The sequence below is a fragment of the Hippichthys cyanospilos genome, chromosome 1 (assembly GCF_059441005.1).
Source record: "Hippichthys cyanospilos isolate Australia breed blue-spotted pipefish chromosome 1, RoL_Hcya_1.0, whole genome shotgun sequence".
Classification (NCBI taxonomy): Eukaryota; Metazoa; Chordata; class Actinopteri; order Syngnathiformes; family Syngnathidae; genus Hippichthys; species Hippichthys cyanospilos.
In genome coordinates this window covers 34,010,488-34,082,008 of record NC_142369.1, presented here as the reverse complement: position 1 = coordinate 34,082,008, position 71,521 = coordinate 34,010,488, and the positions used below count along the sequence as shown (strand labels likewise).

General features: G+C 39.1%; 5 protein-coding genes across 6 annotated transcripts in view; 1 reads left to right on the top strand and 4 right to left on the bottom strand.

The window, feature by feature from the left end:
- Positions 1–18,598: 18,598 nt before the first annotated feature.
- Positions 18,599–22,367, bottom strand: lmo4lb (LIM domain only 4-like b). The gene is made up of 5 exons (XM_088431985.1): positions 21,991–22,367; positions 21,194–21,432; positions 21,002–21,098; positions 20,311–20,469; positions 18,599–19,451 (listed from the first exon to the last, which is right to left on the bottom strand). The coding sequence occupies exons 2-5, from the start codon at positions 21,406–21,408 to the stop codon at positions 19,443–19,445; spliced, it is 480 nt and encodes a 159-aa protein (XP_088288111.1). The 5' UTR covers positions 21,409–21,432; positions 21,991–22,367; the 3' UTR covers positions 18,599–19,442.
- A 5,631-nt stretch (positions 22,368–27,998) lies between these two features.
- Positions 27,999–35,244, bottom strand: ccn1l2 (cellular communication network factor 1, like 2). 2 transcript variants are annotated; one of them, XR_015867766.1, is made up of 6 exons: positions 34,704–35,244; positions 34,390–34,603; positions 32,961–33,326; positions 31,749–31,945; positions 30,063–30,495; positions 27,999–28,411 (listed from the first exon to the last, which is right to left on the bottom strand). XR_015867766.1 is itself a non-coding variant. In XM_088433010.1 (5 exons), the coding sequence occupies exons 1-5, from the start codon at positions 34,773–34,775 to the stop codon at positions 30,196–30,198; spliced, it is 1,149 nt and encodes a 382-aa protein (XP_088289136.1). In that variant the 5' UTR covers positions 34,776–35,244; the 3' UTR covers positions 28,562–30,195. The 2 variants fall into 2 exon arrangements, 1 of the variants encoding a protein (XP_088289136.1); XM_088433010.1 differs by lacking the exon at positions 27,999–28,411 and having other exon boundaries at positions 28,562–30,495.
- A 7,268-nt stretch (positions 35,245–42,512) lies between these two features.
- Positions 42,513–49,328, top strand: LOC148430188 (leukocyte surface antigen CD53-like). The gene is made up of 8 exons (XM_088419276.1): positions 42,513–42,621; positions 43,306–43,380; positions 45,068–45,256; positions 45,684–45,758; positions 45,844–45,945; positions 47,360–47,467; positions 47,563–47,646; positions 48,738–49,328. The coding sequence occupies exons 2-8, from the start codon at positions 43,318–43,320 to the stop codon at positions 48,807–48,809; spliced, it is 693 nt and encodes a 230-aa protein (XP_088275402.1). The 5' UTR covers positions 42,513–42,621; positions 43,306–43,317; the 3' UTR covers positions 48,810–49,328.
- Positions 49,329–51,010: 1,682 nt separating this feature from the next.
- Positions 51,011–65,093, bottom strand: araf (A-Raf proto-oncogene, serine/threonine kinase). The gene is made up of 16 exons (XM_088418330.1): positions 65,056–65,093; positions 63,821–64,027; positions 61,979–62,082; positions 61,058–61,160; positions 60,797–60,954; positions 59,161–59,247; positions 58,923–59,071; positions 57,356–57,379; positions 57,127–57,254; positions 56,851–57,053; positions 56,522–56,698; positions 55,564–55,610; positions 55,219–55,337; positions 55,001–55,132; positions 54,730–54,864; positions 51,011–54,274 (listed from the first exon to the last, which is right to left on the bottom strand). The coding sequence occupies exons 2-16, from the start codon at positions 63,926–63,928 to the stop codon at positions 54,134–54,136; spliced, it is 1,815 nt and encodes a 604-aa protein (XP_088274456.1). The 5' UTR covers positions 63,929–64,027; positions 65,056–65,093; the 3' UTR covers positions 51,011–54,133.
- Positions 65,094–66,905: 1,812 nt separating this feature from the next.
- imp4 (IMP U3 small nucleolar ribonucleoprotein 4) overlaps positions 66,906–71,521 on the bottom strand; it is an 8,107-nt gene continuing 3,491 nt past the window's right edge. Inside the window, exons 6-9 of the mRNA XM_088419233.1 lie at positions 70,286–70,440; positions 70,100–70,194; positions 69,909–69,982; positions 66,906–67,213 (exon numbers count right to left, since the gene is read on the bottom strand). Coding sequence (XP_088275359.1) covers positions 67,101–67,213; positions 69,909–69,982; positions 70,100–70,194; positions 70,286–70,440 — 437 coding nt within the window. The 3' untranslated portion in view covers positions 66,906–67,100. The remainder of the gene's footprint in view (positions 67,214–69,908; positions 69,983–70,099; positions 70,195–70,285; positions 70,441–71,521) is intronic.

Here is a 71,521-nt window from a genome sequence, read left to right as displayed (position 1 = left end):
TTCATTTCAACAAGATGTTAATACTGACCCCTTGGAAAAGCCCCCTTCAAAACGGTGTGTCCCAGCCTTTGATCCACTTCAAACTAGAGTGACACTCTGCAGACATTCACTTTCAAATTTCCCGTCTCTGTATGGAAATTTACATTAAGCTTAATGAAGAGCTGAGGGACACATGACTTGGTCTAGATAAAATCATGCAAATTAGAACACTACAAGTTTTACTGGAATCGCTGCATTGACAAGATCATTTTGCCTCTTTTGACGTTGTTTTTTTCAAGACTCATACAGCTCCCAAGATGCTCAAGCACAGGACAAAAAAAAGCCTACCTTGAGCAATTCACTGTATGTGAAGGAGATTTGTCATACAAAACTCTCCCTTTACTATCAATGCAGACATCTTTTAAGTGTCTGCAGTCTGGCTCCACTCGGCTTATCGGTCCTCTTAGGTTTACACGATTACAGCAAACACACATGCTTAAATATATGCTCTTGCGCACACTAACACACACAAACACACATGCAACGAAGCATTTAGCAGCCCACATCCTGGAAATCTTAGATCAACATCAGAAAGGTAGGAAGTTGATCATCTTCAGTGTTATTCTAAATCAGTGGTTCTCAAAGTGGGGTCCGCGGACCCCCAGGGGTCCGTGGCCTGACTGCAAGGGGTGTGTATTGTGTGATTTCAAAGGAAAAGCATGCAAACGCTAGGAGACTAAAATTTTGCATAGATTCTCAAAACATGTTGACTTGCAATATGCCGTTCTGCCGTCCTTTCTAAATGCTTGCAAACGAGAAGTTGAAAGGTACACTCTGCTGATGTCAAATTTTGCCCATGTCTGGCTCATTTACAGCCATTAAAAATTGGAAATACATTGGACCCCTGTGTTACAATGTCCCTGATTGACGTCGTTTTCATGTTGCAACGTGGAATACTGAGTTTTTTCATCCCCTCTTTATGACATTTTCCCAGTTATGCGACGAAAATAACTGTCATGACCCTAGAGGGTTGGCTGTAGTTGTGTTATTTTGCCTCCATCTGCTGGCGTTTTTAGGCAATTGCACATATTTACTATTCCCGTCTAACTGCTTCCATGCAACGCGTGATGACAATGCTGATCTGCTATCGGTGTCTCCTCACGGATATGGTGGTCTGCTATTGGCCGGCCTCACTTGTTTAAAATGGCGGAACGGTAAAGCTTTGTTTGATTGTAAGTGGTTACAAAACCGTATTTATAGTGCATTTTACTGCTTAATTCAAAGTTGACCATGGGTCCCAAGATTGCTAATGATGTTAAAGAGAGAAGTAAGAAGATGATTTATATGGAAACGATGCTGGAGATAACCCTTTTTAGGGAATATGGGCATAACAAGCGGCACTGAAAGGTAAATAAATCATTTCTATAGTTTTTTATTTATGATGTTGTATACAAGTATATTATATATACGTAGCACTTAGTATACTATTTTGGTACCAATTTTAAATATGTATGAACAAGTTTGATGTTTTTACCTGGGGTTCTAAACACATTAGCTATTAACATGGGTTTGGATTGCCCGTCATACGATGAATTCGCCTTACGACCCCAACCACGAAACAGATTAATGTCGTAACATGGAAGCCCACTGTACTGTCAATTATTACCGTCAATCATGCAAAGTTCTTGCTATGCATTGTGGGACTTGTATGGACAAAAAGCTTTGATTCAATAGCTAAACGTTGCAGTATTGAATAGCTGTTAACATTTTTTTTTTATGAGCCTTGGTATATATATATATATATATATATATATATATATATATATATATATATATATATATATATATGTGTGTGTGTGTGTGTGTGTGGGGGGGGGGGGGGGGTTTGAGCGGTTCAAAGTAAAAATATATTTCTAGTTAGTTTATAGTTAGGCCAGGTTTAGTGAAAGCTCCCTGGACACCCAGGGATAAAATTGTGAATGTATTCATGACTTCAGTAGTCACTTAAACCAGGTTAATATATTTTTAAAAACGTTCCAATTTTGAAAACCGTCAAATAGACCTACATAATCCACCTCATCATCGAAGAGCTTGTTTATTTAGTCAGAAAATATTTGGCAGCAATCTGTTTGACACAAATTATGATCACCCAAACCGACCCAACTTATGATGAGGAAGCGTGCAATTTGCAATTTTTTTTTTAAACCTGTGTATGGCTAAAAAGTAACATATTTATTTGTCGTCAAATTGAATCTGTTGGAGAATAAAAAGGCCACTTATGTTCGTATTAAATGATCTTTTTTTAGTTTTGTTTCTGGAAACAATTGCAACGGGGGTCCTTGGAAAATTTGCTTTCCTAAAAAGGGTCCCAGATTCCAAAAGTTTTAAGAACCCCTCTTCTAAACAAAATAACATACAATAACAACAACTATACTTTTTACAACAAAAATCAATTGTGACATTCACTTCTCAACATGTCCTCTGTGCTTTTTCAGTGCAAAAGATGAGGCCATAGATTAATGATGGTAGTTGGCCATGCTAGCTCTTATTAGCATTACTTTTGGTAAGGTTCACTCGAAATGTCAAAATAAATAAACTCGTTACAAATGCAGGTATAGTCAAAGTAAGACCAACTCTAAAGGTTTTTAAGTCGGATAAACTGTCGTCTTCCGCATGCAAGCGCAATCAACTTTGAGACCCGGGTAAGCGGGCACCAGTTCCTGCCTGTCTGTCATTGCGTTTGTCTTCCACCAGCTCAACTACAACCTCAGAAACACATCAGCGGTCTCCTATTGTGTTGACCGTGCAGGTGCATGGGTGCTGATAAGAAGCATGTGTTCCCCCATGGTTCATGGGGGTGAGGCCGCATTGGGCGCCATCTGCCCTCAGCCCAGCGCTGGCATTTCCAAAAGGCCTAAGTTTTACTAAGGGCAGAAGCAGCCATGCTTATCAAGCCAGGAAACCAGGACCAGACACCTGGCGGAGCCACAGGGGCCCCCAACCCCCCTATCATCTCGGCTAATATTGTCTCATGGCGGGGTGCAGGTTGAGTCAGGAAAACCACAAGCCGTCACTGTTTGAGAGAGGCTGGATGGCCCCCGCACTCTGTGAACGTGCACTATGCATCTCTCACCCTCTGCACTGATATCTCTGTCTCAAATGCCAAACCGCGCTCTCTCTTTCTCTCGAAGTCATACACACACACGCACGCAATACTGTACACACACACAAACCATCTGGCATTTCAGCTTGAAGTCTACCAATGAGCACATTCCTGCTTGTGTGCACTTGACTATTGCAAATAGGGGATGTTCAAGTTGTTTTGGGCTGCAATAACAAAATAAAAATCAAATAAGGTCGCACAGTGCTTGCATAATGTCATTTGGTTTTGATGTGTATTTTTCATGCAATTTTTTGATAGATTCGTTTGTGCATTCTATTTACACATTTACAATTGTGATACTTATGTTGCATTGTATGTATTACATTTTATAGTTTTTAGTTTTGGCTTTTAGTTTTTATGGTTAGATTTAGATCTGCCTTGCTCTGAATGTGCTGCTTCTTTTTATTTACTACGGTGCAAGCAAATTGTGTAAATACTAGAAAATATCTCTTCAAGAAAGCTGCACTGATCAATGGTCTACATTATTTTGTACACATTTTCTCATAGAATGACAGCAATGAATGAGTTATATTTAACATCTACTGTATTTAATATCTTATTAAAGATCTTAAACTGGGGTAATAGTAAAAATTTCTTGAAATACAAATAGGCAACCTTTTTACAGCACATACCTACATTTAAAAGCATATAAAAAAGAATCAAAGACATTCAAAAAGAGATCACACATAAAACAGCAATTAAATACTGACAGTTGCAAAAGAAAAACAGATTTCAAAAAATTGCTTTGATTTTTTTTTTTACAAGAGCCCAGTCATAAGGGAATGTCCTCCACTTTGTCAGCATTCTTACTGTATTTCTCTGAGTACAAGTCAACCTTGCTTATAAGTCTCCCCCATTTTGTTTACTTCAATTTGGGTGAATTTTACAAGAATGCAATTACAAGTCTATCATTGAATTGAAAGTGGTTACATAGATCATGGCTGTCCAATTATAACACATGGTGCGTATTATTATATCGAATAACATGCAGTAATTGGAAGAGTGGGTGGGGGGGAAATGAGACAAGTGCGAGGCAATGTGCGTGCACACACAGACACAAATGCTGAAACTAATGTCGCAACAATAAAATGATTTGAAGTTTCAATGGTTTATTGTTTTACACAGCTGAATATTCATTTGTCAAAAAGCCCTAAAAGTCATCATCAATACACACTAAATAGCTCCTCCCATTTAAGGCCTGAATGTCCTCTCCTATCTCCTTGTCAATTGTTCAAACATCCTCCTTACTCTTCCACAGGTAGTCATTTTCGCACGCGTCCAATTTGTTTGAAACGAAAGTCTTTGGAGATGATTTGCTGATCATCTTACTTGGGATATTGTCCCAAGCTTTATTTACCCAAGTGACGATTGTTATGAGATGATTATGTGGAAGGTTGCCCTTTGCTGCCCCCCCCCGACTTCCCGACATCCATGCGTCAGCTTGTTCAAGTACATGTTTAAGGGCTGAAGAAGACAGCCCTTAAACATAATACATCAAAGTCCGCGGAAAAATTAACAATTATTAGCAATAAAGAGGCAATCAGGTGACGTTTGACGAAAGTGCATGTTTGTGATGTCCTGTGCAACTATTCAAAATATTATATCGAATTAGAGGTATGTATCATTTTAAGCATTGTAAATAACAAGATATTATTTATTTTACATTCGAATTCATGTTATTCAAACACAGAAATGTGGAAAAAAATTGGTCTGTTTTGAGTAATGCAGTTATAAGTTGACAGCCCCCTCCCCAATGAGAGGGTTGAAAATGAGGACAAAAAACTTGACTTCGGATGGACGAATACGGTATTTGTAAACAAAAATGCAACAATGTAATTAAAACGAAAAGACAGAAAAAAGCAGAAGAGAATATTGGAAAAGGAAAAGAAAAACCAACATAAAGTCTTTATACTTCTGGGCATTTTAATTTTTTTATCTTTTGTTTTGCTGGTCCGAGGAACGAGCTGAATAGGTGGTGGAAGTGGTGCAAGAGGAGCAGCCGCCATGCTAAGCTAAAACCCGTGCTAGCTGACAACCGATTCGGATAGGGCGGTCTCTGGAAAACAAGGCGGACGAACTGAGAGGAAAATAAGAGAATGTTGTGTGCTCTAATTTTCACTGAAACCTGGCTATCAGAGAATGTCTCAGAGTCTGCTGTGAACTACACACACACTCCATTTATTGCAGGTATAGAACAGCAGCTGCCTGTAAGTGTAATGTTTTTCAACAACTCGTGATGTGTCGACATACGAACGGTCCACTAGTATCGTTCGCCTGACTTGGAGGCCTTAATCCTTAAATGCTGTCCCTACTACTTACCAAGGCAGTTTACACCAGTATTTTGGGCGATTGCTGCCACAATAGGCACAGACAATCTTACAGCAAGAAATCCGGTCAGCCGCCTCAACAAGGGAGGCACGGCACAATCTGGTACAATCTGACTCAATGTTCTCCACCTTTGCGGGAACAGGTGCTTCCCAACGAGCCCCACTCCCAGGTCTAGCTCCAGACGGGTCTCGGTGACATGCGCCCAGGCAATGGAAACAACTGCTAATTTTGTCACTCGTCACAGAGGTCTCGGGAGCTGTTCCCTCACCTAAGACCTGTTTGTCATGGGTGTCTCTGCAAGGGGTATATTGCCCCAGGCAATTTAGCATCATCTTAGCATCTAGAATCATTGAGACACGCATGGAGGGGGCATTACACAACTTGTGATATTTACTTTGCTTGACAAAAACAAAACAAGATAAGAATAATTATAATAATAACAATAATAATAATAATAATGACATCATCATTATTATATTATTATTGTTATTGTTACATAATGACAGCTGCTCTGTGCGCAGTGTTTTTGTTAGAAACGCAAACCCATGTTCAAGTGCAAATATTGTAGCAATAATATCGTCTACCAGAAAACGCAGAACTATGTTTAGTGCAGGTATAACAACAGCCTCCTCCTGTTTGCTCATTTTAGTGGCTTCAGTTAGAAACAAGGCTGAGATGTTGTGCGTTAACTTTAATGGCCAATAAGGGGATAGTAACTTTAAAGCTCAGCCTTCTGGTAGAAAGCAGTTGGAAAACTCACATGGTGCACAAGTGTAGACCAATCATGCCTCCGGTTTAGGAAACAGATGTGCTGTGGGAGGTTTTGTCTGCAAACACAAAAAGAAGCATACCAGTGTCCCTGTTTCAAAAGCTTATCTGTAAAAGATAAACTTGATGTCAGTCTCAAAAGATTATTTGTAAAAGATAAATTTGAGATTGCCTTTTCACTACTAAAATCTATTTTACTATACGACAAAGGAGAAGTGGGCTCACGCAGAAAAGAAAGCTACTTTGCTTGAGTTTGAAAAAAAAAAAAAGGTTATAATTTGTCAAGTTTGACAAAAGAAAGGTCATAATTTCTCATATGTCTCAAGAGGAACATTGTGTCCCAGGACAACTGGGGGTTCGGTGTCTCGCAGAAAGATACTTCGACATGGTCACAATCAGTGTTGGGCAAATTCCTTCAAGACTGTAATGCTGTATTCTGGTAATCAAATAAACCAGTGCTTGTCAAATAGTGGAGGGGAGTGATGGGACGACCCCTGGGAAAAGGCTTTGTATTTGCCATGTGAAGTGTAATTTCAAGAAAATAGGAATTTTCATCTTTTTTTTTTTTAATCTCAGGCACTTTGCTTTTGATGCACTTGGCATTTTCTTTTCTTTCTGTTTTAGAATAAGCTGTGACCCATATAAACACTGTCAAAAATAAATAACAGTCGTTGACAGTTGGTTTATATTCCTTTTTTTACTTGTTTAACGTTAAAAATGATACAGGTTTTGGTATACTTATCCAATTTTTGTAGATAATCGTATTTATGGTCAGTGCGTCAAGAGGGGGAGCGTGATTTTATTTATTTTTTATTCCTAGGAGTTGCTTGGCAAAATATAATTGCGAAGCTAACGATATAGGCCATGTGCAGTACTTCTTCCACAGGCAAAAAAAAAACTTTGCAATAAACTGCTCATATTCGTTATCACATTAACATGAAGCTGCACTGTTATAGTAAGACAACATTCAGAACTAATGCCCTGTAGATATCACATCAGGTGAGATAAGAGTTACACAAATGGAAATGAATATGCATATTGAGTGTGATCATAAAATTGTGTTCACTATTAAATGTATTGAAATCCTCAGAAAGACCTGGCCTTCATTGCTTAAGATGCTGCCCCATGCTGTCCTGGATAAGTGTGAGAAGATGGGTGGATAACTACTGAATGAAAAGAAAATATTTAAAAGTCTATTAAAGTGTCAGCCCTACCATTAAAATATCACGAGACAAGTAAATTTGCCGCAGCGGTTTGCGCGTTTCCTCCAAAAGCACAGTGATTGTGTTTTTTGTTTGTTTTCTATCATCAGACAAACCTCCAAACTGGCTTCAAAAGTGAACATTTGTCTGATGCCTGCAGCTTGCCTGTGTCCACTTCCTGCCAGACAAAAATAGTCTAACATAAGGAGAATGATATATGATCCTCGTCATTCATCTAAATTGGACAAATGAGGCCCACACATCTGAGCTGTGAAACACTCTTTTTGATAGCTTTGAATGAATGAGCTAAAATGAAAATTTGCGTGTGAGTGTGTGCGTGTGTATGTACGTGGCAGTTCCACATTCTCTACAAATGCTTCAGTGTGTTCCGAGAGAGAAGGGGGTGGGGGTAGCATGAGAGGTGGCATTGTTGCATCTGCTCCTCATTAAAGGGCGCTAATGAACGCACGTGTGTTCCACCTGGTTGGATGGCGTGGGGGGTTGAAGAGGACCTGGCCTGCCCCGGCTTTCACAAAAAACTGTCCCAAGACAAACAGGGCCGCTCCATTCCCAGACGGGGTCATCTGACAACAGTTTGTCAGTTGCTCCTCTAATGATGAAGGTGATGCCTGCCAACAGCCTTAGCAAGACTCAAACTCTCTTGGAAACTAGAGGACAAACAACAAAACCTTAGTGTTAACAGATAAATGTGTGATGGAAATAGAAGTTGTACATTTATTCTATACATAGTGCTTAGATTTCTACAAATTAAGCACAATGCTAAATGGACTCTCACTTATATACTGTACTGAAATATAGCATTTTTTTTTATCTTTAGTGTTCAAAGCGCTACATACCAACTTGTCATTTACCAACTGATGACGCAACATCGGGAGCAACTGGAGGTTCGGTGTTTTGCAGAAAGACACTTTGACATGGTCACAATGATTGTTGGGAAAGTTCCTTCAAAACCGTAATGCATAACAGTGATCCGTCGTTTTTCACGGTTAATGGGGACCACAACCCCCCCTCGCAATAAGTGAAAAACCGCTTTGGCTGAGTTTTTTGTTTTCCAATGTCATGTGGGTGACCAACAATAGCGAGGTGGTGGACCGCAGACGGTCCATTGAGCACCCCTGGCAATAAGAAGATTGCCAACACACTGAAACTTAGCTGCAGCAAAGTGGACAAGAGCTTCCAGCTGTTTATCAGGACGAGTTCCATTTAGAACAGGCCTCGCCACGGGAGAAGCTGAGTGCACATTCTCAGTACCACATCCAGAGTTTGGAATACAGACATAGGAGTGCTTCCAGCATTGCTGACCAGGTTGTCATTGCTCAGGCCATATGGTTGCTCCGGATGGTGTCAAGTGTGCGTGGTGAAATCCAGGTGAAGCGTCTAGAGACAAGTGAGTGTTCCCTACAGTGGTGGGAGTTTCATGGTTTGGGGCTGCCTGAATGCTGCAGATATTCAGGAGCTGAAGTTCACTGAGGGAAATATGGATGCCCACATGTACTGTGACATTCTGAAACTGAGCATGATCCTCTCCCTCTGAAAATTAGGCCACAGATCAGTATTCTAACATGATCATGATCACAAACACACCTTTGACTACTGCCTTGCTAAAGGGGCTGAGGGTAAAAGTGATGGACTGGCCAAGCGTGTTCCCTTAACACTATTGAAGATTTCTGGGGTAATCTCAAACAACGTAGAGGAGCAAAAGGTCTTAAATATCCTCTATCTCCGTGACGTCATGATGAGGGATGTTTCCAAGAGGATTCCATTGGCAACCTGTGAAGCCCTGGTGAACTCCATGGACAGGAGAAAAGATGCAAACGCACTCATTTTCCCATGTCACAAAAATGCATCATGTTCTTTCTACCAGTATGTTATCATCAGTGTTGGGCAAGTTGCTTCAAAACTGCAATGCATTATTTATTACTTACTACTGTCATTTTAAAGTAATGTTACAATACTACTGTATTTGAAATGTTATGCATTACAGTACTATTGCCTTACTTTTATATTACTCTCACTAACATAACTGGAAATATGGATTTTCCATTATAAATGTTCTGTAGCTCATTACTTTCATTACACATCCAGTGAAAGGTTGGCTTAAGTCTGAATACAGAACAAATCATTTAATCAGTATTGATTTGTAAACTTTTGAAGACATGATGATACAGAATCTTTTTTACGTATTTTAATCCAATTATTAATTAGGTTCATAGCATGGCATGCATTGTTAAAGCTTTAGAAAAGAATCGTTAGTGCATTCCACAATTTCAATGTTAATATTCAAATTCAAGTTCAGCTGACTAGGTTAGGGACAGATGTTTGAAAAATAGATGGTTTCGGTGGGGCTAACATTAGCAGCTAGCCTACATCATTGTTATGATATTTAACGTACTGTTTAACATTAGTTTTTTTTATGCGTCATCTTGATACATATTGATCAGAACTATTTCTAAGCGATTATTAAGAGCAATTGTACAGTAACAATTTACATTACCTTACCTTGTCATTATTGCTAGTTGCAAAAGTTTCCAAATGCTGGTGAATCCAATGTGGGAAGCGGCAGCATAACTTCTACGTACGACATACTCGGCCGCAAATCTCCTGACCTCTTCAGGTGAAGTGACATTGCTGAGTGAGAGAACTTTATTTTATCCCTACTCTCAATCCTCTGCAAGTTTTCTTTTGGCTATATTCACGTTACTATGGCACAGCTCTAAATGGTTTGTCAAATTACTAGTGGTATTTCACGAAGTGGGCAGGTCTTTAGGCGTAATGCACAAAGTTCACCAATCTAATATATTCTTCTTGTCTTTATCTCTGATGAACTGTGATTCAACATATTCAAGCTGTCGTCTTCTCCCGCCGCATTCATCTCTGCTGTAGTCGATACTAACAGCAGCAAGTAAAAATTTTGATCCGGACTTCTCTCCTCGATCTCGCATTGTGTTTGGTGAATTTGGAGAAAAAAACCAAAAACAACTCCACTTTCATGCAAAAAATGCATTTTAATGCATTGTGTGACTCTCATTTGTAACAAGTAACAAGTTACGGCAAAAAGAAATGCATTACAGTAATTATATTACTTTTGTAATGCATTATGCCCAACACTGGTTATCATCATCTCATTTTTCAATGTTTCCATCACTGCTTATCTTCACACAAAACACAACGAAACCATTGAACATTGAACACACGTTTGCAAAATTTACCCAGATGTTAAGCTTTCCTCAGAACATTTTGGTTGAAATAATAGTAACCATTTGCGGGTGGTTTGAACTGAAAAGTTCTTGTGACCAAAATAACTTGCTTGAATTAATTTGTAGCTACCAAAAGGGCATACATGTATAAGTTGAGGCTCATAATAAATCTTAATTATTCATTTTATATATATATATATATATATATATATATATATATATATATATATATATATATATATATATATATATATATAGCTTGGTTGTTGAGCATTTCACCGCCCCCTTGCAGTGAGCATCCACACGTCACGTTCAACGTGAGGCCTCCAAATGGCGATCTTATGACTCGATTGGCCCGTTCACATATCCATTTGCCCATGAGAGGAAGCCCGCAACTGTTGAAGCGAATGCCCTAGCGCCTCCGGGAGAAGGCAGATTACATACAGCCTGGTGACACAAGTTAGCTGAATTCCAATTTGGCATGGGACAAGATACAAATTCCACGAGACGAGATATTTCCTGAGATTGCGTGTGCAAGAACAGGATATGACGAGATTTTTGCAAAATCAAAAACAAGATATCCGTGGTACAGCAAAACTAATCTTTAAATGTCATGTTCTAGAAATATAAGCATGAATGTCAACTATGCTCTTTGGGCAGTAACTATACCAACCTGTTGCGTAAAATTCGTGAACTGGCAACTGATGTTGCATAAAACACTCAGTGAAAGTAGCATAAACCTGTTAGCCATATGTTTAGTTAGTTCACTGCATTTACTACAACTGTACCAAGTCATTCGCTGCGGCGATCAAAGAGTATGAGTCACATGCAGAGGAGGCTCCCGCTGGAGCCCACTGTGCAACAAAGTGATGTCGGTATCTCATACCACGGCTCAAGGGGTTGAATTAGCCGCCAAAATAAAACTGCCTTCCACCAAAACATTTGATTGTGTATAGGAGGCAAAGGACATAGGTGATTCCTTCAGGTAGGTTATATGGACATTGTTTGAGTAGCCCTGTGAAAAATTTACCCCTTAAAGTTAAAGTCTGATTCCCCCTAGATATGAATAAATTACAACCAATTTATGGTTAGTTTCACTGGAATATAAGTCGTCTTTCATTTTTTAAAATGAATATATGAATATTCAATCATTTCGGCATTCGGCTTCAAGCTAATTATTTTGATCATACATTCTTCCATTGTTAAATCAGGCACCTGATCTCAAGACAATACAGCATGGAGCCATAAGACCATGAGACAAAACTGTTATAGTACTGTATTAAAACAAAATCAACACTTTGTCATTGTCCAAACACTTCTCGACCAGATGAACGATAAAGCACTAAACCATTGTCAAGTTATGGCATATTCTCATTCGAATTGTCTTCCCAGGCGTCAAATGACTTAAAACGCTGTAAAGGCAAACAATAAGCCAAAATGAAAAAAAAAAAAAAGATATAAACACAATGATAAAAGTAACAGAATATAAATCATAATCCAATAAAATAAAGGGCAAATAATGTGACAATCAGAAAAGATGATAGCAATCAATCAAGCACATATTTCTGGGGGATTCACAGGAGCTGGCAGCAGCTCATACTGATCTTAGGACTCCATTTGTTGACAAATGAAGAAACACTTATTATCACTGTGGACCACATCATTTTGAAGCCATGAACGTTGATATTGTGTGTTTTTTTCCCTTCACTTTTGCACTTTTATGAAAATTCTTGAGAAAGTTATTCAGGCTGTCTGGTGAGAAGGTTGCCCTCAGGCTTCTTGCAGACACTGCCAGATTTGACATTCATACAATACCCAAGTGCACACATAATGTGTGCATGCAACCTTTTAAATGTTCCTATGTCGCCTCACCTCCTAACACTATATAAAATGTTACTGCATGAACGAACAGCTTCAAAATCATTTGGAAGTTTATAATAAGCTCATAATGACTACTTGATTTAATGCTGGCCCAATTAATATAATTCTCTTAAATCTTACATTGCTAAATGTTAAAGTGTATGGTTTTAGAGTCCGCAAAGGCAGCTGAACGTTAACTTCGACAGAGGTGGGCTGTCCATCGGTCAGTCTTCCATTTTGCGGGACCACGAAATTAGCAAAACATTTGAAAAAGGACTAAATAAGGCCAACAGAACAGTAGATTTTGTGTGGCATTGTAATCGCCGCTACCCAGGACTGTTGGTAATAGTTTAACACTCAAATTTTCAACATTTCTGGGAATTATATAAACTGCGAGGATCTGTGGAACACTTGTTCATTAACAGCCGCCCTACTGTGTGGATTTCACATGTTCTCGTGTGGGTCTTCCCCGGGCAGTCCTTCCACATTCCAAAAAATGCACGTTACTTGTATTGGACTCTTCAAATTGTCCTTAGGTATGATTGTTAGCGTGAAAGTTATTTGTCTCTGTGTGCCCTTTGATTTGCTAGCAACTGGTCCAGGGTCACCCCCGCCTACTCCTTGAATATGGCTGGTCTAGGCATCAGCAAGCGAGTGACCCTTGTGAGGATAAGCAGCTATGGAAAATGGGTGGATGGATGTATAAACTGCCATATACTCGTAAGCATGGAAGTACAAAATCAGTCACAGCAAGTATACATACATACTTAGTAGGAACAACTATTTGAGTGCTATATTAGTATGCAGTAGCTAGTATTAAGAGAGACAGCATCTTTAAGATATCTCCCCAAATGTAAGATGCACTTTTCTCATAATGAAGGCCAAAAGTAAAAAATTGATGCATCATATAAACCAGGGGTTCTCAAACTGTTTAGAATCACGGACCCCTTTAAGTAAATTTGCTAAGTAAATTTTCAGAGGACCTCCATTGCAAATGATTGCCAATATATATATATATATATATATATATATATATATATATATATATATATATATATATATATATATATATATATATATATATATATATATATATTTGTTACTTTTCAGCAATACTGAAGTTTAGGAAAAAAATTGCAAATTGTATGCCTCCTAATAACAAACTGGCTCAATTTCCCCCAAAAAGGTTGATGCGAAATATTTACTCAATTGTAGCTTCATTGCCTCGTTACCAAGCAGTTGTAAGACAAATGTAATGACAAATTTAAAAAAATAATTAATTTTTTAAAAAAATATTAAAGTGATTGAATTGATTGCTTTATTAAAGAGTCACGAATACTTTCACAATTTAATTTAAATAAAATAAAATGAACACAAATATATATATTTTTTATTTATAACCCAGTGTTCTGTTTTTCGTAGATGTTGCAATAGCTTCTATCTAGGTAGACACAAATTGACCAGCAAATGAGATCCTACTAATTTAATTTAAATCCATATTGGTAGTGCTTAGCGCCAAAAAAGAGATTTGTGTCAATGTCCCAACACTGTAATTATTGACTTGACTTTATGTGCAATTGGTTTATTTTAACCAACTTTCCACAAGATCGTAGAAGCTAGAAATATTTGAACTTGTAGTTTAGTAAGTTTGTTAGTTAGTTACTTAGTTAGTTCATTTTCCGGCAGTGTTATAAGCTGGACCACTGTAGCACAAATTCTCCTTGGTGATTTAAGAATACAATCAATATTAAGATGTTAATCTGTGCAGCAAAATACGGTATATGTGGCTGATAGATCAACCTTCCTCGAATGGTGTTGGGGGGGGGAAATAATCATTTTTAAGTTACTATTTATAGGACACACCAATACTTTTGGTCATCATTTTTGAAAAAAAAAAAAAAGAAGGGGAATTAATGGGGAATTATGCATTTATATTACTCAGCAAGATGATACTTATCCTAAAAGTTGTTCCAAAAGAGGGGGAGGATTTGTTGTCTCTCCCAATTCTGTGCATCTCATTCGCATTGTGCAGTGATTGCCCCTTGGTAATGAATTGAGTTGAATAATTTCTCGTTCCTTGTTTACTTTGAACTGAAATGACAAAGTAAAAGTTCACTTGGAACATATAAATACTTGTTATTTTAATATGCAAATAGCTCACCTGTCACTGAGAGTCTTAATTAAAGATAGCAGGTTTCAGCAGAGGCTTTCAAAGGACTATGGCGAATATTCAGCAGGTTGGTTTGGCATGGGGGTAGAGGAATTTAAGACACAGACGACTAGAGGGAGTTGTAACTGTTGCTGTTGCTGTATGTATAGCACACCCCCCGACCAAATGTCAATGCAATTAATGATGATTTTCTTTTCCTTTTTTGTATGAACAACTTTGTCCATAATCCACCATTACCATAATCAATTCAACCGTCACTTTGATCACCGTAAGAACTGAAATATAATGTTCGAGTATGAATATGAACAAAGCATCATTCCGTTTATAAACAAAACATATATGAAATGCCTATTCGGGGGGACATGCTTGTACCCATGTGAAACTCAACGTTTTGTGGCAAAACCTTAATTAAGCTACATTATATGCACCTCACAACAACGGTAGTGTAGAGTCAATTGTAAAATTGTTTAACTCAAAACTTGATGTTACAATATAGGCATTAAATATCCAAATAAAATATGGTCGTGACTTGTACCCAACTGATAAGTCACTAATATTATTGAATTACAAATGTTGTTCATTTCAATAAAAAACTCTTAATTAGATACAAATGAGTTCTTATCGATGTAAAGCTTTTTGTATTTGCTAACATATACCAAAGGGAAATGCCTGGCACAAACGAAAATGCTAATGAGCTAAACGCACACAAGGCAGCACACAATTACATGCTGAAGATAAGAACTAACATTAGCTAGCATGTTATCCAAAGTCACAAGTTGTTGACTCAAAAAGCAAACTAATTTGGGGCATTTTGTCATAAATGACAACATTCTTACAAATAATGTACAACTTACAAACAGTGGTGGGCCAGATTTTACAGAAAGATAAAACAAAATGAGCGTCACCGACTTACTGCTCTTAATTAAAGCCACGCCATCCTTCGCTCGACAAAATGTAATATCAACAGCGGCCAGTGGCGGTGCCAAAAAACGATCCAGCCAAAGAATGCGCAAATGAACGAACTGTTAAACTAAACCAGTTCCAAAACATCAGTATTTCGGGTGCAGTCCATGTGGCCCAGTACCAATAGATCCATGGACCGGTTTTAGGGGACCACTGTACTAGAGAATGAACTCCCCACCTCCCCAAAAGTGTGAATGATTGACCCAAGCTCAACCTTTGCCTGTACGACTAGCATAGTCTGTTTCGAGTAAGGTGAGCATGTTCTTGTAAAGGCGGGGGAGTATTCTAGGCAGAGTTAAGTCAAGCAGGAACCCTCAATGTTGCTAATTTATTTACAGATTTAATTAGATGGATAGAGCCCTCACAGATATAAGAAAGAGAGGAGATGTTGCCAGCGTTACAGCACTTTAATTATGGTAGCAGGCTCCTGATCCCTGCGCTGCGCTGTCTAGGGAGCCAGTTAATTAAAATCCTCATTATTTTACTTTTAATTAGTTCCCCCCTCTTTTGTTTCCTTTCACCATATGGCCGTGTTCCGTGGTCAAATTAACGTAATTGAGCTAATTAAGCCGATCACTTTAATTATTCAAAGTGTTCCGATTGGCCAGGAGAACTTCTCTCGCTCTCCCATTACTGACATTCCAGCAAGACGCTGGGAGTTGTGCACTCTTCTGTCATTATGCTCCTTGACTCCCAAGCGGAAGGCAGTGACTTATGGCTCCAGTATGCATCGCTTCCTATATGTTCCAGCAATGTCTCACGTTTCACCAACGTTCGAAGCAGCGCAAGATTCAGTTAGCTCCCAAAATGTCTGCTCATTCAACACGCTCAGCTTATGATTCATGAAGACTTATTGATTATCGTGGTATGATGACATCTGAGGTGTGGAAGACGTTTGCTTCTGCATACCAAGACAAGGACACTGACGCAGGAGACTACCATTGCATTTCATGCTTTAGAAAAAAAGAAAACAAACTCATGCGAACCAGATGGCAGTTTCACAAAAACGCACGCTGTTGTTCAGCCTCTTGTCCATTGTGGACAACACTTGTCTTTCGGGGGTATTCACCGCTGAGTACACATAAATGTTGAAGCGGTAGGAACCTTATTTCCTTGTTCCTCCTTCCTTATTTTTTTAGTTGTATATGGATGATTGAAATACGTAAAGCAGGCTAAACTAACACAAAATAACACATACATTAAAGTACACACTTTTAAACAAGATCTCAAACCTGTATTCACAAAACTGCCTATACTGTGTATGTGAGATAGATAGATAGATAGATAGATAGATAGATAGATAGATAGATAGATAGATAGATAGATAGATAGATAGATAGATAGATAGATAGATAGATAGATAGATAGATAGATAGATAGATAGATAGATAGATAGATAGATAATTGTTTGAATAATTATATATGACTCCATTTCAGACCTCCAGGTCACTTTTGCAGGCTTTCTAGTTTCTAACATACATACATATACATACATATATATATATATATATATATATATATATATATATATATATATATATATATATATATATATATATATATATATATATATATATATATATATATATATGTGTGTGTGTGTGTGTGTGTGTGCGTGCGCATGTGTGTGTGTGGTATACAGACCCTATAGAACAAGACCCTTGGGGGAAGTTTGCTTCCTTTACACGCGGAGCAGAGGAGTGTCGGTACCAATCAATGAGCAACATCTGGAAGGTCAAACCAAAACCAGCACAACTGATTCTTAACTCATTTACCCACCGAGAGGCCTCATCATTAAGACGAAGACGTCGAAATAGTATCTTGGCTTTTTGTCACAAGAGTATCTGGGTAAGAAGACTTGAAATCATGAGGATGTAAAAATATCCTGGCATCTTGCGCCTTCACACAGTGTGCGGTGGTAGAGCTCAGGCAATTACTCTAATCTCCATGTGTTAATATGATTAATTAGCAGAAATAAACACTTTCCTATGACACAGGCTACATGGTGAGTCACACACCTGCAGAAGCTCTGATAAAAGACAACGCCTCATGGCATAGAGCCTTTTCTTGAGACCTGCTAATTGGCATCTGAAAATGTTCTGGCTAATTAGGAAGAGGCAGATGAGGCTTGATTAGTTGGAATGCAAAGTGTAACTTGCGGTGCGGTGGGAGTGGAGAATGTGCCGAGGTTTTACTTCTTCGCCATCTCGACACAAAGATAATTGTAATTGTGATCATTTGCATACGTTAATGAATTTGTGGACGCCCCTTGATCAGACGTGGAATAAATAATTGATGCGCTATCAGCACCTACCATGACAAGTGGGACAGTTTAGAAGAGCTAAGCGCATTAAGGTGCAAGTTTGATGGCTGCCGTGCTCCCAGGCAAGGTGCAAAAGTAGAGCAGATGCTATCTTGTGCTAGCTGCACACTGCATACTATCACGCTGAGATTATCCTCCTCCCTCTGATGGGATACCACTTAAAAGTTGTTACCTTACATTCAAAAGGTTTCTAGACTTAAAGCTAATCAGATGCACCTCAGACGAATTATTCTACGCAACAGGCATGCAGTACAGCGCAGTGCAAAGTGAGCATGATAAACAATAAATATGTGCAATTTGTTGACATTCCCTCATTCCGAAGGCAAGCACCTCTCTTTAATTGGAGTGCTTTCAGATTAGGCCTTATTTGAGGCAGGCAGTCAGCCACGGGATATGCCCCAAGTTCAGACTCCCAGGAGCTCCAGCGGCACAGATACAGGGCTCATGTTTAATTGCTTCTGTAAATGGTCAGAGCTCAAGCCCCCTAATTCCATTCCCTGGGGTAATCAGCCATGTTTTAACCATACAGGGCTAACAAGAGTGAGAGAGATCGAGACCCACCGCTACAGTCACCGTGTTAGCTACCAGGAAGTACAAGGACAACTCCTGTGCTGCTAAGGGGCCTCGTGTTGACGCCAGCTCATGCTGGAAAATCTTTTTAATTGGATTTTTCTCAATAAAACCAGCATTTGTTTCCACACATTGACCAGGAAAATGACTGAGTACAATTCGATTCATTATGGAAAGTACAGGCTTCAACAATGAAGGGTTCCTCTTTTTCCCCAATGGTGCTTGAAAATTTTTTGTCACATTATTTTGAAAAAGTACTTTTTTTTTTTTTTTAATGAATGGATATCTTACGATCGAGATATACACATTGCGCCAGACATCCAATTTTAGAACTGAACATCCAGAGCTCATGTTTTCAAATAGACGTATAAAAGAGAAGGATCAGAGTTCATTCAAAACACAGACACTTTGGGAAAATAATGGCTCTTGGCACAGGACGTTGACAGTCATATTACAGCAGTCTATCAAAGTCTCGAGCGTGTTTCGCTGTATCCTCTGATTGATAATGCTTGTTGTCTTCTGCCTTTCTCAGAGTCCAGAAGAGTGTCCGCTTGTGCCGTCCGCACAAAACGAAAGCAACGGCCATTTTTGTACTGGACACCAGGGGCAGAAAACTGATGACAAATCCAAGGGCCCATCACTGCCTAATCCATTAGAAAGCAGTACAGTATAGTTGCAGGATTTTTTTTCCTCCTCGGGCCCTAAATACCTGGCAGCGCCACCACGCAACATTACACAAACGTGACTGTGGATGTGGGGTCAAGGATTATGTGATATGACGATGGGACGGGTTTTCATTGCGACAGACTTTCCCCTTCAGAGGAGGGAGGTGTGGTGGTGAACACAACAATGGCAACAGTAGCAAGAGAGAGGACTTAAGCGTCAGCTTACACTCCACTCAGCACACCTGTAAAAAAGAAAGGAGAAGAGCAGGGACATGTTATATTATCATATTTTGTTCATTGTTGTAGAAATGAGAAAAGGTGTGATCACATGGCACACAAAATGTCTCAACTATCACTTCATGAGGACGACATGGACTGGATTACACTTTCATTAAATTATATTTTCCAAATCAGCAAGGACGGAAGAGCAAATGTAAAAGGTACATTTAAGAAAAACATTCATGAAGACACCTGATGAATGTGGAGTTTATTTACAGCAATATATCAAAAGCCCATATTCTGTTCACAACGCTATTGTAAATCTAAAGTGAAATTGACTTGCGTGGAAACTTGTGCTGCCACATTCCCAAGGTTTACCGGTACATCGGGTGTAGATATAGTGCCTTAAGATAGGTCATATGCACACACAGTTCATTTAATAATAACATACTTTTTCCAGTTTTTAGTCATTTGAAAAGATAAATAGGATTTCTGTATTGCGTTTATGATAGACTCTTCATACTTATTAGTGTAGTTTCGTTGTTGAATATGACACAGTAGCTTGGCAATAAAACATCATATCTTGATATTCTTTATTGCAAATACCGAGCAAAAATGAAGTACAAAAATTTTACTTCAAGGATAACCTGAAATTCTTTCTCTTGTGTCATTGTTGCTATTATTTGTGCATCAGTGTAATGTTTTTTTGTGCTCATGTTGGACAGTGACATCCAGGTTCTCTTCGAATTTCAAAACATTTCATTTACCTTAATTTTTTAAATTGTTTTTAGTTTATCTGACTGATCCTATATCCAGGAACGGCAAATAAGATTGTTGTATCCATATTTTAAAACATGCTAGACACGGAAAGAATGTCCTTACCTTCTGGTCCGTCATCACAGAATTGCTCTGCAGTTGTGGCAGGTGGCTGCTGAGCAAAGCGGCAACGGGTCTGTCGTGCTCGCAGAAGATTGTCCCATTGATGTAGTGGAAGCGATCTCCAGGCATCAGTCTGTTCCGGCACGTGGCGCAGCTGAAACACTGCCGGAAAAAGAAATACGCACGAAAATAAATAAAACAAAATATCCTGCCCGTAGACAGAACAAATCAACGCACGAACATCACATCGGCTTAGATGATATCCAATGGACAACAATATTAAACTGTATTATGTGATTTATGGGTGCAAAGAGGAAAACGACACAAGAAACTCTCATCTTCATTTCAAAAGTGAATTTCGAAATGCCTAAATACTCAGTTTGCATATGTTGTTTTTAATGTTACGATGTTAGATCACTGTAATTAAAAAACACACACACACACACAATTGAGTGTGAATTGCATTACTGCAACATGTAGGTAAGATGTTGTTTGTTGTGAAAACAACTTTGACAGATGTCAAGCAACATAACAGCATTACCTTCACGGTGTCGAATTTTTTCATCATAGTGGGGTTACCTAATGAACTGTCATAGTTTATCTTTGAGGTTTTACGGAGTGAGGTACCCCAGATGTTTCTGTCAAACACACAGCGGGAGGCAAAGCAGGCAGAAGTGGGAGCTGTGGACCTTACCTTGAGGTGGTACACATTTCCCTGTGCCCTCATCACCATCTCATTGGCTGGGATCGACTGGCCACAGGCATTGCATGCCCCACTGTGCCCAAACAGCCTGCAAATTAAACGAAAGAAGAAAAAAAGTAGCCCGTTTGAAAGAGCCTCCAAACAGCAGCCACTTCCTTCTTCGTGGCCACACAAGGACCTCACCTGATGTAGTCGCTGCGACAGAGAATCATGCCTCCTTTGCTGTAGCAGGTGGTGCCAATGTCGCCCAGCTGGGCTTGGCAGCAGGAGCACTTGAGGCAGCGAGTGTGCCAATATCGCTCCATGGAGAAGAGCAGGAAACGGTCAGCAATCTTCCCCCCACATCCTGCACATGACCTCGGGGCCGTTGCTACGCCTGACACCTGGTTGTTCACCATACTGATATGGGCCCTGGGTGGCTCCTGTACACAGGGCGCAAATCGAAATTAAATAAACACCTCGTGTCCAGATTAGGCGTGTTTTTAATGTATTTCAGTTGATGGTGATGATGAATACATATTTTGATGATACACAGGTTATGGTTGAGTAGACTCTTACTGTTCCTTACAAATGCATCATTCAAAATAGCTTGGGGACATATGACTCACAACAGTTTACCAACTTTACCCACACCCGACTGCACAGTACATGAAATATGATGTCATGTAGTAGTAGTCGCGAAGCAGAAACGTCAACATTAAAAAAAAAAAAAAACAGCGGGCACAATCTGCTCATGGTCTTTAATTTTTCAAATGGGAGGGAAAGCAGGAAAGTCACCAAATGGGACTTTTGGAACTGTGCCAGCTTTAAAAGGGAAGGTATTATGGCAACGCGTTTCTTTTGAAATCGGTTCTCATTGCAGTGTGCAGCTTTATCAAAACTGCTTCAAAGATACTGTAGAAGTTCGATGAAAGCCTCACTTTTCCTGAGCGAGCGGAAAAAGAAAAGACAGAACAGAAACGAGGGAAAGGACGCGTTACCTTGTCGAGCCGAAGCTTTTCCAACTGCCTCGAAATCAAAACACGGTGGAGAGGGGGAAAAAAGCTCTCACAAAAACATGAATGAGTTTACGCCTGTGAAACTGCCCTGGACTTTTGCATCGTCATTTTGCGGTTCCGATGCTTCGTAGGAGTGTCCAAAGAAAAGGAAAATCCCAGGCCAGGACCGCGCAGTTTGAGGTAAGTCTCTCACTTGAAGCCCCACGATTAAATAACTACTCTAAGCGGCGAGGAGTAGACATGGCGCTCCTTCCTTGACTTCCCACTCGCTCTTCCAGCTGTCGGTCCGATTACACGCCTCGCACTGTTTCTGACGCTTGTGACAGCGACGCTATTCATCAAATTGCGCAAGAGTTGATTTAAATTTGCGAGAAGGACTGAGCGAAGCGAAGCAGGAAACCACCAATAGCCGAGGAGTGGGCGTGATCGCAGTCACAATGATTTATGGCTTTCTTGGTAGCAGATCTTGTGCGCCTCTTTTCCTGCACACTCAGAGAAACAAATTTTGCACTTGCAAATTTACACAGACTTGCTGCTGCCGTATTTATTTATAATTATACCTCTATTGCACTAGCGATTACACTTCGAACTATAGCAATTACCTCAAATGCACACAACTGGGACAACCACAATCAGAGTTGTCTTGCTTTGTCTCGTACCGTCGGATTGTCTTGTCATACGCTGCTACTTACTGTATGTCTTGTCTTGGGGTACTCTTCCATACCTGGTTTTCGTTTTTCGTTTTTAGTTTAGCAACACTAGGCAAAGTAGGCCTAACATACTGCACGTTACTATTGTCAAGAATCTAGTTATAGGAATGTTGCGTCTTGCGCACCGGCACTTTGTTATTGTACATGTAAAACGCAGAGGATAGTGAGAAAGGCGAGTTCGATTCCTTTGTATGTTAAGCACAGGTGAACAAATCGACAATAAAATTGACTTTGAAAACAAAGTTGATGTACTACCGTACCGTTCTAAAACGGTCTCAACATAGGACAAACTGTCATTACACATTAGTATTCATTATGCATATTCACACAGATACCGCAGATTGATATTCGAACGAGGTACGTCTGTATCTGGTGGATTCAGAGGTAAAGTGACCTTTTTCAACATGTATGTATGACCTTGGAGTCATAGGGGTATATTTGGGCCACAAATACATAAGCGCAAGATGAAATGCTGTTTCACAAAAGCTTGGTTTGCGGTTTGTCTCTCCTCTTCCATGCTGTTTATCTTGCCACAGCATTGGCCTTCAAATCACGTGATATAGTATGTTCACAACCCATTGCATAATGTTGCAATGCTTTTATATTTTCGTATGTCCAACCTATAAACAAAAATAAACGTTTTAGCAACAAAAATGCAGCCTCTGATTGCTTCAAAAATGGCTTGCGCCACTGGACTCTGCGCACATGCAGTGTTTAATACGCTTCTTTCCAGGGATATGCAGTAGGGACACAGCTCACAGAAAGCGGACATGTGGCACATTTCCCTAGTCCCACCACTCCCACTACCTACTCATTTTTATCATGAATGGATGGATGTATGGATAGTCTTAAATGTTGCTGTATTTAATCATACATTAAGTAGATTGTAGAGAATTATTGTCACGGCAGCCACGGTGGGCCCCCGGTTTACGAGATTAATCCGTCGGGATCATAATGTGAATTTGCCATATGGCGGCCAATCCAAACCTATGTTAAACAGCACATGGGTGTAAAACCCCCGGTAACAACATAAAAATTTTATATTTTTATGCCAATAATGTTTTTTTTTTAATTATTAGGGGACTTTTCAGATCATCATAGTCGCCATCATTTGTTTGAATTGTATTTAAATTGTACACACTGTCCCTTTAAGGATCAAAGCAACTGACATTGGATAATTTATTTTGACTGAGCATTTGTTCTTAAAAAAAAAAAGAATAAAATAGGTCGTTCAAGACACTGTTTGATGAAGAGCATTTTTTTAAATCAATGAATGGATAAAAGAGGGGAAAACCTACAAAGAAGTGAAGAATATAATAGTCTGCTAAGTTAAAATAATATTAAATGCTTAAAAATGTCAGCGAAAACCAGAAAGAAAAAGAAAAATAGATTATTGAATGGATCACAGAACAACCCAACTGGCATTCACTCAGCCAATGATCAGGCTCAGGAAGATCTAAGAAGATCTAAATTCACCCGTGAGTACTATTACAATCAGACGACATCTTGGTGAAGCCAACCTACCAGCAAGAAGTCCCTGCAAAGTCCCGTTCTTTACAAAGAAAAAAAAGGCATGTGCTGAAGGGGTTATAATTTGGCAAAGAACATATTGACAACCCTGAGAAGAAAAGGTGAAATAAAAAAGGAAGATAGTTCTTTTTGGGTCTAAGGGTCAGGGACAGTTTGTCAGATGTCCTGCAAACACAAAATTCAAGCCGCAGTAGCTACCCATGAAGGCAGTCAAGCACGGTGATGGAAACATCATGGTATGGGGATGTTTTTTCAGATGACAGTGTCGGTCCTATTTATGGCAGCATGGATCACGTTGAGCACTTCAGGAGACTGGAACAAGTCATGTTGCCAAAGTTGAAGACGAAATGCCTTCGGAATTAATCTGTCAACAAGACAATGACCCCAAACACACCAGCAAGTGAGCAAAATCCAGACAATCATGATAAATTCCAGACAAACAGCATCCAACTAATGGAGTTGCTAGCTCATGTAAAACTTATGGGCTGACAAAACAAAAATGCTGTTCATGTGGCAAAACCAAGAAACACAGAGAAATTGTGGAAAAGGGACTTTGGCTGCAAGATCTGTTTACTGTTGGCAGAAGTTGGGCAACTCCATGTACTACAGATGCAAAAAAAACAGTTTAGGGTACTCAGCAATGTTGAATTATCAAGGATTTCTTAGTTTTTAAGATACATTTTTGAGTTTTCAAACACAGATGTCTTGCCGTGCTATTTTTTTAATTTCAGAGTTCTCGATCTTCGGTGAAATATTACAAATTTCAATTACCAATCGCATTTTCTTGTTTTGAAATTTAATATGCAGTGTCCTCAATTTATTTTTGTTCATGAAAGTACAATGTATCAGAGGAATTTTGACATGTATTCACCTTTTTAACATTGCTATTATTTTGGGCACAACTACATGCTTGTGTACGTGTGTATGGACCCCTAAAACTCAGGTTCTAGAATCAACTGCTTCACACAACTTCAAAAAAGGATACGGAATTAAATAACATTTGGCAATGGATCCATATTTTATTTATAGAATTATGTGTAGAGGATGATCAGATTTTGCACACTGTTTTAATCATTCTTTCTTTTATACACTGACAGTACAGACCCTGACTCATAAAAAAAAAAATCATTTTCATAAATCAATTAAAAAGGGAGGGACTTTTTGATTTTCCAACAATCTATTTGACTCATAACAGATTCCATAAATATTTTTAAAATATCTATTATTTATTTTAAAATGTGTTTAGTATGAAGCTGAAAGAGAATTAATATAATCAAATATATGTTTTTTTTATGTTCCTGTTTTAAAACCAACTTAAAAAAATAATTCCAGAGCAATCAATTTTCACATGAATAACAAAGACATTTCACCGCATTTTTAACCAGAATACGTTGAAGAATGTTTTGATCTATTTGTGGTTCGCAATCATCGATTTGGTTCAGGTAGACTGATGGTGCATTCCAGGTTTTAAAAAAAACATTTTCATGTTTAAGAGGGTGCTTTTTCTTATTTATTTTTTGTTTTGTTTTGTTTTGACTATGTCTCCTCCTTCAACCATTGATTAAAATTTAGTCGAGTAATTTCCCCCCCTCAAGGATTAATTTAATTTAATTTACATCCTACTGTATAGTTTTCTTGCAGGCCACACAATGAATGTGGACCACATACATGCAGGTAAACGGTGTGAAAAGCTTCTGGATCGTAAATGGGCCAGTTAATGTAAATTTGAAAATGCCATTTTAACATCACTACGTAGCTACACCAAAACATGTATACAGTATTACATTTGGATTGTTTAACTCTATCTTTGATCAATACGACATTTACCCTTCTACCAGTCGTATTTTTGCAGTTTCAAATACAGCCACTAGACAGCAGTGCAGATCCATGGTTTTCGATATCCTCAAGGGCAAACGACAATGCACCCTTTGGAGTTCCAATCGAGATGCAATGTTAAAATGTTTGCCTCCAGTAACATTCACTGCAGTGATCGTTCTAAAATATGTGGATGAACTGATTTGAATTGAGCCATGAGGCTATGAGGCTGTGCGTTTTGATGACACCTTTTGATGACGTTTTGGTGAACCATTTTCTTCTCCTCACGACTGTGGATAATAATTGTCATTCGTGTTCACTCTTGTGTAAAATATAATACCACTTCATATTACTGTGGTGTACAGGGTGTAGTGGGCGTGGTACGCGGGGTTACGCCGTCCACCCTCTTCTCTTCAAGTTTTTATTTCGGTTCGAGTTATGCTTAATAACGTTGGCCTGTGATTATTTTGGAGTAGTAAAACATTAAATTTAACGTTAGTTCATCTGGTGTTGTAGCCTCAAAATCCCCACAGCTTACATTTGAGTTATCTTTGAGTTGGAACTGGGAAAGACTCCAGCTTACCCGCAAAGACTAATAATGAGGACGAAACTCATTTTTTCATCATACTGTAGCCTATACTCGGTCAGTAAGTGATGCTGGGCCTCCGAGCACCAGGACCACATAAGTAGCCAACGGCCCTGCTGTATATCTTGCATACTAACATTTTCATGCAAAAAACTAAAGCGATAGAGATACTGAAAAAAAGTGCATAGATGTTGTTTATTTTCCCTTTTTCTCAGGTGTTGTGGCAGCAAAACACTGAAAGGCTCAAATGATTTCCGCCATGCAGTATTTCCTGTTCCACTGTCAAGGATATGCTGAAAGTCACAGTTCTCTGTTAGGCTGGACAACACCTGCAACTTCCAGTCTGGCTTCCAAGCTCATACAAACTGTCTACGAAACATCACTGCACCGTTGATTTCCGATTTGATCACATCTCCAAATACAGCGTACTGTGATGTGCAGAGATCTTTTTTATTCAGGTTTGCGACATGACATATCCATATATGCATACTAAAATTCATTTTATATATATATATATATATATATATATATATATATGCATGTTAAGATGATTTTTTACAAGTTTTGCACGCTACTGTTTTTCCAAAGCACATTTGTTGGGTAGCAACTGGGTAATTCAAATAGTTTGAATCATATTGAAGAGTATTCTGACCGGAGCCTAATTTCAGAAACTGTCAGCAATTTAAATATATAGTTCCCATGTCATTACAATACCAGAGATAGTCTCATAAAAAATGAACTGTCAAAGATTGCCACAGAACACCAGTTTTGTGCACAAAAAAGGCTAGTGACATGATAGTTTCTTTGAATTTACATCTAATAGTTGGTGTGAACAAGCATCATCATTAAGCAAAGGCAAATGGACAGTGACAAAAGTAAACAGTGACTGTCTCCCAAATGAAATGGTGCGCCATATGCTTTGTGGATTCTCCTAGTTGGCTGGATGGTAATGTTGAATTGTGCCAGGCATTGCAAAACAGCCGCAAAATGCAATGGTGATCGCCTCTCATCTCACATTTTGTTGATTTTGGGCTGCTGTTACACCCGTGTGTGCAATTGCAATCATTTTTTTTAGCATTGTCCGTTGTTGCGATGGAACCAGTGCGAAAAAGGAGAAGTTCCCCTGTTTAGGAACATTTTGATTTGATTGCTCCTAACAAGGTAACAAGGTAACGTAACCCCCGCGATAAACGAGGGATTACTGCGTATGCAAGAAAGACTAAAAGGACACAAAGAGGACACTTTAATTCCTTCTCAAGCGGCAGCAGTCAATGAGGTATTTTTTCTGTGTACGTTATTTTCACCACATGATTTTGTTATGTCATTGTTATCAGTTTTTGTACGTTATTTATGTTTAATCATATTTTGTACAGTTTTCACTGTGTTGCGAAGACAAGTTTATTTTTAAACCCGTCAAAGAAAACCACTTGTTATTGTCGTGCCTTCAAGGCAGTTACAAATGTTGAAAAAAACCAACAAAAAAACAATGGAAAAGCGATTATTTCTAAATAAAAATGAATGACAAACAATCCTTATTGCATTTGTTATATTTTGAATATAATGGAACAACATATCATGGAATAACACACGCACATTCATGTCATTTTCTTAAATCAAATAGCCATGGCATTTTCAACACTGTTAACTTGTTGGTCTTCTGGAACACCCGAAAGAGCAAATAAAACACCTGGAAGCTTTGAAGCATACACAAACCAATTGGCTTCCAATCTTCATTGCCCCATGAAGCTTCATTTGGCCACCCCTAATGTATGGTTTAAAAAAAAGAAAAAAAAAGAATTCAGCTGTTTGAAAGTAGAACAGAGGGATAGTAATATATGTATGTATAGCATTGCTGACATTTTGATCTTTTTTTTTTTTCTTCTTTTCAATTGAGAATACAAATGGCAGGCTCTTGTTTCAACTTTTTATTGACTTATGGCAAAAGTACTGAAAACATGGAACTGCCAAAGAGTAGGAAACTTTTGGACAGGGCTATACTACAAAATGGCGAAGCTTTTCAAACAAATGTGTTAAACATAGCGCACATGAATGTCATTATAGGGAAAAAAATGTGGGGAAAAAAAATGCATTTTTTTGCACTCAGCCTCTGTTTTACAAGTACATACCGGTACACTCGAGCAACTTGAACTACCTTCAAAAGACTTTGTCTGTACATTCAAACAACTTTATGGAAACCAATGTATTTGTGGTGGTTCTAGTGGGATGATTGGGCACCACAAGGGCTACATCTTACATCTTGAAAGGTCTCTTATTTTCTTTCTATTTTGAGGGTTCTTGAAATGTGGGTAACTTATTTTTCTTGATCCAATGACACAATTAAATATCGCCCTATGAAGGTGGAGTAACCAGGTCAAAGAGTTCTCTCTGTCTCCCCAGAAAAAAGGTGAAGGTGAGGAATTTCATGGTCTAACGTTAAGTTTGAGCGTTAGAGCCGGCCGGCACACCGTGTAAGTCCACACACCTGAAGTGAGCGCTCTGAACTTTAGTTTCAGGTTAGATTTTAAGTTTTCCTCTTCGTAGGTTATATGACTCATTACAAACAGATGCATCATACAGTATATTATTTCTCAAGGAGAAATCACAATCGTCTTGGTATTGTTGTTTTTTATTTTACCTAATCTAATATGTAATATGTCGTTTTGAAGCTTTCATGTTTATAAGCTCCTTCTATAGGAGAGGTCTTGTTTCAATCTATCTGTACGCTATTGTTAAAATATTTCCCTATATGCCAGATGAATAGTTTTTCGGCTGTGCATCACACACAAATTACACATGACCTTTTTTTTTTACTTTTTATTTAATATGCAGATGTTAAATATTGTTACATTTGAGTGGAATCAATGTACCTCCTACATCATTACTTTTCAGACCTAAAAAACCTCAACCAATAGGATTGGATGGTGAAAGTTAGTAATGTTCATCATTTTAGATTGGTCAATCTTGTGTAACCAATAGGATGGATTTATGAAAAAATATGTAATTTACCTCATTGTCATGGAGTTCTGGCTGCAACGCCAGTGATTTGCAACACTCATCAATAACAAAGCACACTATAGGCAATTTCAACACACAAATGACACAAAATACCACACCCCGGAAAATGGGGTGACTGCCCAGAGTGTTTCTTCACAAAAACAAGATGAGTGAAGTCAAGTATACAGTCATATGTCAGAAATAATTACTTACAACGGATCAATTGAAAATGCATAAGAAAATTATCCTCTCCAAAGGTTCTGTTTACTGTTTGTTTGTTTTTTGTTGTTGTTTTTTTTTGTAAGACAAGACTTTATATTGTCTTCTTTGGAAATAGAGAAAGTCAACACAATTTTACAAATAAATAAGACAAGAAAATAAAGCTTTGTATAATCAGTTTACAGGAGCTGGGAACTGACCTTGTAGTAGAGAGGTTGAACAGCTGTAATGTGGACGAAATGATTTCATTGTGGCTGGAAGCTTAAAGTGCAAGTAGGTTTACTGCCAAGGGAGGGGATGCTACAGTCAAAGGGATAAGTGAAAAGTCTTGCTTCAGCGCCTAAAGGCATGAATGTCATTGTGGAGGCTGAGCAAAGGGTTTGAAGGCCTGCTGCGTGTATGACAGTTTTTACTGCAGCTGCAGCTCTGGATCCACATGAAATTTCTGAGGATGCTGTCACCATTCAAGCAATGGAAGTGCAGCCGTACAGTGCGGGTGCTCGAGGGTTTGCAGCAGCGGCCGTCAAGGCACGATCCACAGGTGCGAGGGCGGTAGAGTTGAATCGTGGAGCATCCAGTAAAAGTGATTGGAACTGGCTCCTGTGGGCGTAAAGTTCTTTGGCATTTCTTCCCCTGCACAGAACATAAAGTAACTGTCATTTGTGGTTGGGGTTTGTGGTCTTCTTTGGGTTTTTTTCATGTTGCTAAGTTCTAGTTTCTAGCTTTGTTCCCCTTTGCATCTGTTTTTGCTGTCAGTGTCTCATTAGTTTGATCTTGTTCACCTGCCTGTTTACCTGCCCTCCTTGTCATCCAATCAGCTTCCCCTGCCTTTCGTCTCTCCCCAGCTGTGTTGTGTCTTCTCGTTTAGCGTGTTGTCTATTTAAGTTCCCAGTTTGCCTTCAGTTCTTGTCGGGTCATTGTTTGTTTTCCGCGCTGCCTGGGTCCTTTTTGCTACATTACCTCCCTGCTGCCTCGCCCGAGCTGTCTTGTCGTTACTCTTCTGTTGTACTTTATATTTTTGCACATTCCCTATCCTGTTCAGTTTTTTGATTAAAAGATCTTTTGAGCCTCAAACATATCAGCCCCAGCAATTATTGGTTCCACCTTTCCCACACTCCTTATCAACATGCCACGGGATCATGACAGTAACTTCTTTTAAAATGCATCCATCCATTCATTTTCTACCGCACATCCAGAGCTGGGTCATGAAGGGAGCTGCTTTAGCAGAGGAGCCCAGATTGTCTCCCCAACCGCGTTCAGCTCTTCTGAGGCAATCCCAAAACGTTCACAAGCCGGCCAAGAGGCATAGTCTCTCCAGCATGTCCTGGCTAAGCCCTGGGAAATCTTTCCAGTGAAACATGCCTGGAACTTCACCAAGCAGGAGGCATCCTAACCAGAATCCAGAGCCACCTCAACTGGCGTGGAATAGCAGATCAACTCTAAGTCCTTCCCGGAGGACTGAGCTTCTCACCCCATTTCTAAAGATGAGCCCAGAGACCCTCTGGAGGAAACTCATTTCAGCCGCTTGTATCGAGGATCTTGTTCGTTCGGTCAAGACCCATCATCGTGATCGCAGGTGAGGGGAGTAACTTAGGTCGACCAGCAAATCAAGAGCTTCACATTTGTGCTTAGCTCCTTCTTCACCACGACTGACCAAAACATAGTCTGCATCACAACAGACGGTGCGCCGATCCATCTCCATCCCCATCCTACCCTCACTCGTGACCAACACCCAGATATATTTGAACCCCTCCCCTTGAGGCAAGATCTCCTCCACAACAATAACAAATCATGAAGCTATTATAAATGTACCTGGATATAAGAATCACACACCGCCTTTACTCAGTGAGCTTTCATATTCCTCATTCGAGTGTTCCTGTGCATACCTTAACAGTCATAGGAAGCTCCATGTGACACTGTCGGATCTGGCAAAGCCTGGTTTCTCTGTTTAGCTGACAATCTGGGTTGTTATTAGTGACTCGACTTGATATTCCCATCCCACAGGAGGTGGAGCATTCTGTCCAGTCAGTGGTTTGAGGAAAACAACTGGATCCCAAATCAGACATTGGGAATGCTGTTCGCTCTGTGAGAGGGTAAGGACAAAGACGGTTAGTTCTTGCTCGTCTCAATATAAGTATAGCTGTGCATACAAAGTGCATAATGTGGGCTAAAGCTGGTCAGCTTGTCATTAACCCCACGGGGAGTAAAAATGGAAGCCATAGATTGAACAAGTCATACCTGACCTTATATCATTTAGTTGAGGTCAGATGTGGTCATGTTGCCCAAGAGTGTAAGTTCCGCTGTTGCTCATAAAACTTTTTCAGACGATGGAGTCCACATGCTGATGGGGGTGGGGACATGCATTTGAGTAGACTGTACTCAGATCTAATCAGTTAGATTGGATCAATAGAAACTCTGCATTTTATGCAAAATCGGCAATCAGGTCTAATGTAACAATTTGCAGTTCAACCAATTATTGATTGGATCCACACAATAAAACATTACAGAGCAAACAATCTTGCGCCACAGAAATGGTCTGTGCTGCTAAACTGCTAAATTTCAAATCTTTCAAAGGAATCATTTTAATAAACTGCTTCTAGTGATTCAGTGCAGTCAAATGAATTGATGTCCCCTACGCCAGAGGTCCCCAACCGCCGATCTGCACCCCAATACCGGTCCATGGATCAACTGGCACCGGGCCGCATGGGCCTCATCCGAAATAATGATGGTTCGGAACTTATTTAGTTTATCTGTTAAAATTTTATTGATTTGTGATTTGTTTGGATTGGTCTTAGTTGATATTACATTTTGTAGTGAGGAAGAATGGTGCGGCTTCAGTCATTGTCTTGCTTGCGTATTGACAACAGAAAAGAGTCTTATTGTCAGGTCTAGTTAACCCATTTCAGACCATACAATAATTTATGAGATAAATAATTGAATGATCCATTCAAATACTTGTTATCCCCATAGTGTACGCGGTTTAGTCAAACTGTTCTGCTGGAGAAAGTCTTGCAAATTCTTTTTACAGATAGAACTTCACTGTGTAGATCACGTTTATGGCCAAGAAGGGCATCAAAGAACAAGAATGTAAACTTTACCTCTGAACATGGTGTGACCAGTAGCTGCTGGCTGTCGAGCCTGTGGGTAGGGTTGCAGCAAAGCACTGATGTGGTTTGGAAGAAGCTGACTGGCTGACAGAGGGGCGTGTGTCATTTTTTCTTCTGGCTCCACTCTGATGTGGTTGTCATCATCACAAACCCACTCCTCGCAGCAGCTGTTTTCTGGCCGTGCCAACCGGGGCTGTGAACAGTGCAAGTTGGGCAGAGGCACTTGATGAGGACAGAGGGGCACGCAGCCCAACACTCCATTCATACAGGTGCACTGGTGCTGGCAGCCAGACTGGAAGTTCTCACTGTGCTGGTACAACTGGCCGTTGAACTCACAGGGTACACCATGAGCCTCGGCTAGCATCATGCACACAAAAAACACAAAACAATACTATGAGAACATGATTTTGATCATTTGATTCTTTTTCATGTCTAGCACATGGTAAGATATTGATGATGGACCTGACTCAGACTTTGAAGGAGTAGATGTAAAACACTCTCCAGTATGTCTACATATCGTAGTATGAGAAGGTTGCTGAGACAACATAGCTGTACGGAACGTCGCCGTGGAAAAGACAGCCCTGACCAGCCTGCTCAAGCTTAACCGCATACAAATATGACTTCACTCATTATCTACTAAATATCTTGCGGAAGGTATTGACACTCAGAATGCTTTGCCACGCATGCACTAATCATACATACGCATACACACACACACACACACACACACACACAGACAAGTTCACTGGGTTCTGGACATGTTTTTTTTCAAGGGTGGGAACCTTCATGTAATTCAGTGCTCCTCAACAAAATTATATTATATTATATTATATTATATTGTATTGTATTGTATTGTATTGTATTGTATTGTATTGTATTGTATTGTATTGTATTGTATTGTATTGTATTGTATATATTTGCCAAGCTCCGCCTAGGAAAGAGAAAAGGTTTTGTGCCCCCCTAACCCGATTCACTGACTATAAATAAGAATATAAGTATAAATATCTATAAAAATGTTAACCGTATACCTAAACCTGTATCCTTTTTAGCATTAACCAAAACAGCAATATAAATCAACTTTCAACACCTGTTAATTGTTTTGAACAGTGTTTATACAGGTTACAGCTTAGTCTAAAACAGAAAAAATAACCAATTGCATCAAAGTGGCTGAAAAAAAAGGTTAACACCCCCCCCCCCCCCCCCCCCATTATTTGAGAAGCATTGATGTAATTAGAGACTTCTGAATCAAATAAAGAGAGGCTGATTTAGAGCGCAGTACAATTGTAATTGTGCATTCCTTCTCCGTTCTCCTCATGCATGAACTGAAAAAGAATGCCTTTTCTCCTTCTATGTGTTTAGTTTTTCACACATGTCTAACAGGTGAACCTGACACATCACAACATCACATCTGAACTCTCACCGCGGCACAGTCCTTTCCTGGGATCTCCACCAGCTCCGAGTTGGCAGTGTAGCCCCTTGATGTGATCGCACAGCTGCGTAGCACTGCATTCTTCATTGAACTGCTTTGCACATATTTTACAGCAGCCACAGTGGTCAGTCACCCAGCTGACACCAGCTGGACACATTGGAGATGTGGCAGCACAGGAGCACACCGGTGGGCAATCATTATCTGCCTAAGAAGCAGAGTCATAGATTATTTACTGTACAGTCAAGAAACTGGAAGTGTAACACTTGTTCCAAATCTCAATGAGAAGGCAGAGTGCAAGAACTCACCGTTGCCATAGTGCTGCAGACCACAAAAAAGGTGGAAAAAATCTGGTGCAAACTAACAGTAAGGTAAAGCATCCTTGGTGTGGAGTTTTCACACCGGTAGAAAATGATTTCTGAAAGATATTAAGACAGTTGCGCCCAAGTGAAGTGTTTTCTTTTTAGTCGGCTCTGGAAAGAGACATCCACAAGACCCTTGAAATAAAGTACACCAGTGATTTCTGCTGCGTGTCTGTCAGCCCAGCTCTACCTCATGAGAGGTGTCTTCCAACAGGACCTGCACTTATAGACACATGGCCACACCCCTTCTCTAATATCATCAGCAAAACTAAGGCAGAAGGTGGGACTGACAAAAACGTGTTTAAATGAGTGAATAAGTGTAATTTCCAAAAGAGCTCTTTGCATTTCTTTGTGCTGATTTAACCACACACTGTCAAATGCGATAGTCGGTCTGGGTAACCCTTAGAGGTAGAGGCGTTAAACTGGAGTCACAGAGGTCGAAAAAAAACAACAGGTGTAGTGGTAGCACCGAAAAGGAAAACATACTCCATCACAGTGGCAGCTTTTAACAGGGGATGTTCTGAAATGGAGAAAGTCCCTGTGAAGAACACCACACTGTGCTGTGGGACTCCAGCTCAGGACATCCTGTGTTCCCCCATCCTCTTTCCGAATGGGCCACATTCCAGGAAATACAGGCCTAATCTCAGGTTCTCATGGGCGGCAGGAAAAAGTCAGTGTTGCCTTTGTCACCATCAGGCAAGTGTTTGTTGGAAGGAGGGGATTCATCACCTCAGGTGCCAGGTCTATCAATGCTCCTTCTGAATGTCTTTGGTCCAGATATGGGTGATGTGAGATCATTTTACAGCCTGTTTTGCTGCCACCAGTTCTTTGAAATTAGATTGTGTTGACTTAAATCTTGTCCTATTGAACTTGACAGCTGCAGTTGACGAAATCATTTCACCGCACGCTCTGAGTTTTTAGCCATCAAGGACAAAACAGCAAATGTAAATGCACACATGAAAAGAAGCCAAATGTGTGAAAGCTTGAGGGGATTGATGTATTCATTGTGGCTTCTAGGTTTGAAACACCACTTGCCTTCCAAGAGCAGGTGGTGTTACTCAAGTCCAAAGCGGCCATGTCATTGTGGGTGGACACAAACCACAGTGCCCCACCTCACCCATACAAGCACCCAGGCAGCTGTGTTGAAAAACCATTGGGATGCTAGAATGGGCGTTTCTGTATGGAGCTGAAGAAGGTGGCCACCACCTTGATGGGCAACAGCAAAAAGGAGGAGAACAGGCAACGTTCTTCAAATTCCTGGCCCACAAAGGCAGGATGTGTGTACAGGGCACACTGCGTCATAGTGGAGCAGCGGGGGGAGTCGGGGGACAAATTGGCAGCATCCAGTCTGGCCCTGCGCCAGCCATTGTTTGACAGCTAGAAACCATTTTCAAAACATATGGAGGTCAGAGGTTGTCTGGCGAAAAACTTTGCCCTGGCTTGATGTTAGGGGATGAGATCCAACAAACCTTAGGTGAGACTGCAAAAATATGCACTTCTTTGAAACATGTTAGCTCCTGGGTAAATCATAAAGTAAAAAGAAAAAAAAACTTTTACAACTGTACTCCATTGGGTGACATTCCAGTTATTATGGACAATATAGCATTGCTTCACTAAAAACACTAGTCGTGGTTCTTGCATAATATTACTACTGTAAAAGCAATGTGTGTTTATTTATGGCAAATTCAGCTAAATTAAGCTAAAAAAAAATAATAAAACAGAACATGCAGAATGTCGGCATTTGTTCTAATGAGCAAAAATGACATTATACTTCTGCGACATATGGCTTATGTCAGGGGTTCTCAAACCTTTTGGAGTCGGGGACCCCTTTTAGAAAGCAAATTTTCCAAGGATCCCCATTTCAAATATTTGCAGAAAAAACAAGAAATGAAAAACTTAAAATTGCCCTTTATATTCACCAAAAGATTCAATTTGACAACAGGTATATTTGTTACTTTTCAGCGATACTGAAGTTTGGGAAATAAATATTGCAAATTGCACGCCTCCTTGTAACAAACAGGGTCAATTTCCAAATGTTTGGTAAAAAACGGCATTATCATATAAAATGCAAGCAATTGTAGACACAAAATGCGTTTTGACAAATTTCAAAATTATTACATTTTTGAAAATATATGAACTCATTCAATGTCAAGGACGTATTTTCACGTTTTTCAAAGAGTCTGGACCACCGATACTTAAGTACATTAAGGACATTAATTTCCACATACTTAAGTATTAAATTGATTCTTAAGTATCAGAGATTGACTGAAAAAAAGTGAAAATATGTCCCTGAATTGATTGCTTTATTGAAGAGTCATGAATACTTTCACAATTTAATATAAAACAACATGAAATTAATGTAAGTAGATATTTTTTGTTATTAATAACACAAATAATATAACAAACCCCCTGCAGTCAGGCCGCGGACCCCACTTTGAGAACCACTGGCTTATAATGGTGTGTTCTGTGTGCTTGTAAAATGTTTGCGAGCCCAGTATCAGGACTTCAATGTGACAATTTATGTCTCAGACAAATCAAACCGTAGCTCATTCCATTCTTAATATGAATGGATCCATTTTCCCTTCACACACATACTGTTCACACCCCCAGTCAGCCACAGCAATCTGAGCTGATCAGCACAATATGAGATGGTTTAGACGAGTTGTATAGCATGCGCTTTTGAAATAACGAAAACATATGAAAAAGCTCTCTAATGGTCCGAATGCTTGGGGTAAAAGCAAGTGTGGTGTGACATTTGGCTGTTGTCCAAATAAGAGGGGCAGTGGGAAGTCATGGCCTGCGCATTCCTCCATTGCATTCTATAGTAATACGAGTGATGGCGGCAGGGAGAACAAAGCACCTGTAAGTGACCGCAGTGCTCGTAAAACAAGCTTGAACATCCCTTGTTAAGTCACATATTGTGAAGTAGGCTGGATGTAGTTACTGATTTGAAGTCTTATTCTGCTTGTCTGTTGGTTTGTTTCAATAAAAAAAATCTGTAAAAAATCTATACTGGCATTTTTTTTTAAATGTATGCAGATATACTGTATTTCCTTGCAATTAGTGAGCGTCACTTTAGTAGGCCAGCTTGGATTTATGTCATTTGTTTAGGACGAGAGTACTCGGTTGGGCTAAATAATTTGTTGCCAACAATCCCAAAAATGCATAGCATATGTCTGTTGTACACCATATTCCTAGTCATACATAGTAAAGCGGGTGAGCATTCTCAAAGCAGGGTTTTGCTTGTATATTTCATTTTACCATCTCCAACTTGCAGAAATAATAGTATCAAGCTTCATCTTTAAAGTTACCACAAAGATCAGTTTTTACCTGAAGACATCATTGACAAACAATTCTCACATCCATGTAACTCTAATCTGGTTGGTTATACTTACCACCACACCAATAGCGTTGTTCTCCTCCATGGAATTCTTTGTTCACTGTACTATAATGTGTGTGTGTATGTGTGTGTGTGTGTGTGTGTGTATATATATATATATATACATATATACACACACACACACACACACACACACACACATAAATATGTGGGCAGTTCGGTGACCCAGTGAATAGCAAATCTGCCTCACAGTTAAGGGCCCCGAATGCTAATTCAGCTGACTCCGGGCTTCCAGTGTAGAGTTCGCATGTTGCCCCTCAAGCCCGTGTAGGTTCTCTCCGGGTACTCTGGCTTCCTCCCACACTCCAAAAACCAACAGTGATGCAACCATTCCCTCGGTTGAATATGAGGTTTCCTAAAGTAAATCTTGCATATTTAATTGTGCAGAACAAACAAACTGGCATTTCAAAGGAACTTTAGTGAGGTAGCTGCGGAAAAGCTGAGTGACACACAGAGTTCGCATTTAGCAGCAGAGGAAATGTGGCACCGCTGCACAGCATTGCCAGTGATTCAGCGAGGAAAATGTTATCACAGTAAATGCGTAAACAGAAAATGTTCCAGGGCTCTCCGTTGGGAACTAGGGCACAAACACACAAAAGACCACTGTGTCTGAGGTGACTGGAAAGTGGTTCACAGCATGTAAAGTAAACATGAAGTCACATATGATGGAGAAGTGACAGCCACAAAAGTTGAAAGTGTACTTCTAAGAGTGCCAAATTATCAATCAAAATAAGTTTCTGTTGCAAAAAAACAAACAAAACGCAAACACATGAAATATGCTGCAAGTAATGCATGATGGATTCACATGAACAAAAGGTATGCAAATTATGAAAGAGAGGAATTCAAAAACACACGGCGTAAAACAGCTACAAGGAGTAAAAAATGCCCTACACAAATGGTCGTTTAACAAGCCGTTAGATGGCGCCACAGGATCAGTAACGTAAGAGCAGATCCCTGAGACGCTACGAAAGATCGTCTTCAAAGAAGGTGCTGTAACCAGCTTTTCGAGAAAATATGTTACGCCTTGCTTCGAATCTTTTTACACGTTAGGACCTTATATTTTTATTTTTTACTATAGAGCAGCATAGTCACGTAGCTCGAAACCTGTTGCTTTTTAAAGGCTTGTAGGGGTTTTAATGAACCCAGACATGCATTAACTGTCACGATGTGGCATGCCGGTTAGAGTGCGGGATGCGGAACAGGCGGGACCCAAAAAAATGCAGGGCAGACAGGGGTAGGCTTACGTGGGGGTGATTTAATGACAAAAAGGGCTGGGTTGAAAGAAACGAAAAATACAAGTTACAAACCAAATCGCTAAACTGAAACTACCGAAGGGCAACAAGGGACGGGAGGCAGCACGGGAGTGACCGGTGCCAGGAGCGTGAGACGAGGCAGCGGGGGAACGACGAACAATGACCCGACAAGGGACGCGGCAAAACACTGGGGCTGAAGTACTAACAGAACTAATTAAGACGCAAGACACCTGGGGACAACAATGGGCGGGGAAACTTACTGGAGGGAACACGCGGGCGACAGGTGAGGTTAATTAGTGATGGCACACGAGGGGAACACCGAGGACCTATAACTGAAACTATACAACCCAAACCCCACAACAAAAAACAGATCATGACATTAACAAGTACCGTCACTGTATGTAGGTTAGTTAGGCAGTCAGCCAGTCAGCCAGTCAGTCAGTCAGTCAGTCAGGCAGTTAGTTCGTTAGTTAGTTAGTTAGTTACTTAGTGATCTCACGGCGCCCTCTTCTGTGTGTGCCAACATGCAGCATTCCTTGTAGTATTGATGTTTTTTCAATTGTTTTGTTCGTTGTAATTTTGTGACCGCTTTGTTTTTGTGAATGCAGCATGTAGATTACTTGCATTGTGTTTTAAAGTGTTTGAATTTTTATATAACTGATGGGTATTTTTTTCGGGCAACGATTAGCGCTCACCTTCTGTCACTGACGAGTGAGAAAGGAACGGATGCCACATGCGCTAAAAGCAGGCAAATTTACCACTGCATAATGTTCCAGTCCAAATCTCTTCATGACAGTATGACACCTCACTATGGTTTTATCTAATAACATCACATTTTAATACAAAACTTGAAGTAAAATATATCATACTCACCTGAGATGCTTATTCATAGACAAACTCCATCACATTCGCTCGTAAGATAGTTAGTTGTTGCCGTTGTGAAAGTGGCGAATAAATCCCTGACCCGTAATCAAGCAGCCAGCCAGCTAAAAGCTGTTAAGGTCTCCCCGTGACTTCAAGAAGGCCCCAAAAATTGTAAACTGAAATCTGATTGGTTACCACTCTTCCACTGTGCTGCCTGATAATAGAAAAATTAATAATCATCATCCCCATCATCATAAACATAATTTTAAAAATCAATAATAATTATAATAAATCACTATCATAATAATGTCCTTATTGTGTTGTATCTACAAAAAACGTTAGGTAATATTCAAAATGGCCATGAAGTTTGTCTACCATTCGTCAGGAGCTATCATGACTGACTTTGTTTTTTCAGAATGTGGAAGGAAGTCTGAAGCGAAGAGAAAAACATGCAAAGTTCACAAAAGTCAAACACAGAACCTCTTCACTGTGAAGAAGGCACACAAACTGCTTCAGCTCAGTATAACATTCCCATTATTATTTTAAGTGTTTAATAGTTATTATGCATTTAAGAACAGAGAACGTCTTCATTTTGTTCTAGTTTCCCATCACATCAGTGCCTTATGATTCAGCACTTCCGCTCTGACCTCAGTGTATGAGAGTTCACATCGTTAATGTGTGTCGGAGAAAATTATTTTCTATTGTTGTTCAAGTACTTGCCGTCGCTCAAAGAACTAGAATTTTATCAAAGATACTAGTAAATGCGATACAGTTGCCTTGTTCAGGACGAGCATGTTCTCCGTATGAAAGAAAAAGTGATGAGATTTTGAGGCTTTAAAGATGAGGCTTTAACCCTTTCACTCCCAATGCGTCCCGCAGCTTTTCAAAGAATGGCAGCATATACATATAGATAGATGGATGGATGGACGGACGGAGACAGACAGACAGACAGACAGACAGACAGATAGATAGATAGATAGATAGATAGATAGATAGATAGATAGATAGATAGATAGATAGATAGATAGATAGATAGATAGATAGATAGATAGATAGATAGATAGATAGATAGATAGATAGATAGAGTGAGCACATGGTCATGTTTCATGATTCTAGTTAGACACAGTCAGTAGTAGCATTCTGGATGTACTGCACCTAGGCATCAGACAATTCAAAATGTATGATAACCTGAAACAAAAATATCACAGTATAGAAAGAATAGCTCTAAAATATATAATTTTAAAATGTTTTATTGATAACCATTTTCTAGATCATCAAACAGTTTTATTTTTAAACAAAATATATGATATGGCATTTGTTAAAATAACAAACATTCAACATGCACAATATGTAAAAAAAAAAAAAAAAACGTTGAAAGATAGTAGTTTAGTTCTAATCAATCATTTAATTAATCATAAAAATACTATTAATACAATGTGGATTCTCTCATTTCGGTCAACATTGTAGCTCGATAGACTGCTCACGTCTTACCTCCAGCGATAGCCTTAAAAATAGCATACGCGTGTTAGCCACGTTAGCCACGGTAGTTAGCTGCAGTAGCCAACTTATAGTGGTACTGAACCCGACAACCCATGAAGTTGATGTGATTGTAGCCAAAGAGTATCAGTCATATCGAGAAGAAGCTCCCGCTGCAGGCTGCAAATTGCCTGTTAAGGCAGACGACGCGGGAGGGCAATTAAAAAAAAACAATTTACCAGTTTTGTCAGATTTGGATGGTTTTAAATAACGGTGACTTTCAAAGTCGCGATATATTCCACTACGGTTATAGGTCCATGCTTAGCTGCACTCGTTTATAGCTCATTTTAATCAATACGATTTTTTTTTTCAACAGTTTTTACGTTGGTAAAATAAGTGTTTAATTTTTGCTATCAAACTATTGTTTTTAAATAAAGACAACAAACAATTTTTTCCAATGTGTACCTCTCCTGCACCAAATTGAAAGGAAATGAGCGGAGCCACACCCACTGGCCAGGAATCAAGTCGACTGTGTTCACTCCCACAATGGCGCAAACACCCATTTCTAACATAGCACTATGATAACACCAAAAGAAAGAAAAAAAATCACCCCTGTGCACAGTTTGACCACACTTTTCTTCACTATAATTGGACTGGGCAGGAAATTCTGGCCCAAGTTATTTTGATTGATTCCGTGCTGAACTCTCTCACGTATATTTTCCACCCAATGTTACGAAAGAGGAAGTATAACAGTACTCAAAGCCCCATGAGGCATAACAACAGTCCACAGTTCTAAGAGGAAGGGAAGTGTAAAGATCGGCAAAGATCTCAGAAAAATACAAAACATAATTCATAATTGTCTTCTAAAAAGGTAAGACTCAGATTGTCTTTTATGGACTTTGAAATTAGTAAGTATGATATTTTTTTTTGCGAGACTAAAGTTAGTCATCGTCGTATGATGTTAAAATTATCGTGTATTTCTGTATACTCTATAAATTACTTTACAGTTCTTTAGAGAAGATAACATGTTATTTTGAGCATGTATAGTTAGAAAAGTTATTTTAAAAATAATGCTGAAATAGCAGCAACCATAACCAGAACATGTAATATAGTTGTATTTGTATCTCAACGACGTCCTCATTATTTTATACTTGGTCTTAATTTTGGCAGCTACAAGTTCAAACAATGTACTGTCTACATACTAACACTACACTGATAGTTTTTAGGATTCATCTTAAAGATTTGTTGATTTGTCCTTAAATACTAATTCTAACTTTACACTTAATGAAAGAGCTCTACATTTGATCAAAACATAGCAATATTAGCTATGTTCTAAGAAGTAAAACAAAATGCAAATGTTCCAAAATGTATTTGAAACACAGTCTCTTTATCGAAACTAAGACAGGAAATGAGATGAGGCAGAATCACTTCCCCCAAGTGTGACTGTTGACTTGTGAAGACAAACTCACCGTATAACCTCTAAACAGTTATGTTTTCAAAATACTTCTCTATTTTGCTATTTGCCTTTTTATGATCTTGTGACATGTCTTAACAGAGCCATCGCACAATGACCCACGGCTGCCTCAAGTGTTTGAAGTACACCATGTGTGTCGCCAACTTTCTTTGTTTTGTACGTATGTCTCAATTATCCATCTGGTTGTATGCCATTGTATCAAATCAAATAAACAACAAAAACTAAATACTGTTCGATCCATACACCCAAAGTGCCACGCAGGCGTAAAGCTAAATCAATAATATTTATTTATAAAATAAAATTAATAAATAAATAAAAAATAGCTGAACTGAACACAAACGCCTATTTGTTGGAAAATGGCATAATTTCGGGAAGCTTCTGTAACAGCTAGTCACCTCTGCTGGCAGAAATAAGCACTGCAGTTAATTTGCCAAAACCCTTCCCTTTGAATTGCACACAGGAACGCTGAAGTGGAATCATATTTGGAATACAGATTAATTAACTGCAAGTAATAATTTTTATACAACTTATTGTATACTTATTTGTTGTGGTTATGTGCCGGTTAATTTTTCAAAAAACATGGTGACGCACCAATTTATAATTCATATGAATAATTTTCAAACAATATTGGAATGGGAGTCACAGATCACCCAGTCAGTCCAAATTCATGAATTAATTTATCAATAAATTGGACATTCACAAATTCATCCATCCATCTATCCTTGAGCTACCACTTTGTCCAGGGTCCGGTCGCAGGGGCAGCAGCTTGAGCAGCGAAGCCCAGACTTCCCTCTCCCCGGCTTTGTCCAGCTTGTCCAGCTCCTCTGGGAGGCCCTCCTGGCCAGCCAAGGGACATAGTCTCTCCAGCATTTTCTGGGTCGACCCCTGGGCCTCCTCCCAGTGGGACATGCCTGGAATACCTCCCAAGGGAGGCGTACGGGAGGCATCCTAACCAGATCGCCGAGCCACCTCAACTGGCTCCTCAACGCGGAGGAGCAGCGGCTCGACACAGAGTCCCTCCCAGATGACCGAGCTACTCACCCTATCTTTAAGGGAGACCCCGGAACCTCTGTGGAGGAAACTCATTTCGGTCGCTTATATCCGGTCATTCTTTCGGTCACGACCTGCAGCCCGTGACCATAGGTGAGGGCAGGAACGTAGATCGGTACAAAGAAAGCTTCACCTTTCAGCTCAGCTCTCTCTTCACCTCGACAGACCAGTACAGCGTCCCATATTATGTGGACACTGCACCGAACCGCCTGTCAAACTCCCGTTCCATCTTGCCCTCACTCGTGAACAAGACCCCAAGATACTTGAACTCCTCTATTTGGGGCATGAGCTCATCCCCGACCCCCGAATCTGAGATTCAAGTTCCCGACTGACCCTCCTCTCCAGCACCTTACCGGGGGGGCTGAGGAGTATGATCCCTCTGTAGTTGGAACACCTGCTCCATTCCTCCTTCTTAAAAAGGGGGACCACCACCCCAATTTGCCACAAATCCATTGGACAAATTCAAATTGCGTTCGGCCCGGGATAGATATGCCATTATAAAAAGAACTTGTACTCCTAGGCTGTTGTCACTGCTAAAGACTACTCTATTAGCAGAACTTGTCAAGAATATAGGAGGGTAGTGAGACTAGTCTTGATAAACATATTTCTCTAAGGTTTTAAACATGCAGCGAACAGATAAGCAAGAATATGAAGGTTTTAAAAAAAATACAAATTGATCGCTATAAAAATGTATCTAGTATAGGAAGCGGAAAGAAAAAGAAAGAAAAAGGAACAAGGAGCAGTCCATTGAATATTTGCTCCTTACTGGTGATTTTTTTTTTTGCTGTGTCAGATGTGTGGTGTGGCGGTACTGAGCTTCGGCGTGTTCATGATGGTGAACTTCAAACTGGCTGCACTCACACCTTCCCTGGCTAAATTAAATTTAGCCAACATGTTGCTGATCAGTGGCATCATCATCTCATGTGTTTCCTTCCTGGGCTTCCTGGGAGCCCTGAAGGAGAATCGCTGCCTCCTACTGACGGTAACACACACATCATTTTTCAGAGAAATTCCACCTAAAGATTGCTGTCAATAAAGATCAACTTTACCTTGTCCCATCGCCCCAGTTACACACACACACACACACACACACAATAAATTAATATTATATATATATATATATATATATATATATATATATATATATATATATATATATATATATATATATATATATATATATATATATATATATGCGTGTATATATATGTGTATATATACGTGTGTGTGTAGGTGTGTATTTCCTTTACCTCTATTATCTCCTGTTTCGTATCCTTTGTTGTGACACATTTGTTTATTGTCAGCATTGAGGACAGGCTGCCATTTTCAATCCTGTGCTTGTGTTCTTTAATGCAAAGAGATACAGTTGAAAGAGTGATATTAACATGTTTGTCTGTGTCTGTTGTCAGTTCTTCCTGATGCTCTTCTTCCTGCTACTGGTGGAGCTGACGGCCGCATGTTTGCTTCTCCTCTACGAACGAGATGTCAGGCCACACCCGAGACACATTCTCATTTCTTAATTGTGTGCTATTAAGTGTTATGCCAATAATATACATTTCACCACATTAGATTAGCAACTGGGTGGAGCATGATCTGAAGGACGGTTTGGAGGAAGCAAAAAAATCCCAACAAGGCAAGCTCCTCACTGAGTGGGATCTGGTTCAGAAAACGGTGAGACCATCTGATGTCATTAACATTCGTATAAGCATACACATTGTGTCAGAAACCTTTCGAGACTGGTACCATATAAGGTTGTTCTGACGCAAACAACATATGAGCTGTGCCTCACCCCTCGTGTCTACAAGAGATCCTTTGGCGTTTGCTTCATTTAGACTTTTTCCAAAGCTTCAAGGGATCATAAAGGGGGTGTGGTTCAAAGACATCGACAACAGTGATGAAACCATTCTAAAAGTCTGGAACACACACTAGTCATTCACAGGCTTCTTCCAGTGGTGCACAAAAAGCACAAATAGTTGCAATTATTCATCAGGAAGCATTTGGTTGAAACATCTGTTAGGCATTTTTTGTTTTTATGCCTATATGCATTACAGTTTAACGGGATCATTATTTAGACAACGACACAAACTCATACTGTACACAAGCTCGCTGACCAACAGATAAAAGTAATGTTTAGAAGTAATTGTCAAGGGATTTTTTTTTGTGTTATTTTGCATTTCAAATATGTTTTACATCAATTAATTGCTTGCTTGTAAGAGCATTCTGGGATGCGTTTCCCCTCCAAGGCGGTCAATCTGGTTACTTGAGTAAGCAATGGGTTTGCATCCAAATCTGAATTCTTTCTCTGATTGGCACTTGGCCAGGAAAAGCAGAAAAGAAGTTTTTTAATTGCCTAATTAAACATTTTTTTTTTTGTAAATTCAACCTCAGCAATACTTTGTTTTACTTGTAGTGTATGTGAATGATGAAATTTAGACAAATGTTGATGAAACCGTCTTCTATAGTTGTAGAGCAGGCAGTTATAACCGACTTCACCATTTGAGTGTCATGTAAAGCATGATAATGCCATCCAGTGGACATGATTGCTAGTTGTACTCTCGCCCCACCTGTATTCCTGATCGATGTGGGTTAATAAACCCCTTAGCTGGCTTTGTTTAAGGTGTTACACATATATTACTGTGTTTCAATTGCAACGTACCCACAGACTTTAAGTGTACGTACAAAAACAGAAAAAATAATTAGTACGAGTGAACACAGAAGTAGACAAGCGCCTGACAGAAGACGGATCAGAAAAAAAAAGAACAAATGTCACCCTCTCGTGGTGGCGGAAGGTTGGGCAAAAATACACAGACGGACTGACAATTACAATTTTGTCTGGCTTGAAAAAATGACGGACCAACAATGACGGAAAGGGGGCGGGGCTCTGACGAATGTTGGACCAGCAAAAAAATTTAAGTTGCCCACCTCTGTTGCTTACGACAAATTTGATGAATATGAAGGCATACTCTTGCATTTTAATGTTGGTTATGATTGCAGTAACTAGTTATGCGAGTATTTATTTTTGCCGCCACATGATACACTAAACTACACAGACATTCAATTTTCACAATTTAATGTTTTCTTCCAGTTCGATTGTTGTGGAGTGCACAATGTGTCGGACTGGGGAGATAAAGTGCCCAATTCCTGCTGCTTGAATCGTTGCGTCAGCACACAAACTCAGCAATACAGATCAACGGTACAGTAACATCTGCACATTACCATATAACGAGCTCAGTATGAGACTCGTTTGTTTTTCAGTTCAGTCCAAAATAGTATACTTTGTATTTGCAGGGCTGTTTGAACAAGATGAAAAGCTGGTTTGAAGAAAATTTCCTCAACACTGGCATATCTGTAATTGTCCTCTGCATAATAGAGGTAAACACACTGACACACAATTTTACAAAAACCTGAGTATAAGTCGACCTTGGACTTTAGTGGTTACATATATCATGTCTGTCCAATTAAAATACATGGTGTGTGTTATTAAACTGACAGCACTTTTAGACGCATTTCTTTATCATGCATCAAATAACATACTTTTGCATTTATGGCAAGTGTGAGGCCCTGTATGTGTGTGTAGACACCAATGCTGAATTTAAAGTTGCAAAAATAATACGAATCAAGATTTCAAAGCTTTATTTTTTGACACAGTTGAATGTTAATTCATTGAAAGCTCTCAAAGTCATTATTACAACCTGCCAGGCCAAATATCTCCTTCCATTTAAATCCCAGTCGTCTTCGCCTTCCTTGTTAATCATGTGCGCAAACATTCTCGTTACTCTTCCACGGGTATTCATCTTGGAACTCACCAAATTTGTTTGAAATGAAGGTCTCCAGAAATGCTTCGACAAGTCAAGCCGTATTTTCCTTTTCACAATGGGTCAAAGTCCGCCGTAAAAATTATCTATGCAGCCTCATTGTTGACAACAAAGAGGCAATAAGGCGGCGCTTGACGAAAATGCATTTGAAAGTGCAAACGCACTAAAACGGATGCACACTATATGGAATTAAAGGTATTTTGCTTATTTTGAATTCAAATGGATGTTATTCAAACACAAATGTGTGGAAAAAAATGGTCTTAGTCTTAAAAATGAGGAGGAAAAAAAATGGACTTGTACACAGAGAAATTTGGTAAATGTGACATTCCCACCAAAAGTATCTTCACAGCAGCCTGCTGAATAACTGTAACCAAGCACACATCATTCATATTAATCAGGCCTGCCTGTTGCACAACCTAACACTACATTTTTAATTTGATTAACACCCGCATCATCTCACCAGCCATGTCATTTCCATTTGTCTAACTGGAACATCCTTATGGCACACTGTACTCCAAAAAGGCCTTGTATAAATACAGCAAAGTATGTCTTTCTGCAACCGCAGAAATGGAAAACAAACACCTATTGATTGACAACCTGCAGCACACATTTAATGTTAATGCTTTTTTTTTTCTTCCTTTTTGACAGGTATTAGGGATGTGTTTTGCCATGACTCTCTTCTGCCACATCAGCAGCTCTGGACTGGGCTATAAGTTATAGAATAGAGAGCTTTGTCTTGGTTATGTTTTAAATCGGGTGTCTTTAAAAATACTGATTGTCGAAACAAGACCGTTCATTAATGACTTTTTTTGTTACTCAAATTGTCACACATTTTTTACTCATGTTGCCACAGCAAGATTGGCCCCCCAAAAAAGGTCCTGGCTTGTTTAGGCAGACCGTTGCGACTTCTTAGCAATGTTTTTCCTTGCAATGTTTTGAAGATAATGCATATGATTGGCATTGACTACTATTAAAAGAATCAAACGTCCTACTCTTAAAATAGATTATTTTTTTCCCCCAGATGTAACCCCTAAGAACCACTGATTCAGTTTGTTGTCTATATTCAAGTGGAATATAGTACTGCACACGTTAAATTTTGGGCCAGTCTGCATGGAAGAAATGAATTAAATTGCCCCCAAGTGACACTGGCTCACAGGGCCTCTGCATTGTATGTCCGATGGTCGGTTCATTCTACATGTAGCATGGATTTGCCTAGTTTAATAAAGTCTCGGTACCTTTGTTCATTTCTATGTGTCTACCTATCAAAACATCCAATTGAACCAACAACGGATATTAACACATGTCACAGTAAAATATAGCTAAAATAATAGAATGAACTTACATGTGGACTCTGTCATCATTTTCTTCATAGATTTGATATAATGGTCCATTTTAGTAGGAAAGTCCGCTCACTTTCAATATGTCAACATTTGTTCCTCTTCTGAAGCGATTCATTTTGGCTCATTGTTGCCTGATCGGGTATTACTTGACTTGTCACTGATACTAACAAAATTGCAGCGGTGATGTTGTTACAGGCCTAAAGATAGCACTTTTAGGAGGCTTTTATTTTTCTTCTATAACCAGATCCTGCAGACAAAATCTCATGACAGCGAGATCTCGGGTAAAAACGAGGAAGCGTGACCTGCGAGATCAAAACAAACATGGAGGACTAAGTTGTAAAAAATGGTAATAAGTGGTCAGGTTTTGCTGAATAAAAGTGTAAATGGAAAACAATAATTATTTTGGTTTCCAAAAACTTCCGGGGGAATTTTTTTACTCTCAAGATTTGATTCAGATTTTGGGGTCTCCAAATGAAAATTATTTGATTCAATCAAAAATTATTTTCGCTTCAATGTATAGATTTGCAAAGAATCAGCATACAACTTCAGCCTGCTGTACAAGACAGACTAAAAAAAAAGGTGTTTTTTTTTTTTTTTTTTTACATTTACTAAATTTTGATTTTGTAAGGAACATACCTTTTTCCCCAAAAATAACATGTGGACAACTGCTACTCTTTGAAGCTAGATATACATTCTGTAGCTGTTAATGTGTCAGTTTGTTCATCTCTGAACATATTGGGAGAATTATCAATCACAATTGTAACATTTATTTTGAATGTTTGTGAGAGGGCATGGGACCATATCACAATCTCACGTTATCAGATAACCTTGAGCAAAAATATGGCTGTTTTGAAATTACAGCTCTACAATACATCATTTTAAAATATTTTGGGTTAAATAGCCATTTTTCTAGATGATATAAACTGTTTTATTCATAGTTCAGCGTTCGCAATAGTTCACAATAGATAAGGAACAGCTTTAGTAAATATGTAAATCAAGTGTAATATGTAATGTAAATGTAATACATGTATAATTGTTTGTAAAATTAATAGAAAATCACCAATGTTCTATCTCTTGTAAGCTATTTGGGGAACAGGTCTGCAGGCTACTCATGTGATTTTTGGAGGATACCTGGTGCCCACAGGCACCAACCACATTGGTGACCCCTGGTTTAGATTACAGTATTAACACTTTCATGCTTGCTTCTTAAACGCAGCTTTGTTTTGACGATGGTTTTCCCTCCCCAATTAGTTTTTCTATCGATTAACATCAGTATGCTTTAACCTCTGTATTTTAATATTTCAGTTAAAAAAATATAGCTTTCATATTATAATACCTACAAGTTGAAATTTCAGTAAATAAAATTTTCATGAACAGAGAAATTCATATGATCTGTCCAAAAATAACTCTGATCAGCTCCTTTTTTTTGAAGTTTTTGTTTTGTATTTAAAGAATAGAAATTAAAAAAAAACAAAAACAAAGAGCTAACACGGGTCCCAGTGTCGCTATGTTTTATTCGGGGAGTACTGTAGGGCAGCTTCATACTAATAAAACTGAGTGAAAAGGGAAAGGAGGAAAAAGTTAAAGTGATAAAGATGAATTTATTTAAGCATAAATTCCATAAACAAAACAAAAAACTAAGATTTGTAATACACTTTAAAATAAATTTGTTCTTTTTTTCAACAATCACACAAAAATAAAAACAAGTCAATTTTTTGTAGTTTTAAAAAACAATGTAACTGTACACAGCAGAATATACCATTTCTTGCAAACTGAACACCCCCAGAACCCAAGAAACTAAAGTATTGCAATTCACCTACAGTTACGAAAAAGCCCATTTTGATACAACCCACTTTCTCCACCACTGTTATTTTTCCTCTGAACAAGGACATAAAATAGTCCTCTAACAGAATAAAAATTTACATTTCATAGAAAACCACAACTGACACTGTTATAAGTCAAATATTGCTCGTCTTGCATTATGAACATTTTCCTAAGCAGCCATTTGTATTCTTGCCATTGCTAAAAAACAAACTAAATGTTATTACAGTATTTTTGAAGTGATGCCACTTACAAAATCAAGTGAAAAGTCACAGCTAAAAATGTCAGGTGTACTTTGCGCTCAAGACTTGTTTGAGCAAATGCCCTGGCCAGAGACATGAGTCAAATTAATAGGAGCAGACAGTACCAATAGCCTACAAGCGTTGCCGTTTGTTTTGGTTGCAAAGAATTATCGACATCTCATGTACACACAGGCTAAATTGTTGGTACCCTTCTACTCAATATAGTACAGGTATAGTGATATTTTTGTCTGCAAAGACAATAAATAAAAGAAAGACCTTATGTCTCTCCAAACCCTGGTGCACAATACCAATCTCAACACCACGTCAGATGTCATTTTCCATCCACCTTTGTCCCTATATATGTAGAAGGAGTAAGAAAATAGGGAAGCCAGCCCATAACTGCAACGTTAAAACTTCCAAGCATCTGCTCTAATGTATATCCGCTGTGCTTGATCAAACACCCAATGTTACCTCAAGATCTGCTCGGACACTGTAACAAAGCCAAGCATGTTTACATAAACACCGAGGCAAAATCACAAAGTTTAGAATTCAATGACGTCATCTTTTTTCTTTTGGATTTTTGTCTCTCCAGCTATGATACAACTGACAGATTACAAGCCTTGAGCCATTGGCAAACCAATCACCCTAAAAGTTATTTAAAAAAAAACAACAAAAACGCTCTGTTCACCTTATTTTCACATTGTCCTGCAAGAAGATGAAGAGCTTGTACATATTGTCATAAGATGAGAAAAGAGGGAAATTAAAGTGCAGGCTCCATGACTACACTCAAATGCCACCATTCTTTAGTTATTAGGTGTCAAACTTGAGACCAGGGGTGGGCAATTCCAGCCCTCGAGAGCCGGTGTCCTGCATGTTTTCCAGTTTTCTCTCCCCAACACACCTGACTTAAACCATTAGCTCATCAGCAAGCTCTGCTGGGGCTTGAAAACAATCCTAATCATTTGATTCAGGTGTGTTTGAGAGAGAAAAAACATGCAGGAATTGCCCACCCTGCTCTAGAGCTTGGGGCCACATGTGGCCCACCGAATCATTTCATGTGGGCTGCTTAAGCAAATCATGCGCATTTACTTCATATTTCTTGGCAGAATCAGTACCAACATTGAAACGTGTCTTCACTTTGAATAAAGTTGAGATAGTCTAAGCATTATTTCCTTTTTTTTTTGGTGATGAATCACGTTGTGAATATTTCATACGATTCATTTATATGGTTTCACGGTCAAAACGGCCCTCTGCCTCTGAGAGAAACCATAACTACAATCTGGTCCTGAAAAAAATCAGTTTGACACCTGCGCTTTAATTACAGATATACCTGGTTCATAATCTATTAGTGGTGCTGTTACAATTTCAGTGATCGTTTTTGTAGTTTGCTCTCCTCGCACTCATGGCTGTACACTCAAGTGCGGCGTTCAGAGCAATGTGGGCAGTGGGGGCTTCTTGCAGCACATATCAGAGGGAGTGGGCGATTGAACGCCCTCAAAGCAACTATGACAGAGCACACTGTCATGAAAAAGCAGCCATAAAGTCTACCTAAATGATCAAATTTTGCAGTGTATTTTTTTTTGTCCATTTTCATTGTTACTTGCTGCATTTGACAGTCAAGTGGTACAGAAAATATATTTTAAGTAGTATGGTGGGTCTTCAATTTCTGTTCCATTAAAGCCTAAATTGATTTTGGAACACAAACAAGGTTGTAGATTTAGGTAACAAACAAAACATGCTTAACTTTATGTTGGATGTGCCAAATTAATACAGCTACACTAAAGACCTAGTTAAGTTTGGATTAAGAAAAAAAGACGCACATTTTGGGTGACTATTAAGGAAGCCTCTTGGGACCACACAGATAACACAAACTTGTGGGGTACAGACACACGTCACAACTAACTAACACTGGTTCCGACATCCTGGGATGGTTGGGAAGGTCAAGGTATCGTCAAGGCGGGTGGCATATCGGTCGCATGGCAGTTCCGGAAGTTCTGAGGTGGACTTCAAAGCTTCACTGTTATCACTACGACCTCTGAGGAACATTCTGGCAAGTTGTACCTTCAAAGCCACTTTCTCTCCAGTTACTACTTTTGAGTACATATATGCAATTGTCGGAAGGGGGGGGGGGGCAAACACCAACAATCGACTAGGCAAAGGACCTTCATAGGAGTTCTTAAGAATTTCAAATTGAATGTCAGTTTGAGTCACCGTTACATGTCAGTTGTGTATAAACCTTTCAGTTAGAATGGGTGTATCCATGTATAGTCGGTCTAAATTTCAGCAGCAGTGATTATTTGTTAAACCTTAACAGGATTTGACTTCGGCAACATTCAGTGCACTGTTTTCCAGGCTGCTAAAGAGTACGTGTGCGGAGGCAGTTCAAAAGTCTGCATAGTGCTCACAAAAAGCTAAAGATTAGTCTCCCTGAATGAGCAGGTTTTCGTCACCGGTAGAATTAAACACAGAACTAAACGGCTAAAGATTATTCCTGCAGTGTGTTAGTGAGTGCCGGAGCTCCAAGGCCCTGAACAGTTGGTGGTGAAGTTCTGCAACAGAAGCAGCTGAAGCCTCTCAGAGGCACTGGAATGCTGTGGTCTTGGAAAGGGATAGTTCCTTTCCACCTTGTGCTGTTAAAATCTTAGAGGGGCATTAGCTTAGTGGTGTGGAACAGGAGAGGGTTCAGGTCCTCGGCATGGACGGCCCGATGGAGAGAGGGCTCGGAGCGACTGCGCTCTATTTTTGGCAGCAGGTCCTGTACCTGCTCAATGGCTACGAGGATCTGATGAGAGAAGAAACCAGAAATCAAATGAGGTATTACCAGGATAAGAACAATTACAATCAACAGTTATTCATCGGCAACAATATTCTGCTCATTTTGCCAATAATGTAAAAGTCAAAAGGATTTACATGAACATGACCGAAACAATCTTTTTCATAGAATTTTTCGTTTCCTCGTAATTTGTTTTACATTCATAAGAAGTGACTAGACGTTACTCGGTTAGGGCATGCAATCGATTGGATGCTCCCAAGTTCTACCCTGTTGCAACAGCAGTACTTAGCATGCCTACGTGCACATGCCTGAACAGAAGACATGCTTGAGACATGAGCACTACGCCGTGGCAAGCACTGGAACTGCAGCGAACACGCTCACTTTGTGCATACTATGAAGCTCAAATTTGAGTTGGAATTATTTATTAAGAAAACATTTAACAGTGGAATCTATAGCCTTGTTACCTGTGGGAACAAGAGCCTCTCATCTCGTTTGAACTTCAGGCAGTCACTAATCAGCCTTTTCATTGACTTGGGTGAGGTACTGTAGAGCTTACTGAGGTCTGGGGACAGGTAACCACGTCCCACCATAAAGATTATCTGGAAAGAATGAAAAAGGGGAATCGGCCAACCATTAGAGAAATCTCAGTGTGCTGTTTGTCAACACTTTTTGTCGCTGCTAAAGGAACAAGTTGACTGAAAACGTTTTGAAACGGCCAATTAAGCGTTGTTTAACCTGATCTCTGTTGTTGATGTTGGAGTATGGCAGCGTTCCTGACATCAGCTCAAACAGCACTACTCCGTAGCCATATACATCAGACTGGAACGTATATGGGTTGCTATCTTGCATTCGGATGACCTCAGGAGCCTTGGAATACATGGAACATAAACACGAGTGTGACGTTGTCTGTGGGTAATTGTTTGAATTATACATTTCCGGAATGGCAAAATTACCATCCACAGAATTGATCCACTGGGCTGTTCAACCTGCTGAGAGCCGCTCCACCGTGACTTCACTGTTGCAAGGCCGAAGTCCCCTATTTTAACAGTCCAACCTTCGTGTAGGAAAATATCTGAAAAGCATCTCAGGAAATATGGCTACTGACAATAAGCATTATATTTATTGTGTAAGACGGACAAAAGTTGTGTGGTCAAAATCATTTTTATACAAAAAGTTCATCATTTGCAAAACGGACAAAGTGCAATTGAAGTTGGCATTAAGGTTCCAAATGTTATCTGTAATAACATGTCTAGAACCATACTGATAGTACAAACTACTAAAAGACTTGAAAAGGATACTGTTTGATTTCAGGTCCCGGTGAATAATGTTTTTTGCATGAAGATAACTGAAAGGAAAAATGCACATTTAATTCTATATGGAAATGATATCCAGTGCAAACATATTTCAATGATATAACAATTCATATTTGTATGAAAAATAATACCGATTTTTCCTGCATTATCAAGCCAAGTTTTATATCACTGGCGTTGGGTAGAAACGTCATGCAATAACTTTTTCAACCAACCAATTTCATCAAAGTGAGAAAGACATTTTAAACACTTTAAATTGGCTCAATGCATTGTAATAAAGAAATAACACCAACACACAGACTCACCAATGCTACTGTTCAGTGAAGTTTTGTACTTGAGCAGGTGCAATGGCAAAAAGAAACCTTGCGAACTTGTGAAAAGATGTGGGGGGAGCACCTGACACCAGCAATGTGTATATATTATGTACAGTTCTGTGAAAAGGTTTTTGCCCATGTCTTGATTTCTGCTTTTTGCATACTTATCCCTCGCAAAGCTTTATTTTCTTCAAACCAAAATTATTAACACTAAGACAACCCAAGGACGTGTAAAATGCAGCTTCTAAATGATGAAAAAACACAAACCTATCTGATCCTATGAGGAAAAAGTGCCATAATTGTCCACTGAACCTTATACTGTATATGAATGTGTATCCAGCCATCCATCGCAAATACTAGCATACAATTAAACGATGCTCATCGAAATGCCTCGGAAGGCCACGGTTGACAAACTGCAAGTATAAGGGTTTCATACACCCACTGCCTCCTCCTACTCAACCTTCTCACCCTCTGCCTCACACAAATAGAAATTTTTGAATATTTGAATGCATAAGAAAAATGTAACATAACATTTATAGGTAATATAAAAAGGTGTTAGAAATTGCACAGCTGTAGAAAACATCAGTAGCAAGTAAACAGCAACGGTAAAATCTAATGTGGAAAAGTCTTACTCCATGCCCTGAGCCGTCTGTCTGGCCACGTCAATCCGCCTCATAGTGTCAAATTTGGTTTCAGAGACATGCAGATGGCGGTAAAGGCTGCTGCCTTCACACCACTGTGTGATTATGGCAAAGTTGGGCTTAGTCATGTAGCCCATGAACAACAGGATGTTGACATGGCGAGTTTTCCTGAGGAGATGGGGAATCAAAAATGAAAAAAAAAGGACAATTTTTCATTAACCATTTTGTTATTACCTCTTGTAAATGGGAAACATATGACAGAAAAAGCAGTATATAAGACCTTTTCTGAACAATGAGTTTACAACTACAAACGAACATACCGTAAGACCTGCATTTCATTTTTAAAAGCCTGTAACTGTTCAGGCGTTGGCTCAGTGACTTTGAGGATCTTGATTGCTACATCCCCATGCCACTTGCCCTTGAATACAGTTCCAAAGGAGCCAGCTCCTATTCTCTTCTGGATTGTAACTTCCCGGGAGTGGACCTCCCAGTAGTAACTTGAATCCCTGTAGCCCCCTCGGTGCTAAAACACATCAGATGTAACTAAAAAATAAATACGTTAACACTTCTGTCTCAAAATACAAAATATTACGTACTACTTTCTTTTTGTCATCCGAGGAAGAGGGCTTTCGTTCTTTATGCTCCGAAGGTGACTTAGGCTGTCTTCTCCCTGGAGAGCCTAAAGAGGGTGGGCTAGTGGATGGCTTTGGTGAGGGCTCAGGACCTGTAGATAGAAAAGACAAGAGGGCATTCAGTAAACAAGGCCAACACATGCAAAGTAAACGTTACATTTTAAATGATTAATAAAACAAAACTAAAACATACCTATTGTGTTGTTAAATTTCACTGCTTCCTAAAAAGGTGGAAGTGGTGGGGGGTGAAAAAAAACATTAGATTATAGACATATAATTTAGACTACATAGGACAAATGTGGTCATGGTTACATTAAATTCCTTTTCATACTGCACTCACTCAATATGAAGGAGTTGCGCAACAACACACAATTAGTGGCTCTTAGCATGCCCATATTTGGAAGTGCTGACGTAGCAGCCAACCAGGAAGTAAAATGGAGATTTTGCCAATGTTTAGACTGCCCTTTCGCAAGATGTCTGCTGTCTTGACTCTGCCGCTTTTTTATTAGAACATTTTCCTATCTGTGGTGCCTTGCCACCACGGCAGAAGGCCTCCTTAAATGTGTGTTGCTCAGTCAGCACTCAATTCCATGGTGCCCGCCTACCACCATATACACAATGAATGGGTTTGACAACGACGCCCTGCCAAATATAGTATGAAATGGGCTTTACTGAGTAAAGTTGAGTCATTTGACTTCTATCCAAAAGGCAAAAGCGTCCACTCGTCAAAGAGCAGAATAAACTGAGCCAAACATATTAGGTTGCTAAAATGTTCAGTTACTTCAGGTAATAAAATTAACAAACCTCGAAACAGCACTGACTATGCGTCCTACCAAACAAAACTAATGGTAAGATGGATCTTGTTCATTGAACATTACATGTATATATGAGCGGAAAAAAAAAAGCAGGATGAGTTACTTGCACACCAAAACAATCACTATGATGAGGGCAGCTGTCTGCTATTCCGTTGATGCATGTAAAAGAATGAATATCAATAAAGATGGGCAAAACCAGTGATTTTGAATTTGATCAGATACCATGCAATATTCAAGGTCAAATATCTCAAATACCCATGTATTAAATTTTTACGAGGTTTTGTTCTCAGCTTCGTGTCTTAATAATAATAATACGTACAGCAGATGTTCTAAACACGTGTCAAAAAGGTAAGGCCTTACGCATATTAATGAACAAATGGAACATCATTTGCGGTCAACCCCATTACAAGTAGGCTAGTGTTCATAGGAAGTAGGTTTGTCATACTTGTCAAGTTCACAAGACCATAGTCTCTGATTGTGTGCTTAAAACTGAGAATCATGCAAAGTGCCAACAGATACAAGTGGTCTGCCATCCAGTAGAGAACAGTAGAACTCAGAAGTGGTAGAAGAATTATGTTAGTACAGAGATACCCTCGCTAGGTCACGCTTCGCCTATCGTGCCTTCAGTGCATCGTGGATTTTTTGGGGGGTGAAAAAAAATATTGCGGAGAGACGTGCCAGATAGGCTAGTTATCTATAAATGCGCTTGTCACTGGCACTCCTTGAAAGTCGAACTACTACTGCAGTACTATATCGCGGTTTTCACTTATCGCGGGGGGGGGGGGTTCGATCCCAATTAACCGCGGAAAACGAGGGATCACTGCAATCAATTTAAAATTAATTGAGGGGTGTCCATCAAGTTGCCCATCGCTGTACTACAAAAGTATATTTTCATCATTTGAAAATTACACAACAAACGAAAACTATGCACAGGGCGTCTGACACTTGCCTCTATAATGCTGGCAACAGCAGGGCTCACTGTGCTGACCATATGAACATTGGGAGTCGAGGTGGAACGATGCCTTTGTAGAGACTGTCCATCTCCACTGGGGATAGGAAAACGAAAGGCTGATGTTGGGGACAGGAGGTCCAGCCTGCGAGAAGAAATAGAAAAAGTCACATTTGGCATTTGATTACCGATTTCGATAAGCTGAATCTTAGAAAGTTTGGTCTGCAAGATTACCCGGCAGGCTCTGGTGTTAAGGTTATGTTGCTCCGTGATGGGGAATTTTCTGGCAATAGTATCTGAGGATACTCATCTGTGCAGGGACTGGGATGGTACAAAGTCAAACACAAGAAGAAAAGGATGAGACAAAAGACAATAACGTTAAACAGGGTGGGCTCAAACCTGTTATGACTGGAATCTTGTCAGTGATTTTTGTTCACGGACTATTTCACAAATTTGATCATTTGTCATTCATAGTCGCAACTCGAGATATAAAACTTCCAGTTTATGAAAAACTCAAGATGAAACGACTTCCAAAGAATAATTTTGACCCATAATACAAAAAAAAAAAAAAAAGAGAAAACCGACACGAACATATCAAAAATGTGTGCAGTGCCGACTGGACACTCATTTCAGTCGCCCTGCTCTCCCATTGGTCAGCTCCTGCCCTGATGCTAGTGGTTTAGCCTTTGTGATGTGGAGGGCTAGTGCGGAAGCTGGGGTAGTGAGGCAGTGTTTCGTCAAGTGGCTCATCCTGTGTTTCAGTCTGGCTGTGAAGAAATATTACCTGATATAGAACCGATTCCCTCTGAAATGCCTGCTGGTGCTGGATAATTCTTGTGCTCACCCTCCTTGCCTCAAGGAAAATTTTTCAATCATCAAGGTTCTCTAAATTTCATCAAATTTCTCTCTCCCTGTTTTTTTGTTTGTTTTTTTGGCTTGGCACGAATTAGATAATTCACCCAGAAATTGGACTCAAAATATAAAAATATTGAAATGAACTAGTGAAACTGTACAATGAAAACGATGTTTTGTTGTCGACTAGGAATGCCCCATTGTGACCATGTGATTGGAAATCGGGGCTTATGTGATTTCCAGCTGATCTGTATTGGGGGAAAATGATTAGTTTTGCACATTTTCTGAAAATTTAAAAGGTCACAAAGTGACAAAATAACCCTACATTATAAAGATCTTGCCAAAAGTTACAGTCATAGTTTAAGTTTAGATTACACAATGTCAATTGTGTTTTATCTTTTTTTTGTACCGGTATAGTCAAGTAGTAGTAGAGCACAAGTAAGCACACATGCACAATATATTCTCCCATTACTGCTTTGGTCTTATTTTGGTTCATGCGCCTGGGTTGAGCTTTCATGGGGGTCCTGATTATCCCATCCAGATGTCTGATCCATATACCATGCATTACATGTGTGAGCAACTACCAAAAAGTAAATATCTGGAAAACTGTCTCACCTGTACCCTTCAAATTTGATACAGAAAATGTATAGCGTGGCCAGTTTTGGGGATAAAAAAAAACTCATATCACTTTTGCCCCTATCTCTGGTGCTGGATTAAAGGGGCCCTATCATGTAAAGTCAACATTGTGGCTATTGACACTGACTTTCAGGCGATTTTCAGGTAATCCTAACTGATGTAAATTAGGAAAGGTTTAGTCAAATTCCATCAGACAGATGGGAAGCGTATATCTATACCCCCCTTTTTTTAACTATATATAGTGTATGTAATCTTCTGGTTCCAAATGTAAATACTTTGAAAGAGAAACCAAACCCTCAAGCTGCCATAAACCTTTGCTAATAATCGAAGTGTCAGAGTACAAATAGTTTCATGGTATTAAAAAAACTCGGATTCAACTCACCGCTGTTTGCTCACTGTGTCCATGTCCACACAAACAGTTGGTACCTTGCTACTGCAGTGCTGGTGAAATTTGTATCCACATGTCTGACACCTGAATCCATTAAATAAAAACTTGTGGCAAAAATCACAGTAAGCCAGCTTGAAGAAAGTTTTTCGTACCTGTGCAAGATTTAAATTGGATTATTATTTTTGCAAAAAAAAATAACATTTTGTTGAAAAGATTTATACAACTAAAAACAAAGCAGGTTTCCCTGCTACTTACAAAATTGTGCATGGTCAGGGGAATATCATCCAGGACCTCAACTAATAGCTCCTCTCCAACCAAAGGAGTAATGTCTGTGTCCCAGTCTGTTAGTCTCTTACGACTGAAAAAGTGTTTAAGAGACAACAACAATAATTAATATGAACCCCAAATTATGTTTGAGGAAAAAACGTTTCGTCACCAATGACTTAGGCAAAACTTAACTGAGTGGAATTGTTGGTGTAGATAGAATTGGTTGAGTGAATATTTTAGTCATTACATTAGACACACCTACACAAACTGAAATCCATCAAAAAAACTCCTTTGTAAGCCATTGCAAAGTTAAGGCACGGTTATTATTGGGTTTTTTTTGTTTTCTTAATAAATCAGCAACATGATGGGTAAAAGGTTAGCATTAATGCACAGGCAGACAAATGATGAAATGATGAAACAGATCATATTTTCATCTTCAGGCTTCATATTTCATCCCCCTTCCTATTTGATTTACATTTCATTCCAAACAAACGACCATAAAAGGGGAAATTTCTGTGGAACCATGTCGCAGGCTGGTTAGTCAAGTATGCGACATGTTATCATTAGGAGGTAAAAGTCCAGAGAATGGCAATTGGGGAGGATCAGAACATTATTATTTATTCATATAAATTCAAAAGGTAGGCTAAAATTACTTTTTTTTTTCTCTTCGCAATGGAGTGGGCACACTCATTATAAACAAAACATGGAATGCTGTCCGACACATCTTGCTTGAATGCACGAATGAACACATTAAATCAAAAGTGTAAACAAACTTGTTAAAGAAAGACACCCCGGAACTGAGAATTAATTATATTTGGAGGAACAGCAAATATCACAGCATTAAAAACAACCCGCCCCCCCCCAAAAAAACCCTTCTCAAGCGTTAACAGACAGTAATGAAAATCTTACCCTTCAAGAAGGCGGAATACAGCACAGCAGTCTTGGCTTAACCCTCTCACTTTAAGTGCTTTATCTAGACTCTCATAGACTGTCTGCCCTTGGCGAACGTTCACCTGTGAAAAGGACACGACTCTTCAACCCCACACTCAAATGCCATTTTTATAAAAAGTATTTTACCATTTTATGTAAGAAATATCCTCTTAAATTTTACATTGAATGTGTCTTGAAATACAGTAGCTTTATGGTATGTATACATGTACAACACTCAGTGCAAGGAGAGCATGCAATCTCCACACAAGAGGGTTTTTTCCCCAGATTTGAGCAGACAAACCTGGCAGGGAAGCATACCGTGTGTGCTAACCACAATATCGCCAAGCTGCTTATATAATACTTTGTATTTCAAAATATCAACTAATGTGATCTGGTTTGAATTCTAGGTGGTGGTGGTGGCAGTAGTGTGGGAGGGGTGAAAGGCACCATTATCTGCAAGACCAAATGGTTAGTTTCACACGTAATGACAAAGTGAGATGTATGTCAAATTATGCAAGTAATTACTTTGGCCTGACCGATTAAATGAGCCAATTAGGTCCCTTGAAACATTGACTTAAAATAATAGGCCAAGAGGCCGATATTTGCTGATTAATTTAACTTTTTACCATTATGTGCAGTCACCCTTTACCATGGTTTTATACAAGAAACATTGGTTTCATAATTCATTACACACAAATGTGTACCTTAACATTGTATCTTTAAATATACAGTACATCCTGAAATTTGTTGATGAAGTCATTCTGCGGGCCAGTCATTCAAAACAAAGAAAATACTAAGCAATGATGAGGTGAGCAACGCAAGCAACCTCTGCAAAGAATTCACCTATATGTCACAAATTAACACAAAAGATAGTCAGTTTAAAAAAAAAAATCTAAATAATAAAATGTGTAATGCAGCATAAATTAAGCATACTTCTTAAATGACATCCATTCAAATATTGTACGAGTAACACAACACATATGACAAAGAATAATTATGTCTTTATAACTTCAATTGTGCCAAAGATGCATTATGTATACCAAAAAGTAGTGTTTTTTTTTTTTTATAATGTTTACTGTCCACACCTCTGCTATTAATTGACAGGTGATAGCTTCCATGCGAGTAGTGTTGTGACATTCATAAACTAATAAGAGTCTTTTGAACAAGTGCGATAAATAAATACAAGTCACATGAAGGGAGTGGAGAGAGAGGTGAAAAAAGAGCAGAGGTGGGGCTGCAGGAGTGCTTGTGGCAAAATAGACGTCGTGAATAGCTACAGGTTAGATTTGACAAGTGGGATGATTCTTGTCAAAATATTTCAGATGCAGTGTACACGTGTCCAAAGCAATGTGTATAAAGTGTTCTGCAAGTTTATATTTACTGGTACTTTTGTATTAAAAGGGAATAAGAAGTTAATGGTTATTTTCGACATTTGTTATAATTATGCAAGGTTTTTACACAATTTCAGACAAGTTGAATATACTTATCATTTACAACAATTTAAAAGACAATAATACGAGTCCCATCACTTCACTAATGTATGCCATGAATTGCAATGTATCACTAATACTGTAATACCGTTTGAAATATTCATCCCATGTTGTTATAAATATAATTCATCTGTAACCTGTATTTGTTTTTGGTCAAAATGGTGTCTACCTAAAAAATATCCATAATTGGTCAGGCCCCAATAATTACACAGAAAGCCAGCAATAGCAGCTGTGTTCTATCACAGAGAACAATCACCTGAAAATCAAATTGCAGTTTAATTTAATTTTAATAAATACAAATAAACAGAGTTGATCAAGCCACTTGTCTCACCACAGTCCTCTGCTTATTGGGGAGGTAGACTCGAATGGTGCCCCCACCTCGGGGCACATCCTCCGGACTAGTTTCTCCTGAGGAGGAGTAGGAGGAGGTGGAGGACATTATGAGAGGTAACAGGAGGGGACGCTATACTTGACACCTAAGCCTCAGGAGGGAGTCATGGGTCGTTGTATCCAAAAGAGTAAATCGTTTACTTGCAACCTACAACAAAATAAAAATGTTTAATTTTTGGGACACAGAATGGTCACATGTTAAACGAAGTAATGCGTTGTTGAGCACGAGCATTCCAGAATAGCAAAAGAATGGTAAATTGATATTGACGACAATGTTAAAAAAAAAAAAAAAAAACAATAATAAAAAAGGCACCAACACGAGCCTTGTCCAATGGGCTTTACTTTATATGGTAGCAATCGCGTGAAATTATGCATTTAACACAAGGAGGATGACTACTTAATCATTATTAAGCTGAATGGACAGTTTATGAGGCAAGATTTTGACAGATGGCATGGAGCGCCGCAGGGTCGAATCTAAAAGGACTCAGGGAAGACATAAAGCCGCGTCAATTATATACAATTAATGCTCATAATTAAAACCACGGAGCCGACAACACCCACAATAGACACCGTGTGTGAAGCAAAGAGAGCGATAAATGGCATACTCGCGGAAAGCCGAAGCTGATTAGAAGTCACAGTTGAGTGACGCTAATGCTATACGTTAGCCACTTAGCTTAGCGTGGGATTTGTCTACTGTATTTGACATTTGGAATTGTGGGAAGCAATGTTTCTCTTCGTTGTGACACTTAAGTGACTTAAAACTGCCTGACCAAATACTTTAGAAGGCAATGGCAATTAAGAGCATACTGGCGACGTCAATTTAACCTACATTGCCAAGTGTTAACTGAGGGGGGGGAAAAAAGTAGTTCCCAGACTAAGCTGTGCCCGTAGTGGAAGAGATTATTTAGCTGCCCAGTGGCTAGCGTACTTTTCGGCTATTCAGAGCCAGTCCAGTGTAAAAAAAAAAAAAAAAAAAAAAACTTGGGCTTTTCACCGCTGCGTCGGCTCCTAGGTTGTTGCTGGTCCTTTCTCCGCTTCGTCAGCAGTGACTTGTTAGATTGCAATACAAAACATTGCAGGGGTCGTGCCGTTTCGTCTATTTCTAAAGCCAACAGACTGTTTTCTAACATCACCCGAAATATTTATTAAAGTCTTAAATAAAAATAAAACTCTTACCTGTGTCAGCCATCTTGAACTCTCTCAATCTAAAGTCGAATCTGTCAAGAACTTTACTGAAAGCGGAAAACCACTAAAGTGCTCTTTTTTCATTGGCCACTTCTTGTAGCTGCCTTCCCTCATTGGATAGCGCCAGTTGGACATTGCAGAGAGGGGCGTAAACTAGCCTCTCATGTAAATCGAGTCGAGTGCGTAGATCTAAACGGCGACATCAGCTATACCAAAAAACAAAACAAAAAACTTAATAATGTACATTGCATCAACCTCAGCATATCGAGACGCTGTCTAGATTGGTAATAAACGTCATGTAGTAATGTAACTTGGTCTGGTCTTTTGGCGCTTGTCTACTTGTCTCGAACAATAACAAATACAACTGGAAAGTGTGCAATTCCTGAAGCTTTAGCGTGTGAAGGCGTCAGCCCTGAAGGGAGAGGCATTGAATGGTAAAATGACGTTGAATGTTTGAATGGGTTGAATCTGTGATGAAATGTGAATATTGCAAAGTTGGAAGATTTGAATAGGCCAAATAATGTAGAAAATACCCGGGAAAAGTGCAAAAAGTGGAAATTGTGTGGGTATTCAAATTGCAAAAACAAATTAATCAGTGAAAGAGAGTGTATGGCAGTGGAAAGAATCTTTAATAAAATAAAAGGTAAATAAAAAAATAAAAGGTAAAATAATGTAAAAGATTTAATGGAAAAACTGAAAATTGTGTAGGTATTCAAATTGCAAAAACATGAATAGGTGAAAGGAAGTGAATTGCAACGGAAAGAACAATCTTTAACATGAAGTTGGAACAGTATGAATAGGCCTAATAATGTAGAAGATAAAAAGGAAAAAAAAAAGGTGAAATTGTGAGGGTGTTCAAATTGCAAGAACATGAATTAATAGGTGAAAGGAAGTGCATGGCAGTTGAAAGAACAATCCTTAACATATACGGTTCAAACGGTTTGAATTGGCCATATAGAAGATACTGGGTAAAAACAGAAAAAGGGGAAATTGTGTGGGTTTTCGAATAGCAAAAACGTCAATAGGTGAAAGGGAGTGCATGGCAGTGGAAAGAACAATCTGTAACATATAAAGTTGCAACCATTTGAATAGACTAAATAATGTAGAAGTTACAAGGGAAAAAACAAAAAAAGGGGAAATTATGTGGGTATGATGGGACTTATCCATAAGGCGATATGAGTTAAATGTTGTGAATATGAAATGGAAAAACTCAAAATATGAAATGTTAAATTGGGAATATATGGGAAGCCCTCCCTTTGGAAATGAATTGTGAATTATTAGAAGGGTGAAAAATATGGAATTATGGGAAAATATTGGAAATGAAGAATTACTGGAATGATGGGAATGATCCCTAAGGACAGATTAATGATCTAAATATTGAAAATATGAAATATGAAAGCTGTAAATATGAAATGTAAAATCACCTCAATGGGATTTTTGGGGAGGAAAACAGGTAATTGTAGGAGAACGATAAATAATTGGAATGAGGAAAAATGGAGGCACACTTCTCACAAATAAGTAGAATAAAAGGAAATTGGAACGGTGTGAATCGGCTGAACTGGGAGTGAGTTGAAACGCATCAAAAAACGAGCAGAATAAAAAAGCGGAATAAAATTTGTGGGAAGGAGTTTGCCTTCACACAATAAAAGCAAACAAAGGATTAATAACCAGGGGTGCTACGTTCAATGAAGGGCAGAGGAAAGTCAATGATTAGATAATTAAATAATTTAAAGTGTATAGGCTGTTATTCAAGATTCAAGAAAGGTGCAAACACAAATCAGGAAAAGCATTTTATAAAGTGTAACGGCTGTTATTCGAGATTCAAGAAAGGTGCAAACACAAACCAGGAAAAGCATTTTATTTAAAAAAAAAAAAAAAAGGGTCCATGCAACTGAGATACGTGTGTGTTTACATGATCATCACTTTACAAATACTGACATCTGTTTTAATGATAGACCCACAACCAAACATCTGACTTGTAGAGGAAGTCAACCATAAAATGTTGCTTGATAAAACTGTTCAAAAGATGTATAAACCTATTGAACACTGAGAAACCTTCTTTTCTTGGACGTGCGTGTATATACGTGGTGTCGCCACTCAACGTCTGCTGTGTCTTCATTTTCCAGGGTGCCCAGTTTAATCATGTATACTTTGAAAGAAAAAAACAAAAACAAAAACAGAATTGAAGATCAGGTAATATGTCACATACCTAAATGTCAAAATAAAATTACAGAGCACAAAAATTGTCCACTCAAAAACTAGCACAGCACGAATTGGATTGGGTTGTCCAAGTCTGAGTGGGACTTATTTTCAGCCTTCAAGGTTTCATGGTTCAGACAACCCCACTTGAGTTCATTTTAATGTGTAATTTTACCTTCAATTGGTGTATCAATCTAATATAGTAGCTTACCATTGCCTCCAACAATATTCATATTGCATTCATTTGTGTTAGATGAAAAATCTCAAATACAGATGAATGCGCTTACAAGATAGCTATCAGCAAAGGGGCCAATAGGAAAATGTACATCGTGTTGTGATACACTATGTAACACCTTCCTGATGTTGTTTTTTTGGGGGGCGTTTTTATCACTTGCAAAGGTTTCATTCCATCAAACCAGTTATTAATATCACACAACCACACAGAGACAGTCCATGGATATGTAAAATGCAGTTCTAAATGATAATTTACTACAAGGATATTTAAAATGCAGCTCCTACATGATGTTGTTGGGGAAGGGGGTTCTTTTTGAGACATTCTGACGTGGACGCTGGTGTGTCAAACTGATTTTTATCGTGGGCCACGTTGTACTTATAGTGTCTGTTAGAGGGCCGGAATAAATCTAAAAATAGTCTAAAAAAGCTTCAATTTTAACGTACCCCTTTAATTTCTCTATAATCCAGAAAATGTAGGACCTAAAAACAGAAAAACACGTGTCTAATAAACACCGTTTTTGCTGGTTTACATCTTTACCTAGTTTTGAATACAGAGGCCGATAAAAACTGTTAAAAAGATAGATTCGGAACAGAAAAATTGTTATTTTTTTTAAGACAATCTGCAAGTTTAGCAAGAAACTTGAAATCAAATCAGCATTTGGCGGGCCACATAAAATGATGTGGCGGGCCTGTTCTGGCCCCCGGGCCTTGAGTTTGACACCTGTGTTCTACATGCTCAAAGAGCAATTGAGTTTTAGGGCGCAAATTGATGGCCAGACGTTCTTCTTCAGGATCTTTTGGTACTGGTAAAAAGCCAAATTAAAATTTTTGTTAATTGCAGCAAGTTGTCCTGGTTGTGAGGATGTAAAGCAGCCCAAGACCATGAAAGTGCTATCCACCTTGCCGTACTGTTTGGGTCATGTATGTTTTTATCAAATGCTGTTTCAATTTTATGCTAGATGTGACGGGCGAACACAGAATGTTTCTCCAAAAATCTTTAGTATGATCAAGTTGCAAGTGGCAAATGTGAAATGAACCTTTGTGTTTTGTGACAGCAGTGGTTTTTCCTGGGAACCCCCCATGAATGGCATTTGTGGCCACTGTACATAACTCTACACTGTACATTTAGTACATAAGCACATACAAGCATTGCAAAGGCACTAGGGAGAACATGTTAAGTCTTTGACAGTTATTTAGGCAAGAGGTCAGCTCATTAAAAAAAATTGATTTGTAATTGTTAAAACTGTTCAAAATTTTATCAAATTATTGCACTTTCACCATGTTGTGGATCTTGGATAAATGTGCATTTCTATACAAATAATATCATTATTCATGTCTATGTACACTCATTTGTTTGCAAACACACACATGCTGTACATCCCATATACAGTCGGCCCCCGGTTGACAAACACCCTGTATTACGAACACTTCGGCTTACGAGCGTGGACCCAGAGATTTTTGTCCCCCGCTTGCGAACAAACCGTTCGTCTTACGAACAATACGACATGCCTGCCATTGTGTAAGCAAATATATTTTCGCTTGGCTGCATCATCAAAGTTAGCAGTTGACGCTTGTGGCAGTAACGTGAACGCTATTGCTCTTACAATGTCACAATCACTGTCTCAGTCACGGTGTCAGTCACGTGACTGAGACAGTGACTAACCCCATATTGGATGGATGCCAATATGCTATTGGTCGATTAAGGTCACCCGGTCTCACTCACGGAGATGCTATTGGCCGGCGTCACGTCAATCACAGAAATGCCGATATGCTATTGGCCGAACGCCTTTATCTAGCTTGATGGCACAGCTGGTCGGGATGGAAGGAAGGAGAGAAAATGAGTGAAACGGAAGGAAGGAATGTTGTGAAGACTTTGCAAACTTTATCTGTTTGACATAGCTTCTAAAATTGCTAGTAGCTGTAAAGGAAGAAGTAAGAGGATGATGACAATAGAAACGAAGCAGGAGATAATTAAAAAAAATGACACCGTGACTGAAAGAGTGACTGACATTTTAAGACCAATAGCATATCACCGTAACTGTATGTACTTTGCGGGTTGGTCTCTGCTCCCCTCCGCCTCCACCCAGCAGAAGTTACGTCGCCCCAAAGGTAAATGTCATTTATCCTTTGTATATGTTGTTCAATGTAACTGTACAGTAGATTATGTTACTCACTTTTAATATGTGCATAAAGTCGTGATGTTTTTACCTAAGGTTTCTTCACGCGTTGCATGCATTCACGAATTAACATAGGTTTGGATTGCCCGCCATACGAGCAGTTCGAGTTACGAGCGTAGCCGCTGAACGGATTAAGTTCGTAACCCGGGGGCCCACTGTATATTCTATTTAAAATATTGTGTTTAAAACCAGGAACGCATTCAGTTTAGGAACCAGGCTCAGTTAATTACTTACACTTCATTTCAAACCTGGGCCCCACCTCCGTCAATTCTATGTTCTTGTGGTCTTTTTTCTTGTAGGTGTGATGCCTGTTAAAATAAATCAATATAAAAGATTTTAAAAGGGTGAAAGGTAAAGAGTACGAGCTTAAAACATATATTACTCTGTTTTTGTATATAAAAATGAGCGGGCAACACCCCATTTACCTGAAAGAGATAAAGTCCTCTTGATTAGCAAATGTGATTACACGACGACTGTCCTCTTTCGGCACTGGAAAAAGATACTTGAGGATATTGGATACCTGTGCAAGAAGGATTAATTAGGCAAGCGGATGGACAAATGGTGAGAGACACAATCAATGGTATGTGAGCAGAGCATGGTTGATTACTCACCCGCTTGCCAAGTCGCGAAGCAAAGTTGTGAAAGATGAGATGGGGATAGGCCTCAGACATGGTGCCTATGTCTGGGACATCGTGCCTCATTACCACATTATAAAGCGTGAAATAAGCTGTGGGTCCAAATGGTAGGTGGCACACCACTAGGCCATCTGCAAAAATGGATGAACAAACAATCTCAGCTTGTACTTCCAATCACACCAGGTTTACACAGACAAAGTTTTATATAAAGCCTAATTTTACTCCTGGAATTCTCTTACTTGTACACAACATGCCACTGTCTTTGGTTGGACGGATTGCCGAATGTAACATAGAAATATAAGCAAATAATGACCAGTGATGAAACCCAGTGATTTGCAGTTACTATAACATGAGTTGCTGCCATATTTGTCTATGGGTTAAAAAAAAAAAAATCTGCATTGACAACAAAACCAACTTTCATACAACTGAGTCTAAAATTTCCAAGCATTTGATGTACTGTGATTGCATACAATTTAAGACGATGACTGTCTCTCTGAAAACAAGATTGCGGCAATCCTTGCAAACGGCACCAGATTGTGATTGAGGCCTAATGCAAAGAGAAAAAATGAACAACTAACACATCCCATAAAACGATTAATAATTGTATGTTGATGCCATATATGGGGGCAAAGCTAATTTTGTCTATATGGAACAACTCAAAATTCTGCATAGTTACTTCACATCAAGATGCCACAAGAAGGTATCAAAGTAAAATTTTGCATTAAAAAATAAAGGTGCTTTCAGCCAATAATAGAAGATAGGGACCCCCCCCCCCCCAAAAAAAAAAAAAAGAAACCTACAAATAAGTGAATTTGCAAATGGTGAACTGCACATGTATTGTATTTTTGGATCACATTAGATACATTGATAACGGAACTTTTTCTTGTCTTTATGAGATCTCAACCACCACAAAATTCCTCGCGCCGGCATGCCACGAGATTAATTTCCTTCTCACTTTTTTGGAGTGTACGGCTTACTGAGCCAGAAGTGCAATGGAGGGCAACTAGCCTGATGGACAGGCGTGCATGCTACATTCTCGTACAGTAGGTGGCGGTATGCACCAAACTGTTGTTTGTGATCCGCCATGAATTGAAAAAGGGAAGGAGCTGATCTCAATGGCATACGTACGCAGGAAAAATTCACAATGGCTCGATTGCTTTTAAATAATCTGTCTGGCAACATTTAGGTTTTCCAAATAAGGAAAAGGATGAA

What these genes read in the sequence shown, in the direction of transcription:
- araf (XM_088418330.1), bottom strand. Translation starts at nt 63,928, where the DNA reads ATGTCCTCCACCTCCTCCTACTCCTCCTCAGGAGAAACTAGTCCGGAG. An exon ending in CCGGGACCTGAAATCAAACA is followed by an intron (nt 55,338 to 55,563) that starts GTATCCTTTTCA and finishes GATGCTTTTCAG; the next exon opens with ATATTTTCCTACACGAAGGT. An exon ending in GTGGATCAATTCTGTGGATG is followed by an intron (nt 55,133 to 55,218) that starts GTAATTTTGCCA and finishes ATGTATTCCAAG; the next exon opens with GCTCCTGAGGTCATCCGAAT.
- lmo4lb (XM_088431985.1), bottom strand. Translation starts at nt 21,408, where the DNA reads ATGGTGAACAACCAGGTGTCAGGCGTAGCAACGGCCCCGAGGTCATGT. An exon ending in TGTCGCAGCGACTACATCAG is followed by an intron (nt 21,099 to 21,193) that starts GTGAGGTCCTTG and finishes TTTAATTTGCAG; the next exon opens with GCTGTTTGGGCACAGTGGGG. An exon ending in GAAATGTGTACCACCTCAAG is followed by an intron (nt 20,470 to 21,001) that starts GTAAGGTCCACA and finishes TTTTTCCGGCAG; the next exon opens with TGTTTCAGCTGCGCCACGTG.
- ccn1l2 (XM_088433010.1), bottom strand. Translation starts at nt 34,775, where the DNA reads ATGCTTTACCTTACTGTTAGTTTGCACCAGATTTTTTCCACCTTTTTT. An exon ending in CAGGAAAGGACTGTGCCGCG is followed by an intron (nt 33,327 to 34,389) that starts GTGAGAGTTCAG and finishes GCATGATGCTAG; the next exon opens with CCGAGGCTCATGGTGTACCC. An exon ending in AGCTTCCTATGACTGTTAAG is followed by an intron (nt 30,496 to 31,748) that starts GTATGCACAGGA and finishes TGTTCTGTGCAG; the next exon opens with GGGAAGAAATGCCAAAGAAC.
- LOC148430188 (XM_088419276.1), top strand. Translation starts at nt 43,318, where the DNA reads ATGACCCACGGCTGCCTCAAGTGTTTGAAGTACACCATGTGTGTCGCC. An exon ending in TTCTCCTCTACGAACGAGAT is followed by an intron (nt 45,759 to 45,843) that starts GTCAGGCCACAC and finishes TCACCACATTAG; the next exon opens with ATTAGCAACTGGGTGGAGCA. An exon ending in GGGATCTGGTTCAGAAAACG is followed by an intron (nt 45,946 to 47,359) that starts GTGAGACCATCT and finishes GTTTTCTTCCAG; the next exon opens with TTCGATTGTTGTGGAGTGCA.